Here is a 72089-nt window from a genome sequence, read left to right on the forward strand (position 1 = left end):
TACTCAGAAAAGTCTTGGTGATGAAGAATAATTAGCTTAAGAATAAAAGAAGCTCTGATCCAGCCTAACAAATCTTAAAAGCAATACCCAAAAGGATCAAACTATTTCCAAGTAAGTTAAAAATCACTGAACTATATAATTCTTCAAAACTTACTCATAAGACACCAAAATATTTCATTTGGAGCTCAGTGTTTAAATAATGTGTTTTAACAAACATAACCGATTCTTCAAAATTTGCAGGTAGAAAGATTTTTTTAAGATTTTAATTTCAAGTTATTATGACTAATAACTTTAGAAATATTATTAGTCATACAACAGCATTAATGGCTTGTCTCTTTATATAATGGCCACATAGATTGTTCAAACCCTAGATTCTCAACATCTCTTTCTGATTATCCTAATGAAGTAAAAAAGATTTCAGAATACACTATTATTTCTGATCAATTATATTTAAAAGTATTTTTTTTAAATATCTTTAAAAGAGCAGCTTTGCCAAAGTCACATAATTATGTACTAGAAAACTAAGTTATTGTATGTAATTTATTTGCTTAATTCAAAATTGTAAAGGAGAACCAAATAGAAAAGTCTCTCTTTCATCAGTTCAGTGAAAAAACCAACTACAAATTTCTACAATTCAGATGTCAAGAAATTAAAAAGTAACTGACTGCTTCTATTGATTGTACTTAATGAGTACAGTTTCAAAATATATTATCCCAAACTGATATTTTTTTCTCAAAAATAAGTTTAGATAATATCTTTAGTTCAAGATCCACATTATTAATTTTTTTTTGTATTTGACAGAAAAAAATAAAGGCAATGATTCTTGCATTAATTTTTATATGTGTTTCCTATAAAATAACTATAACCTTTTCATTATACTTTTTTTTCTTCTTTTTACAGAGACAGAGAGAGAGTCAGAGAAAGGGATAGATGGGACAGACAGACAGGAATGAAGAGAGATGAGAAGCATCAATCATCAGTTTTTACTTGCAACACCTTTGTTGTTCATTGATTGCTTTCTCATATGTGCCTTGACCATGGGCCTTTAGCAAATGGAGTAACCCCTTGCTCAAGCCAGCGACCTTGGGTCCAAGCTGGTGAGTTTTGCTCAAACCAGATGAGCCATGCTCAAGCTGGCAACCTCGGGGTCTCAAAGCTGGGTCCTCTGTATCCCAGTCTGACGCTCTATCCACTGCACCACTACCTGGTCAGGCATCATTGTACTTTTTAAGAAAAAAAAAGTAGCAATGTAACCATGGTAGAAAAATGCTTAAATTACAGTACAAAAGTAAAGATAAAATTTAACATTTCTAAATTGAAAACGTTTAACAAATAATGAATGTTTTAAAGAAAAGCTTCAAATATATGAAGTCATATGATCATATAGTTTTTCTTAAAATTGTTAAAAAAGACTTTTACTGGTAACTTTTCTTTTAAATTTACACTAGAAATGGATGTCTCATTTTACATTGATTATGCTCTCAGCTCATCAGAACTACTAGAATTGGGAAAAAACACATTTTTAAACATTTTATTTAGATAATTTTAATGTGGTCACATTGATCAATTAGAGTACATAAATTCAGTGAAAACATCTCCAGATAATTTTGACATTTTATGATGTTGTATACCCTTCACCCAAAGTTAAATTGTCCTTTGTCACCTTTTTATTTGGTTTTCTTTATGCCCCTATCCTCCTCCAACCCCTCCCTCTCTTCCCATCCCCTTTCCTTGGTAACTACTGCACTCATGTCCATGTCCATGAGTCTCAATTTTCTGTCCCACCTATGTATAAAATTATATATAGTTCTTAGTTTTTTCTGATTTACTTATTTCACTCAGTACAATGTTTAAATTATATTATAGAGCCATGATAATCAAAACAGCATGGTATTGGCAGAAAAATAGATACTCAGACCAATGGAACAGAATAGAGAGCCCAGAAATAAAACCACATATATATGGTCAAATCATCTTTGATAAAGCAGCCAAAAACACACAATGGAGAAAAGAAAGCCTCATCAATAAATGGTGCTGGGAAATCAGAGAGCCACATATAAAAAGAATGAAACTTGGCTACAGTTTGTCTCCTTTCACAAAAATTAATTCAAAATGGATCAAAGACATAAATATTAATATAAGGTCTGAAACAATAAATTACATAGAAGAAAACATAAGTACTAAATTCATGGGCCTTGGCCATAAAGAACATTTTATGAATTTGACACCAAAGACAAAGGAAGTGAAGGCAAAGATAAATGAATGGGACTAAAGCAGACTAAGAAGCTTTTGCTCAGCAAGAGAAACTGACAACAAAACAAACAGCCAACTAAATGGGAGATGATATTTTCAAACAACAGCTCAGATAAGGGCCTAATATCCAAAATATACAAAGAACTCACGAAACTAAAGAACAAATAAGCAAACAGTCCAATAAAAAAAATGGGAAGAGGACATGAACAGACAACTTCTCCCAGGAAGAAATGCAAATGGTCAATAGATATATGAAAAGATGCTCATCTTCACTAGATATTAGAGAAATGGAAATCAAAACTACAATGAGATACCACCTCACACCTGTTAGATTAGCTATTATCAACAAGACAAGTAATAGCAAGTGTTGGAGAGGCTGTGGTGAAAAAGGAATCATCAATCACTTTTGATGGAAATGTAAAGTAGTATAACCATTATGGAAGAAAGAGTAGTGGTTCCTCAAAAAATAAGAATAGAATTACCATATGACCCAGCAATCTCTCTACTGGGTATATATTCCCAATACTCAGAAACATTGGTACATAAAGACACGTGCAGCCCCATGTTCATTGCAGCATTGTTCATAGCAGCCAAGACATGGAAACAACCAAAAAGCCCATCAGTAGATGATTGGATAAAGAAGATGTGGTACATATATATTATGAAATACTACTCAGCAATAAGAAATGATGACATAGGGTCATTTACAACAATGTGGATAAAAACACAGTTATTTTGAGAAAAACTTTCAACTTTGCCTCTTATAAAGAGCAAAAAGAACTTGAACATTCTGTTTTGTAGCAGAAAACAACATGGTCATTTTGGGAATATATCGTGGAAGTTTTGCTAAAAATCCAATATTCTTCCCAAATGCAATAGTAAAGAAATTTGGTTACACCTAACAAAACCAATTTAACTAATAAAAAGGATTTAATAAATTAAAAAAAAAAGACCTAAAGCAAGTCACAGGGTCACTTGGATTGAGTAATTCAAACAGACTCTGGCATTGCCTTTGTACAGTCTCTGTTTCTCTCCTTTGTTTGTGGGTTGCCTTACTACCTTTAGTTCTTTCATATGAATTGTGCATAGGTGTTGTCATTGAGTGACTTGTTCTTGTAATTCTTAATTCAAGAGAAAAGAGTGTATGCTTCTTTTCAGTTTGGAAAATTCCAGTAGAAGACGATTTGATTTTTGTGGCTTAGTTTGGCTTGGGTCAAGTCACTGTTCGCAACAATTATTTTATTTAGAGGGATAACTACAATTGATTAACATTGCATCATGTGCATTCCTCAGGGGCAAACAAGGGCCATAGACCTATGTTATGTGATTTTTAGATTTTGAGTGCTACTTAAGGCTGCTAAGAGGGGCACAAAGAAAACAATTTGATATTACTTTAAAAAAGGAATATTCAGACAACACCAACCCACTACTTAGCCAGCTCTACATACAACACACCCAAATGAAGAGGGTATATACAGACAAAATGGGAAGACAGAGAAGTGCAATCCAAATAAACCAACAAAAGAAACCTTTCGAAAATGAACTGAGTGAGATGGAAATAAACTACCAGATGCAGAGTTTAAAATAATGAGTATTAGAATGCTGAAAGATCTCAGAACAACAATGGATGGACACAATGAACACATAAATAAAGAGATAACAAGCATCAAAAAGGATATTGAAATAATAAAGAAGAACCAGTCAGAAATGACAAATACAATATCAGAAATGAAAACTACACTAGAAGCAATTAAAAGCAGGCTGGATGAAGCAGAGGATCGAATCAGTGATTTAGAAGACAAGATAAACAAAAACATGGAAGTGGAAAATCAAAAAGAAAAGAGGCTGAAAAAATCTGAGGAAACTCTAAGAGAGTTCTGTGACAAGCTAAAGAGAAACAACAACCTCATCATATGGGTTCCTGAAGAAGAAGAGAAAGAACAAGAGATAGAGACCTTGTTCAATGAAATCATAGCTGATAACTTCCCTAAGTTGATGCAGGAGAAAATCACAGACCATTAAAGAGACCCAAAGGATTCTACACCAAGACACATCAAAATTAAAATACCAAAGCTGAGTGATAAAGAGAAAATATTAAAAACTGCTAGAGAAAAAAAAGGCTATCACCTACAAAGGAGCCCCCATAAGGATGATATCTGACTTCTCAACAGAAACACATGAGGCCAGAAGGAAATGGCAAGAAATATTCAAAGTAATGCAGAACAAGAGCCTACAACCAAGACTTCTTTATCCAAGAAGGCTATCATTTAAAATTGAAGGAGAAATATAAAGCATTCCAGACAAACAAACAAACAAAACAAAACTCAAGGAATTCATTACAACCAAACCAATACTGCCAGTAATGTTAAGGGGCCTGTTGTAAACATAACAAAAAAAGGAAAAGAATATAGTAAAAGAGGAAGATAGCTTTAAAGAATAAAATGGCAATAAACAATTATATATCAATAATAACCTTAAATGTAAATAAATTAAATGATCCAATCAAAAGACATAGGGTATCTGTGTAGATAAGAAAATGGGACCTATACATATGCTGTCTATAAGAGACACACCTCAAAACAAAAGATATGCATAGACTGAAGGTAAAAGGATGGAAAAGAATATTTCTTGCCAATGGAAAAGAAAAAAAACCTGGGGTAGCAATACTTATATCAGACAAAATGGACTTTAAAACAAAGGTTATAGTAAGGGATAAAGAAGATCACTACATAATAATAAAGGAAGCAATCCAACAGGAAGATATAACCATTAAAAATATCTATGCACATAATATAGGAGCACCTAAATATATAAAGCAGACTTTGTTGGATATAAAGGGTGAGATCAACAGCAATACTATAATAATAGGAGATTTCAATACTCCACTGACATCACTAGATAGATCCTCAAGAAAAAAAAATTAACAAAGAAACAGCAGACTTGACACACTAAATCAACTCGATTTAATAAATATCTCCATCTTTCAACCTAAAACAGCAGAATATATATTCTTTTCAACTACTCATGGTACATTCTCTAGGATAGACCACATATTAGAGCTCAAAAGCAGTCTCAACAAATTTTTAAAAAATTGAAATCAAATCAAGCACTTTCTCTGATCACAATGGCCTAAAAATAGAAATCAACCACAACAGAAAAAACTGAAAAATACTCAAACACTTAGAAACTAAATAGCATGTTATTAAATAAAAATGAGTTAAAAATAAGATCAAAGAAGAAATAAAAAATTTCTAGAAATGAATAATAATGGGCATAGAACTCAAAATTTGTGGGGTACAGAAAAGGCAGTACTGAGAGAGAAGTTTATAGCAATACAGGCATACCTTAAGAAGCTAGAAAAAGCTCAAATAAACAACTTAACCCTGCATCTAAAAGAACTAGAAAAAGAAAAGCAAGTAAGACCCAGAGGTAGTAGAAGGAAGGAAATAATAAAGATCAGAGTGGAAATAAATGACATAGAGACTAAAGAAACAATACAGAGGATCAATGCAACCAAGAGTTGGTTCTTTGAAAGTGTAAACAAGATTGATGAACCTTTAACCAGACTCACCAAGAAAAAAAAGAGAGAGGACTCAAATAAATAAAATTAGAAATGAGAGTGGATAAGTAACAACTGACACAACAGAAATACAAAATATTGTAAAAAAAATACTATGGAGAACTGTATGCCAATAAAATTAGACATAGGTAAAATGGAAAAATTCCTTGAAACATAATCTTCCAAATATCAATCTGGAAGAATCAGAAAATCTAAACAGATCGATTATGACAAATGAGATCGAAACAGTTATCAAAAACCTCCCAACAAACAAAAACCCTGGGCCAGATGGCTTCACTGGTGAATTATACCAAATATTCAAAGAAGAAATAACTCCTATCCTTCTCAAGCTATTTCAAAAAATTCAAGAGGAAGAAATACTTCCAAGCTCCTTTTATGAGGTGAGCATAATTCTGATTCCAAAACCAGGCAAAGACAACACAAAGAAAGAAAATTATAGGCCAATATCCCTGATGAATTTAGATGCTAAAATCCTCAACAAAATATTAGCAAACCGGATCCAGCAATATATGAAAAAAATCATACATCATGATCAAGTGGGATTTATTCTGGGGAGGCAAGGCTGCTACAATATTTATAAATCAATCAATATGATTCATCATATAAACAAAAAGGAGAAAAACCACATGATAATTTCAATAGATGCAGAAAAAGCATTTGATAAAACCCAACACTCATTTATGAACAAAACTATTAGTAAAGTGGGAATACAGGGAACATACATCAACATGATAAAAGCCATCTATGACAAACCCACAGCCAACATCATAATCAGTGGGCAAAAATTTAAAGCGATCCCCTTAAGATCAGGAATAAGGCAGGTGTGTCCCCTTTCACCACTCTTATTCAACATAGTTCTGGAAGTTCTAGCCACAAAAATCAGACAAGAAGAAGAAATAAAAGGCATTCAAATTGGAAAAGAAGAAGTAAAACTATCATTATTTGCAGATTATATGATACTATATATAGCAAACCCTGAAGTCTCAGTCAAAATCTACTGGACCTGATAAATGAATTCAGCAAGGTGTCAGGATATAAAAATAATACACAGAAATCAAAGGCATTTTTATATACCAACAATGAACCATCAGAAAAAGAAATTAAGGAAACAATCTCCTTCACTATTGCAACAACAACAACAAAAAAATAAAGTACCTAGGAGTAAATTTAACCAAGGAGATTAAAAACTTGTATCCAGAAAATTATAAAACATTGATAAAAGAAATCAAAGAAGATACAAGTTGAAGCATATATCATGTTCATGGATAGGAAGAATAAACATCATTATAATGTCTATATTACCCAAAGCAATTTATAAATTCAATGCAATACCAATTAAAATACCAATGACATACATCAGAGATATAGAATACATATTCCAAAAATTTATATGGAATCAAAAAAAACCCCCAAACCTCAAATAGCCTCAGCAATCTTGAAAAAGAAGAATAAAGTGGGAGGTATCACACTTCCTGATATCAAGTTATACTACAAAGCCATTGTACTCAAAACAGCATGGTACTGGCATAAGAACAGGCATGTAGATCAATGGAACAGAACAGAGAACCTTGAAATAAATTGTCCACACCTTTATGGACAATTGATATTTGACAAAGGAGGTTAGAGAATACAATGGAGTAAAGATGGTCTCTTTAACAAATGATGTTGGAAAAATTGGACAGCTACCTTAAAAAAATGAAACTAGACCACCAACTTACACCATTCACAAAAATAAACTCAAAATGGATAAAAGACTTAAATTTAAGTTGTGAAAACATAAGCATCTTATAAGAAAACAGGCAGTAAGCTCTCTGACATCTCTCGCAGCAATATATTTGCTGATTTATCTTCATTGCAATTGAAATAAAAGACAAGATAAACAAATGAAACTATATCAAACTAAAAAGCTTTTGCGCAGCTAAAGACAATATGAACAGAATAAGCAGACAAACCACACATGGGAGAACATATTCAACAATACGTCTGATAAGGAGTTAATAACCAAAATTTATAAAGAACTTGTAAAACTCAACACCAGAAGACAAACAAATAAAAAAATGGGCAAAAGAAGTGAATAGATACTTCTTTAAAGAGGACATACAGATGGCCAATAGACAGATTAAAAAATGTTCAACATCACTAATCATTAGCGAAATGCAAATTAAAACCACAATAAAATACCACCTCACACCAGTCAGAATGGCGCCTATGAACAAAACAACACATGATAGGTGCTGGCAAGGATGTGGAGAAAGGGGAACCCTCCTGCACTGCTGGTGGGAATGCAGACTGGTGCAGCCATTGTGAAAAACAGTATAGAGATTCCTCAAAAAATTAAAAATGGAACTGCCTTTTGACCCAGCCATCCCACTTTTAGGAATATATCCCAAGAACGCCATATCACTGACTCAAAAAAAGAAATGTACCCCCATGTTTATGGCAGCATTGTTCACAATAGCAAAGATCTGGAAACAGCCCAAGTGTCTTTCAGTGGACGAGTGGATTAAAAAACTTTGGTACATACACACAATGGAATCCTATGGGACCATGAAAAAGAATAAAATATTACCTTTTGCAACAACATGGCTGGACCTGGAAACTATTATGTTATGTGAAATAAGCCAGGTAGAGAAGAAAAATATCATATGACCTCACTCATTTGAGGAATCCAAGGAACAATGTGAACTGAGAGCAGAATTGAGACAGAGGAGGGGTCAAAGGGACCAGAGGAAAAGAGGACAGAGGGAAAGGGGATGATAGAGTGGGATAAACCTGAAGGGAAGGGGGGAGGGAGATGTTGGGAAGGGGGAAAGGGAGATGTTGAGGGGAATATGGGGGAGGGGGATGCATTCAGGGTGACACTAGACTCTATGTAAACAAAATAAGTAAATAAAAAATTTAAAATGAATATTCAGTTAATGACTTTACAAAAACAACTCTTGTTTTCCTTTTCCTTTAGCTTCTAACTTCGAGAATTAGACATTTAAAAATTCAATTAGTTTTTAAAATCTCTACCAAACATGTTCTTACAAAGTTAATAAAATTCCTTCAATTATTTAAATTATATTATTAGATTTACCATATTACCTTAACAAATGGTGCTATATTAGGGAATCACTATTGGTCTCTACTGTTGGTATACTGAACACTCAGCTGTGACTAGAGCCAAGTCAGCCTTGTGAATGGAAATTCATGTTGCAAAATTAATGCTAAACCTTTATTCCTGCCATCATGGCCGCTTTATTCATGCGTCTATTCAATAATGATAGGAGTGAATTGGGAAAGATTCTGACTGGTAATCATTGTATGTATCACTTTATCAATTTGACTACTGAAATTCTCCTCTGCTGATGTCACCTTTTGGTGAGTATTTACATGCCACACAAGTATCTTCATGTATTTTTTGCCCATTCAGAGTGATCTATTCACATACCTGTTTTCTAAATTTTCTTGTCAACAATTTTCCAATTTTCCAAGAACTTGATCATCCAGCCAAACCAGTATAGACTACTTTATATTTAGTTGGGTTCTCCAGAAAAAATAGATTCAATAAGAGACAATGATAGATAAATAGATGATGATAGATAGATAGATGATAGATAAATAGATGATAGATAGATAGATAGATAGATAGATAGATAGATAGATAGATGATAGATAGATAGATAGATAGATAGATAGATAGATAGATAGATAGATAGATAGATGATAGATAGATGGATGATAGAGATAAATAGTTACTTTTATGTGTAAACTTGGCTGGGTTTAGGGATGCTAAATAGCTGCTAACACACTATTTCTAGTTTATTCTCAAAATATATTTCTAGAAATAATTAGCCTTTCAGTTAGTAGAATGAATGAAGAATGCCCTCACCAAGACAGGTAGGCATCATCCAATGCCCAGTTACATCATTGGTGTTCTTGGTTTTCAGGCATTTGGACTAGACCAGCAATTACACTATGGAGGCACCCACCCTACTCTTGGGCCTTTGGATTCAAAATAGGACTTATGCCATTGGCACTTGGCCTTAGAGTGAATTTACAATTTTCTTGATTCTCCAACTCACAGAGAGTAAATTGAAGGACTTCTCATCTTCCATAGTTGTGTCAGCCAGTTCCTACAACAATCTCCTCTTTTTTTAAGTGATAAAAAGGGAGATAGAATGACAGACTCCCTCATACACCCCAACCATGATCCACCCAACAACCACTGTCTTAGGCTGATGTTCACAACTGAACTATTTTTAGCACCTGAGGCGAGGCTGCACAGAGTCATCTTCATTACTCAGGGCCAACACACTTGAATCAATTGAGTTATGTCTGTGGAAGGAGAAAACTGAAAGAGAGAGAGATAGAGAAGGGGTAGGGGTGTAGAAGAAGATGGTCACTTCTCTTGTGTGCCCTGACCAGAAATCAAAGCATAGGGTTGCTGGCTGGAGCACAGGATAGCCAGCTCAAGCATGGGATCATAGAAAGGACTCCATGGTCACTGACTTGAACCTGAAGGTCTCTGGCTTGAGCAAGGGGTCCCTGGCTCGGCTGGAGCCCCCTTGGTCAAGGTACATATAAGAAAGCAATCAATGAAAATTATAATGCCACATCGAGTTGTTGCTTCTCATCTCTTTCCCTTCCTGTCTCTCTGTCCCTGTCTGTCCTTCCCTCCCTCTCTCTCTCTCTCTCTCATTAAAAAAATTAAAAATTAAAAAAATTAAATCTCTAAAAAAATAGTCACAAAATTTATCTGTTAGAGTTTCCAATATTGCTTACTTTCTTAAATTTACAAATACCAAAATACCATAATTATAAAAATTAACTTTAACCAAAATTATAATCATAACTATTCACATTATTATCCATGACACTAAGCAAACTACTTTGACATCCCAACTGATTTGGTATTACCATACCAAGATAGAGATAATTAAGTAATCTAGGTTATTATTCAAGTAGGCTAAGATCTATTAATTAGAGAGTTTTAGTCAGAATATGAGTTTTGAAAGTGGTGGGCTATAAAAAACAATGCTCTATTAAATACAAACTAACCATTTACCATTTTTTGGTAATTTCTTTCAACTTTATTATTTGACTGGTGAATAAATTCTGTAAGCTATCTCACATATTTCAGGAATTTTGGGTTAAATTACACTGGGGAACAAAATTTTTGTTGCATCCACAAAAACACTTGTTCTTACCTAATTTGAGTGTGCTGATCTCAAACCTGACATTAGTTTTTCTCTGTAAGCTACAGTTTTTTTGTAATTCAAGACTTTAGGTTTTCATCTTATTGTAAAACTTTCAACATTTAGAGTAACATCATTATGTAGAATGTAGAGTAACTTCATTAAGTAGAATGTCTTCTTGGGCATCATCTTTGTAAAAATATAATAATTTATATAATGCAGTAAATACACTAATACACTAAAAGATATGATTGCAACAGAATTTGTCTATAATTTTGAAATAGAAGATATTGAAACACTTACTTTAATCATAAAATTTGCACAAAACTTATTTGAATTCTATTCAGGCAAAAATTTGCATTTGTAGCTCTTGCCTTTGTGTACTTGTTGAGGACAATCTCGTTTGATGCTCCAGCAGTAGTCTGCTCATCACTAACAGCTCCAAAATTTTCAGGAAACTTATCAAGGTGACTGTTCAGAAAGTGAATCTTAACGCTCATGTTACATCCAATGTCGCAGAAAGCCAACAGCATCCTTTGAACCCGAAGTTCAGAGTTTTCTGCTTTTTTTGTTGCCAAGAAAGTTCTTTGTAACTGCCACAAAAGACTGTCATGCTGCTTTCTCCTCCTTATTCATCTTCCTGGCAAATTCTTCGTCATGTATAAGGGTCCGAATTTGAGGTCCATCGAATACACCTGCTTTTATCTTCTCAAAAGACAAGGCAGGAAAAGCAGAAATAATATGTTGAAAGCATTCACTTTCTCTATTTAAAGCCTGAAAAAACTGCTTCATTAAGCCAAGTTTGATGTGAAGTGGGGAAAAAAATGATCCTGTCTTGATTAACTACAGGTTCATTCACAATATTTTGCATCCCTACTTCCAGAGCTTCACGTTTCGGCCGCTCCTTCTGTGTCCAGGGTTTCTCCTGAGCTCAGCTGTCCCACAAACACAGAAAGCAAGGATACTTCTTGAAACCTCTCTGTTGTCCTAGCAGGAAATTTACCATTTTAAGATCCACACAAATGATTGTTATGCTTCTCTTACTTCAGAAAGTCACGGACAATTTTTATGTCATTATAATCTTCTCACAGATGAGTTAAATAACCAATTGGAACCGCTGCATAAACATTACCGTTGTGTAGGAGAACACATTTTAGACTCCGATTCAAACTGTCAAGAAATAGCCGCCATTCTGTTGGACTGTAAGTGGTAACACCTAGAGGGCTGAGAAGACTACTGATATGATGACAGTAAACAAAGTGTCTGTCTTCAAAAAAAAGTTCACAAAAATTTGTTCACGCTTCCTGAAATGGGATACTTTAGCTGACCGGTGAAGTACATTCTTTTCTTGAAGCCTGGAGGCTAATAACTCAGCTGCTTTCTTTGATAGGCCCAAATCTCTTACTAAGCCATTCAATTCAGGTTGGCTAACCTGCTGAGGGGTTAATGACTGCTTGGCATCCGAAGAAGACCCTTCAGATTCTACAATCATTTCCTCATGCCTTTTATCAAAATACACTTGATCACCATGTTCACTTTCTTTGTCCTTAGAAGAAATAAAACCATTGAAAACTGGAACCAGGAGTATCTCAGAGTGTGGGATAGGTCATATTGCTGAAGGAATATTAGGATATGCGATTATATGCCGTTTTTTCTTGCTGATGCCCTTTGTATGAATCAGACAGAAATAACAATCACTGCTGTGATCCTTAGGTTCACGCCAAGCCATGGGAATACCAAAAGGCATTTCTTTGCATTTTTCTTTTGTCCAGTCACGAAGCATTTCCTCACAATTGTGACACACAATATGAGGAGCCCAATTCCTGTCTTGATCGCCAAGGGGAACTTGAAAATAGGCAATATATGCATGTGTCACAAATGATGAAATATTGTGCCTTTGATGTTGAAGTGTGTAACAGCCACATACATAACAGAAGATGTCAAGACTATTCTAACATTTATGCCTACTCAAGAAAGCCATGATTCAATCTTAAAACAAAATAAGAGGGTGTTTTTATCAGATAATAATTTTTTACATTTAAAAACAACTACAATTACGTAAGAGTGATATTTGTAAAACATTAATTGCCTTGTGGTTATATTCAATCCAAGAGTCATTGCCCTTTAACTCCAATTTAAAAACCAATGCATACCATTAACTGTAACAAAAATAAATTAATATTGTATAATAACTAGACAATGCACCAAAAAATGGATTTTAGATTTGGAATCAGTGATGCAGAAATAGATACAAAAAGTTCTAAAACCTCATGCAACAGAAAGTAAAAAAATGAATTGTTCCCCAGTGTTATATAAAAAAGGTATATATTCTGAAATTCTTTCATAGTATCTATATTGATTTAAAATGATTTTGATCATTATAATTAAATAACATTAGGATTTGAAACTTATTGGGGAAAGAAGATTTTTTTAAACTAGTTAATTAGCTGAAAGATTGTTTTTATAATTGATCATGTCCACAAAAAAAAAAAAATCCTGCAAGTTTAATAAAGCTGAAATAAAGCTGAGATGTGCTCTTGTTAATTTTCCTTTCAAACAGTTCCGTAATCGATAATGTAATGTTCAGAATTCAAAATGACCTTTTAATATTTTTTAGCCTAAGGAAGCCTTAATTTGGATGTATTTAAAGATTTTAGATGTATGTATAATAAAAGAGATCTAAATAAACATTAAATAAAATAAATCTAAATAAATATTAAGATAGAGGTTGTATCCTTTCTAAATCAGGTGCTTTGTTTGAATTTTATGCTACTTTCAGTGAAAATCAGCCACTCAGCAATAAATCAAGCAATTATTTTTAGCTGACTCTCTTGAGTTCTCTAAAATAATAACCTGACAAAAGTTTGAAAAGGCAATTTTGAAAGAGGCAATATTCTCTTTTGAAAATTTCTGACCCAAAAAGTATAAATAGAGCACATAGCACATTATTAAAGTGTTTAATATGTATAGCTCTTGGCATTCATTACATGTTGTATACTCGATTAAAGTGTAATTGTTACATCTTACATCTCTATCAAAACTCTTAAAATTCATGTTCTGTTCCTCTTTATATTAGTTAATTTTTCTTATTTTGCAAGGCAATGATAATTGAAATGTAAATCTTAGTGAATAAAACAACCTTTATTGATGTCAAGGAATGGAAAAGTGTGTTTCAATAGTTGGATTATTTTGCAGAGTAATTTAGAATATTGTTAGACAAGTAGTGCTTACTGAAGAGAAAGAAAGGGAAAGGAAAACAATCATACTTGACAGCCTGTTATATGTCAATAAAGAATCTTTCCTTTGTAGTACCTTACTAAATAATACCATGGGCAAGGATGTATTATTATTATCTTTTCTTTTGGCTTAAAAATTCTGTACTTTATTTTTATGCACATGGCAAGCACCTCTAATTTTTAAAAGGCACATGATTATGTACACTTTCTTCATCAATTTTTAAACTTATCAATATCTATGTCTTCATCCTCAAACAAAACAGAACCAAATACAATTTTTTAAAAAAACCCACTTAGCCTTTTCTTTTTCAATTTCACCCTGAGACAAACTCTTTTTCTTTTTCTTTTTAATTGAATTTATTGGAGTGACATTGGTTAATGAAATCATATAGGTTTCAGGTGTACAACTCTATGATACATCATCTGTATGTTGTGTTGTGTGTTCACTACCCTATCAAGTATCTTTCCATCACCTTGTATCCCTACACTCTTCTATCACCCTGCACGCCAACATTCTGTTTCTATGAGTTCTTTTTCTTTGCTTAATCCCTTCACCCTTTCACTCGGTCGCCCAACCCGCTTCCCCCTGACAGCTGTCAGTCTGTTCTCTGTTTCTATGAGTCTGTTTCTATTTTGTTAGTTTATTGTGTTCATTGGATTCTACATATAAGCGAAATCATGTGATCTTTGTATTTCTCTACTGGCTTATTTCATCTAACATAATAATCTCCAGGTCCATTCATGCTGTTTCAAAAGGTAGTATTTCCTTCTTTTTTAAAACTGGGTAGTATCCATTGTATAAATGTACCAAGGCTGTTTTATCCACTCCACTATTAACATGAGAGAACTGAGGCTCAGAATGCATAAATAACTTACTGTGAAAGTTATGCAGTCAGTAGTATACAGTGAAGGCATCCGAACTCTGGAATATTTGACTCCAAAACCCATCTACTTCTCATTATATAGCAAGTCATTATAATTATTAACTTTCTTTCTATCATGTGGCTAATACCAACATCCCCCAAAAACCAAATAAAAAATGTGTAGGCCAAACTCCTATAAAAAAAAAAAAAAGACATAAAATGAGAAACTGAGGCCCATCAAGGTTGATAACTTATTGTTCTGGATCCGCTCGGCAGTAAATTGCATGTATAAACATTTTTAAATCCATTTATAAGGTTCAAAGACACTCCAAAGCTCTAGCATAAAAACTATTTTAAATACATATAAAGAACTTAAGGAAATGGGCTTTTTCATTTGACATTTAGGCACTTTTAGATCCACAGGTAGAAATTTGAAACTGAATAGTCTAGAGTAGTTTCTTCTGCATCTGATTTGAGAGTCAGTAAGTATACACCAAAGAGACTAACTCATTCTGCTATGCCATGGTAATAAACAGTAGTAAGATAGCTGATTAACAAAAGACTGTAAGGCAGAAACTGAGGATGGTCACTTCAAAGTTTCTTTTCATCTTGGTATGACCAAATATTTATATTTTATAGATTCACCATGGTTAGTCATTTTGAATAAATTCTTTTTATATAAAAAATAGCAAAGAGAGAAGAAAGAAAGGAAAGCATTATGGGTGGGATAGTAGTAAGTAATAGTATCTTGAACAAAAGTTGCATATTTCTCAAAGGAAAACAATATTGAACCGATATATAGAGTTAGTAAAAATTATCAAAATGATAATCAGACAAAACATGAATCAGATGTATCTGCAGGCAACTTTAATATACATTGAGTCATCAGGGGTAATTTTAATATGTTTTCCTACAGATTATTCAAGTAGAAACTTTAAAAAGTATTTGAAAATAAACATAAATTTAATCTTTTTTCTGGAGAAAAGTCTAAGGGAATTTCTTCAAACATCATCAGCCACTAGTCAGTTCAATATCTAAAAGACATAGCTAAGAGTATTTTTCTTTATTCTGATATTTCCATATGGAAACAATTTGGTTGTACTTGTTACTGGATAAAATTCCAGTCACATGAGCTACTTTTTCTGTTGAAATAATCTTGTCCACCTTTTTAAAAATTTATTAACTGTTTGATCCTCACTATCATGCTATAGTTGGGCTTCTACATCAACAGGCATACTATATATACACAGGGCTAATATATGAGAGCAGCTTTACTAATTTTTCCGTTGGTTTTACACTTAAGCAGATGTCAAGAGATTAGCAAGGTAAAGACACAGAACAGACCCTTTCTCTTGATAACAGAATTAAATTTATAATTAATCTTAATTTGGCGACATGGGGTGAACTTATTTGCGTTGTTCAATTTGGAAGCCACCTGCCCCAGCTGTCTAATTTAATTTAAATAGGCAGCCAACTAAATGGGAAGTGATATTTGCAAACAACAGCTCTGATAAAGGGTTAATATCCAAAATATATAAAGAACTTGAAAAGCTCAGCAACAAACTAGCAAACAATCCAATTAAAAAATGGGAAGAGGACATGAACAGACACTTCTCTCAAGAAGAAATACAAATGGCCAACATATATATGAAAAGATGCTTATTTTCACTAGCTATTTGAGAAGTGAAAATCAAAACTATAATGAGATACTACCTCATACCTGTTAGATTGGCTATTATTAACAGGACAGGTAATAAAGAATGCTGGAGAGGCTGTGGAGAAAAAGGAACCCTCATTCACTGTTGGTGGGCAAATTAGCACAGCCATTATGGAAGAAAGTATGATGGTTCCTAAAAAATTAAGAATAGAATTACCATATGACTCAGCAATACTTCTACTGGGTATCTACCCCCAAAACTTGTAACATTGGTATGTGAAGACACATGTACCCCATGTTCATCGCAGCATTATTCATAGTGGTCAAGACATGGAAACAACCAAAGTGTCCCTTGATAGAGGATTGGATAAAGAAGATGTGGTACATATAAACAATGAAATACTACTCAACATAAGAAATGATGACATAGTGATATTTATGACAATATGGATGGACCTTGAGAACATTATACTGAGTAAAATAAGTAAATCAGAAAAAGCTAAGAAATGTATGATTTCCCACATAAGTGGGATATAAAACTGATACTCATAGACATAGATAAAAATAAAGCGGTTACCAGGGGGAAGGGGAGGTAAGGAAGGGGTATATGAAGGGAGTAGGGAGAAAGGATGTTAAGAGGGACAAATATAAGATGAGGAAAAATTATTAGACTTTAGGTGATGGATATACAACATAATCAACAGTCCAAATGCTATAGAAATGTTTACCTGAAGCCTATATGCTCTTATTGATCAATGTCACCCTGTTAAAGTTGATTTTCTTAATAAAATTTAAAAATTAAAAAAAAATTAATTAATTTAATTAAATTTAAAAAATATCAAATATTCAGTTTCATTAACCACATTTTAAACACTCACTGGCTATATGTGGTTAGTGACTACTGTATTGGACAGTGTACAGTAGTACTGGTTAATCTATGAAGGATGTATTCTAAGAACCACAGTGGATACTGAAACCACAGATAGTACCAAACCCTATATATACCATGTTTTTGCTATACATACATACCTATGACATAGTTTAATTTATAAGTTATGTACACTAAGGTATTAACAATAATAATAAAATAGAACAAGTATAACATTATATTGTAATAAAATTTATATGAATGGCATTAGGGCTATTACTAAGTAAAATAAGGGTTACTTGAACTCAAGGACTGTGATACTTCAATGGACAATCTGATAACCAACACAACTACTAAGTGACTAATAAGAAGGTGGTGTTTACAGCATGGAGACTCTGGACAAAGAGACGATTCATTTCCTGCCTGGACGGAGTGGGACAGCATGAGACTTCATCATATCACTCAGTATGGCATGCAACTTAAAATGTATGAATTGTTTATTTCTGGAATTTTCCACTTAATATTTCTGGACTACTGTTGATCATGGGTAACTAAAATGCAGAAAGCAAAACCATAAGCGAAGGGGAAACTACTGTATATATAGAATATTTGCATCACCACGAAAATTTTTACTAGAGAGCCCTGCAGTAGATTTCAACAGTAAGTTGGCAAAATAAACTCTCTGTGGCATTCAGTAAATATCTACTAAGTTCCATTCTGTGAGAATCAAAATAGAACCTGGCTGGACTCCGAAACTGAAGTAGAATAGTTGTTGTTCAGATTTATAATCTTATACTAGTCTCCTTGGTCTTTTGTACTGTTGTATAGCTTTTTATAATCATTGCAATGAACGATCTTGCTTAGTACTGTGTAATCCCATTGCTTTTTTAATTAAAAAAAAATTATTTACAATTGACACAATATTATATTAGCTGTAGATATACAGCATATTCATTAGATATTTATATATCTTATGAATTGATCTTCTCAGTCAATGTATTGTAGTGCCCATCTGATACCATATATGTATAGTTATTACAATGTTATTGACTGTATTGCCCATCCTGTACTTTACATTCCTGTGACTATTTTTATTACCAGCAATTTGTACCAAACTGCTTCTTAAACAGGTTTCAACCCATCCTTATTTAGCTCAATTGTCTCATCTCTGGTACTGGTATTTTCCTATTTTTGGAGAATTCTGCCTTAAATATGTTATTTTTTTTTATCATCCTTATATTCATCTTATGAATTGGCATTTTCTAAGCCTTTTATTTTCATCTATATGCTTGCCAAATTTTCCAAATCATTTTTATCAAAACTGTACCTTGGATTTCTGTTTTATTTTTCTATTTGTTATATAAATAGATTGTTGAATTTGAGAATTTTCAAATCTACTTTTAAGAAGAAAATTGACTTTAAAGTGAATTGATAAAAAACTGTTGGATTGAGGAATTAATTTATCCATCACATTAAATAGTTTCCACAAATATTTAGGAAATTAAGTTCAAGACTGGGAATCTTATTTCAGTAATTTCTTTTGAATCTTCAGGTCTATGTAAGAATTAAACCTTTATTTGAAAAATTAAATAATATCTATACTTCAAGACTCCTTATGTTTTTTATAAAAATGAAAATGACTCCTGAATATGATTCTTTATAATGTAAATAAGTATGTCAATTAAAATGTATTTGCACATATCAAATATTTCAAAAGTGTTTCCTATCTAAGACAGGAAGTACTTAAAATACACATATTTGTTTTCATGTAAATAGAGAGGATTATGTAAAATATATGATAGATATCATTAAATCATTAAACATTTAAACCTGATAAATGCTTTGAATGTATACACCCTCTCTGCAACTAAATGAGGAGGTAAGAATGATCTAAATACATTCTGAATCTGCTCCCCTGCTTGGAAAATAATATATCTGTAAATTTTCCAATTTTCTGAACTAAATAGAATTTGCATAACTATTTTTTAAATTACCTTTTCTAAAATCTTATACTACATTTAGTATTAACTGTGAGACATGATCAGTGTTTATCAAGGATCTAACAAATTTATGCATTTCATCAATTATCTTGTTGTACCATGACTCAAGTTCATACTGAACATTTCTAGATAATTGTCTTTTCTTTCATTATCCTCAAGCTGAAATAAAAATCATTCTAAAATTGACAAATCAGTAGTTATCTCAATCTTTTAAAAGGTGTTTGCATACTTACTGTACTAACTTTTCTGATTCAATAGCAAGAGTTAGGTCTTACTTTTTGATAAGAAATTTTTATTATTAACATTAATGTTTTTAGATATAGATTGTTAAAGACAACTTATTTTTCATGTTATAATATCTATAGTACAATTTCACTCAAACTCTCTATATAGAGAATGAAAGAGAATACATAAGACATTCCTATCCATCAATCTTTAATTTCAAATCAATTTTATCTGCTTGGAAAAATAACCTCCTCTTTTCTTACCAATCTATGCATTTCACTTCTAAAGCACATATTAGATGGCTCATGAGTAAGGAAATAAAAGGTAGTCTTTAAAAATCTCATCACTGTTGATACTTTATTTTGAAACTTGCATTATATTTTGATCAATTTTCTTCTGTTTTCTCAATATAGCACTTTCTTTCTTTAATAACTATTTGTTGGGTTTTCTTTTTTCAGTAATGCCAACTAGAGAGCTCTACAACCCTATTCAATCTTTTACAAACACATCAAGCTACTTCCTTGTTAAAAAGCATTCAGCAGTTCCCAAGGCACATAAAATTAATAATGACATATTCCTCTCGTACTTCTGAAACCTCACGGTGTGCTGTTTCTCACCCACAGACACTCATTTGTGATCATACCAAGCTTTCTTCAGTTTCTAGAACACATTTTGCAAATCCCATGCTTTTTCTTTTATCCATAATATACAATCTTCCTGGAACAATTTTCCCTCATTCTACCATATGATCAACTCCTTCTCATCGTTTAGGGCTCAGCACCAAGATATTTTTTTGCACTGAGGCCTTTAAAAGACAACATATTATAAAATAGGTCCCCTGTGTCACTCCATTACATTGCATCCCCCTCGTAGCTTGTATAACATTTACCACAGTTTTAAACGCGTTTCTAGTTTGCATTTATGGCACGCTTTATGTCTCATTTCATGAGAGACCATACCAAGGCAGTTTAGCTGAATATCCAGCCACTAGCTTGATGCCTAAATTATGATAGACACTTTATAGTTATCCATCAAATGTCCAAGTGGACATGTATAGAAATGATAAGTATGACATTAATTCATTGTCTGTTGGAATTAAATCAAGGGGTGATTGCTAATTAAAGTATGAAAAGAACTTAGATAATGTAGTAGTCTGATTCCATTTTTTGATATTTGACTACAGAGGTTTCAAGCCTCACTTCTCCCTCTGCTTCATCTATCTGAAAGCTCCTTTTATCTGGGCAAGTTCATTAAAAACAAAAAAACAAAAAGCAAAGAAAAAAACATGTATTCTGCCTTTGGCCCAAGTAGCAAGCCAAGAGTGGGAACACTCATCCTGCTGCCATCCACCAAACTCTATAAAAACTCCAAGCCAGTCTTCTTTCCTTACTCTCTCAAGTGATTTTTGCACTCACACTGCTTGATGCAGAAAGCATTATTATGTGACAAACCTTTCAGTTCTCTCTTGGTGTTTACGTGATACCATCCGTCTTGACATCGTCTTGACATCTGAACCAAGGGGAGAGGAGTTGGGGCTAGAGATAATCATCTGTGGTCAATGATTTAATCATTTATGCCTACTTAATGGAACCTGCTTAAACACCCTTAATAAATAAATAAGTTCAGGGAGCCTCCAGGTTGGTGAACACATCAAGACCAGTGAGAGTGATGCACTTAAAGAGGGCATGGAAGCTCTTCACTCTTTTCCCATATCTGGCCTTAAGCATCTCCTCCATTTGGTTGTTTCTGAGTTGTGTCTTTTTTGATAAACAAGTTATAATGAGTGTTTCCCTGAATACTATGATCCTTTATAGCAACTTATCAAATCTGGGGAGGGTTTTGTGGGGACCCCTGATTTATAGCCAAATTGGACAGAAGTGTAGGTAACTTAGAGTCTTACAACTTTCAATTGGGCTCTGAAGTGGTGGCAGTTTTGTGGGACTGAACCCTTAATCTGTGGTCTCTGCACTAACCCTGGGTAGTTACTGTCAGAATTGAATTAAGTTATAGACATCCAGATGGTATCCACAGAGAACTAGAGAATTACTTGGTATAGAAAACTCACATATTTGGTGTCAGAAATGTTGTGAATAGAGAAAGTGTTTCTTCCTTTAACAGGTGTCGTGTCGGGAACCGATCAACAACTGCTGGCTGACAATGTCACAGCAGAAGAAGATCAAAAACTGCTGATTGACAAAATCACAGCAGAGAAGACCAATGGCTGCAGGTTGACGAAGTCACCCAAAGGAGAGACACAATGATACTTCCCCCTTTGACTTTTTGAATTAATCTGGCCTTATATCCCCCCTTTTCTGGGTGTGTGCTATTATTTATGGCACAGGGATAATAGTACCGTGCTTTCCCTGTAGATTCGTAGTAATTTCTTTGGAAATGAGACAGAGGATGTGAGTTCCACAGAAAAGCCTATAAGCCCCTTGAACTGGGCTCATAGACATAAGAGGCTGGCTATGATATCCCTCGTAAAGGGTTAAGTCTGTAGGAGAATTCCCTCTTAATCATGTTAGAAAGAATAGATTGTGACTTGTGACTAGGTAGGAGGCAGTGGCTGTGCACAGAGTTCCTTTCGGCCTTCACTTAATTCAACATTTTTCCTCCCTAGCCTTTTCATGTGATAGAGTAGAGAAACATTCCTTTCTTCTTGCTTATTTGATCTGCAGATAGTGGTACACTCTGAGAAGAATAGAGTTAAACTTAACTAGTGTTTAAATATAATAAATAAGTAATATTTGACTAGACAATAGTATCTTAGGTAAGGTATAGTAGAATGGCCCATTGTGTGGCCTAGGATGAGAGTGCAGTCAGCAAGAAAAGAATGTTTTACTAAGAGAATTGTCTTTCGACTAAAGGCAATTGCTAGGCTTTCTCAATGAGATGTTCTCATGAGATTTATATGCTTTCCAAGATTTTTTGATAATGAGAGGAATGAAGGGGAATCCATAGAAATAATAACAGTTAATGTCTTCTGAAATTATGTTGCTACTAGGCTATCTTGCAAGTGCACTCTGTATATCTTTGGGTGAAAGCTACTCTTAATGTTATGTCAATTTCTTTATAGGCAAGCCTTTTAGAATCTTGTGAGAAAAAGTAGGACACTGCTTAAACTCAAAGCCATTTACCTGAGCAAGCGGTGGTCCATTGTTAGTCCTTAATGATTTCGTCTGCTAATCTCTCTCTGCCCCTTAACTCACAACAGCAGTAAAGTTAGTTAACTATTAGTACTAATACTTTAAAAGCTTTTACCGATGTTGTTATCGCTATTCAAGTTATTTTGTATTTTGAATGATTTGCTACCTAGTTTGTGATTTATAGATATAAATTAACTGTTATCTGGAAACATGTAAACATAGTGAAACAAAAGCAATAATTAACACCATGTAATTGTAACTCAGTGTGTGTATAAAAAGGGACCTACCTATACTAGCATTTGATAAGAGAGATGCCTGACAGTAAATGCTAACCAGAGAATAAAGAGAAAGAAAAGAATTCGGCTCTCTCACTCGATTTTGATGCCGTCTCCTCCTGTGGGACCCCTGGATACCCCCCGGGGTTGGACCCCGGCAGTGTCGTTTTCTCAAAGTCATTTATTTTTCTTCTCTGGAAATTTATGGTCATTAAATTTAGCTTATCAGGTTACTGGAAGGGGTCAACAAGATAATACTTATAAAGCAACTAGTGTAGTAGAGGACTTCTAGTATTTAATATATATTAGATGTTATTGTTAAATGGACATGATTTGAAGTGGACTTTTTGTTTTCATATGCACAATTTACCACATATATGAACTATATCATGCTGGTTGACCTGTTTTCCCTAGCTGCATTCCAGTCTGGTAGGGCTGCCTATAATGTAGGAGTTCTTTTTTTCAATGCACAATTTCACTGATTCAGTCTGAGAAAGAATTATCTGTCTAGTATATCATGTGTTATCAGTCAAAAGTCTAAAACTTAAGGCAGTCCATGAATCTGACTGTAGGAGAATTCAGTGTAGATATGCAATATGGCTCCAGCAGCAAAGGTGGCTGGGAAGTGCTGCACTCTCTGTGAGTGCTGTGCTCTCTGTGACTTTGCAAGCTGATGCTTGGCAGACCGCACAGAAAGCCTGCATGCTACCCAAAGTCAAATGTCATGCCCCTGGAGGGAGGTTAATGTGTAGAGTATAATAAACACCTGATGTTATCTTTTAACTTAAGAATGCATTATTCTTTCTAGTGGTTTGTGTAACTACCAACCATATGGTTTTGCTATTAACCCGTTAATGCTATTTACCATCTTTAAAATGGGACTCCATTCTGAGAGGGGTGTGGATATTTCCCAGTCTGCCACCACTGGGAACAGCTGCTTTGCCCATGCATATCAATTTAGTCTATTAAAGCTCTTAAGAATTTGAATAAAGCTACATGTCAGTTCTTTGGATTGGATCCTAAATTTAGACTTTTAGGGTTCCCCCCTCAGCAGAATCTAATAACAGTAAGCTGTTCCTATCCTTCCTTCAAATATGGAGATTCTAACTGACAAAGATTTTAGAAGTATTTAAATTGGAGCTTTTGTCTGGAAAAATTATTTTCAAGTCAGTAGAAACAAAGTAGAAAAGTAAAGTAAAAACTATGTTTAGCAAATAAGGTCTGTGGCACCACAAACAAGGAATACAATTTTTTTTTCTTTCTAAATACTAATATACTTTGGCATAAATTATTCAGAAATTGCATTAGAGATTTGAAACAACTTTTCTGCCTTTTTAGACTTCATTTTAATTGTCCAGAATTTTCAAACTGCTGGGGCAAAGGTTAGTATTATTTTTTGCTTGATTTATCTAAATAATTATCTCAATTTTCCACTTCATTTTCTGCATGTCAATATAACCTTGGGCTATTTCTCTAAGGAGTTATTTGACATAGTGTGACTTTTCTCTGCCTTTTAAAATAGAATATGCCACATTTGGTTTTTCACAGTAGTAAGAGAAGTAAAGCTTTAGAAATTAGGCAAGTAATATAAGTAAATATAATAAATGTAATTAGCTAAGCTAGGTAACTGACAAATTTCCACTTAATTTTAGGCAATTCAGTAAAGTTGGTTCCAGCAATTTGAGTATAATGAATCCAGTTTTCTTACATACATTTGCCTTTCTTAGTTACTTCTATTTTATCTTTCCAAGACCACTATTTAAATGAAAAATATACTGATAGATATAATACTGCTTCATATCAATTCATTCACTTATTTTGTTTTAGTTTGAAGATATACTCATTAATTTACATTTGAATAATGCCTTGGAGTTTCAAAGTAGTTTCTTGTACACTAACTGATCTAATTCTATTACTTTCTTTTGGAGTATTTTGGTAAAGCATACACTAAAAGTGATGATTTTCTAGTTCACATTTGCTTCCTCAATTCTGGACATAATGCTAATTGGAGTAGAGTGATTACTTTTCCCCAATCTTGACTCTCTCACTATTATAGAATTATATATTCAGGCTTTTTACAAGTTGATATTGAACTGCCTCTGACTATAGTATACAGAGTATATTTCCATGTCCCATACACGTGATGTTTGACCATATGATCTGATTTGGCCCATAGAGTCTTGGACAATCTGAGGCACATTGAAGCTTTAGATGTGGGTGATTTGGTTTGACTTCTTCTACTTCCTTCATCTTATACTTCTACCAGCTCCATGAGTAAAGCATATTCCTGCAGCTAGTCCCAAAATAAGATCTATGGAGCAGAACCCTACCAGACTCCCAGCCTTAAGCCAATTTCAATGAGCAGAAAACAAGAAAAATAAATATTGTTATAAACCACAAGGTTGGGGTATTATTTGCTATTGCAACAGAATGCTGTCTAATATAAATATATACGATCAGGACGTTGTTGGTGATGTATGCATTATAAGACTACTCAGTTATCTGGATTGATCATTCTAGGTATGGAAATCTCAAGGCAAGTGAGGCTTAGCACCACAGAGAAAAACAAGAAAGCTATTTATGACACTGAAAGATCATCTATTATAAACGTCAGTACCTTTTCTGTTCATCACCTGGCACTGTACACATTCCATCCACATAAAACCAAGAACACCATGCAATGAAGATTAACCTCTAATATAAAGAAGAAAGTCCAAAATAATTAATTAATTGGTTAGTAAGAATTTAGGACTTCTGCTTTGGACAAAATAAAGTATTGTATTTTTCGCTCCATTAGCAGTTCCCTCCCCCCAAATGGAGGGGGAAATGGCGATTTATCTTATGAAGTGAAAAATACAGTATTTTATTAACCATTTTAACACATCATTTGGTTCAGAATATTTTTTTTCTTATTTTCCTCCTTAAAACCCTAGGTGTGTCTTATGGTTAGGTATGACTTATGGAGCGAAAAATACAGTACTTTCCTTCTTCTCACTAAATACAATTAAAAACATTATACATTATATGTAAAACCAAATATAAGTAGACTCTGAAAGCTGTAAAGGAAAAGGTCCAATGAGTAGGGACATAATAACCCTACTGGTTATTAGTTACTGGGGTTTTTTTCGTTTTACTCCATGCTTTCCAGATTGATACTAAAGAAGTTTGCATCTCAAAACATCAACACACATAAACAAAATAAACTTCTCTCAAATCTTGTATGTCTAGCTGAAGATTTAGGAAAAGGACAACCTAGTAAAACAAAATTTTTCAACACAACCACTTGACCCAAGCTAAACAGCACCGAAAAAATGTGCTCCTGCTCCTGCCATGAGAGGAAACTCAAGCAGAAGCTTCGATTTCCACCCCACATCGTCATGCTGTAATGAAGCTTCCAACTCCCCTGCTGGGGGTGTGAGAGAAGGACGTCAAGGGCCAGGCCTTTCATCCATCTAGTCAGGAACAAAGCCACCCCGTCATGGGCATGGGATTACAAAAGGGTTGGATTGCCAAACCAACGTGGCATTCTTTGTCCCTGCTGAAAATGTCAGAAAAAAATAAGGAAAGAATCAGAAATTTCACTTGTATTCATTTATAAGGCCATTTCCCACCAGGATGTTAGTGGGATACAATAATGACACACCTTTAGCCCGTCCAGCCAAAGAAATATCTTAGGAGGCCTACAGGGAGCCAGTACCCCCACCTTCACCCAGACATAACAAAGGGCATCCTTTTTGTGTGTGTCAACAGAGGCTGAGTGGGGACTCGAACTTCCGGTCCTCCTGGAAGTAATGAGACAGTACAGACCTTTTCTCTGACAAGAATGCTATTAGAAGAATGCTGCTGAAACAAAAATGTAAAAAACAAGTACCAGAGTCTGATAATACCACAAAAATATGCAGACTTTAAACAAAAATTACTTGTCATATAAAGAACTATAAAAATAACAAACTGAGTGAAATATCACAATCCGCAGAGATCAACACTATGAAAATAAAGATGTGAGAGTTATTGACAAAGATTTTAAAGTAACCATTATAATAATGCTGTGATGAAGAACTACAAAAACATTCTTAAAAAAAAATTCATTCTCAGCAAACAAATAGAAGATCTCACCAAAATACAGTGGCTGATTAAAAAATAAATAAGAACTCAGTGGAGAAGCCCAACACCAGAAGGAAAGAGACAGAGCAAAAAGTCAGTGAACTTGAAACTAGTATGGCAGAAATTACCCAGTCTGAACAAGAGAGAGAAAATACACTAAAAATAAAATGAGGCCCTGGCCGGTTGGCTCAATGGTAGAGTATCGACCTGGCGTGTGGGAGTCCTGGGTTTGATTCCCAGCCAGGGCACACAGGAAAGGTGCCCATCTGCTTCTCCACCCCTCCCCCTCTCCTTCCTCTCTGTCTCTCTCTTCCCCTCCCGCAGCCAAGGCACCATTGGAGCAAAAATGGCCCGGGCGCTGAGGATGGCTCCATGGCCTCTTCCTCAGGCACTAGAATGGCCCTGGTTGCAACAGAGCAACGCCCCAGATGGGCAGAGCATCGCCCCCTGGTGGGCATGCTGGGTGGACCCCGGTCAGGTGCATGCGGGAGTCTGTCTGCCTCCCCATTTCCAACTTCAGAAAAAAAAATACAATAAAAATAAAATGAATAGATCTCAAAGACCAGATGAACTATCAATATAACCAAAGTCCTAAGATTTGTGTTACTGGAGTCCCAGAAAGAGAGATAGATGGTGTGGTAGAGACCTTGGAAAACAAAATATTATAATAAAGTTGCAAAATACAAGAAATAAAGAAAGATGGTTAGGAACTCTATGGGGCAGGAGGTAATGCCATGTAAAATGTCAGCCTATATTCCAAACAGGAAAACACTAGTCCAAATTAGATTAGGAAGGCAGTGGGTTTTCAAAAATTTATGTAACCAACTCCAAACATTAGACAAAATCAGTAATAAACTGTGATATGCTAGAAACATAGAAGAGGCTTGCCTTTATACATCTATAGAGTGAAAAATAAAAATATAGATGATGGACCATATCCAAATATGTAAGAGGCTACATGTGTCACTGTCTGTGCTGTATTTACAGTAGTTTTAAAAAGTATCCCAATTTGATGCAAGAAGGAGTCTGTGTTAAGCGCTATCAGTACAAACATTGAAATGACAGAGAAACGATTATTATTGTGAACTACCTGGCCCAACATTGTATAATATGTAGTATTGTGTAGACAATATAATGGAGTGCAGTTTATTGATTTTCAGCTTTTTCCTCACTTTTATTGAGAAATAATTGACATAATCACTGTGTAAGTTGAAATTTCATTTATATTAAGTTAATTTATATTTACTTATATTAATTAGTAGAAGTATATAGGCAGGACTTTATCCTCATTTTAAGTTGATAAAATACATCTGAGTATTTATGATTAAATGTCTGTTTTTAAAGAATCCAGGAAGAGGAGAGATCAGTCAGAATTTTCTTTTTCTAGTTGTTCACTTCAGTAGACGATATTAAAATACATTAAAAATTAATAGAAAGCACCAATACATTTTCATTTTAGCTAATTTATTCTCAGGTTACCATCCACTGTTTTAGGATATTCATTTTATCTCACAAATTGCAATATGTCTGAGAAAGTTTGACATTAAATACTTGGTAAAATAGCTGTGACTAGCTTTTTATCTTCAAACATGCATTTTTCCTAATCAGAGTAAAAGATGCTTATTTGATGGTCACAAAAACTATTTCGACTTGTGCAATCCACCATGAAGAATTCTTAATATTTTCTTCTTTTGATTCCTTAATTAGCATAAAATAATTATTTTTCTTGCTATTAAGATGACAATTGAAATCAATGTATTAACACAAACATAAGAACTCTTAACTAAACAATAATGATTTATGTTACAGTTACTTTAATTATTATTAACTACTTATCCTTTACATTGTTAAAAGGATGTAAAATTATAAGTATAATTATGAATAATGGCAGAGAATTTCATAATTTTTATTCAGGGGCTATATATTTGTCTCAATTTCCTTTTGATTTTTTATTTTCTTTTCTCCTTTTAAATTTTTCTTCCTTAGTCTTTACTTTTTGTAAAAAGTATCCCTACCTTTGAGTTATTTTACCTTCCCCTTTTCTAGTTCATCTTCTGAACTGTCCCTTTATATATTTATATTTTAATTACAGTTTACATTAAATATTACTCTGTATTAGTTTAAGATACATGGCAAAGTGGTTGGACAGTCATGTATTTGCAGAGTGGTCACTTATTTATGCACTCATTGGTTGATTCATGTATGTGCCCTGACCAGGGATCAAATCCTTAACCTTGGCACAAAGGGAAGATGCTCTAACCACTGGAACACCTAGCCAGGGCAGAACTCTGTTTTATAACTTCTCCCAGCACTGACGTTGGGAGGAAGTAATGATGTTGGGAGGAATCAACCAATGAATGCATAAATAAGACAGTCATGTATTTACTGTTCAAGTAGCCACCTGGGTGAATGCATATAGTTATCATGATGTTGTTGGTTGTGTTCCCCATGCTGTAACCTGTGTCTCTGTGACTTTAAATAAGCATAGCCAAAAAGCCAATATGAAAATATACAGTAATTTAATATGACTTCACATTCATGGTTCTTCCAAATAATAAATTTTTCTTTTCTTTATTAACTAAGGTAAATTTTACTTATTGGATCTTTCTTATAAAGTTTTCTGTTTTGCATTTGTGACCGTCATTGAATACAATGTTTCTTTTTTTTTTGTATTTTTCTGAAGCTGGAAACCGGGAGGCAGACAGACTCCCACATGCGCCCGACCGGGATCCATCTGGCACACCCACCAGGGGGCGATGCTCTGCCCATCCAGGGCTTCGCTCTGTCGTGACCAGAGCCATTCTAGCACCTGGGGCAGGGGCCAAGGAGCCATCCCCAGCGCCCCGGCCATCTTTTGCTCCAATGGAGCCTCGGCTGCGGGAGGGTAAGAGACAGAGAGGAAGGAGAGGGGGAGGGGTAGAGAAGCAGATGGGCGCTTCTCCTGTGTGCCCTGGCCAGGAATCGAACCCAGGACTTCCGCATGCCAGGCTGACACTCTACCACTGAGCCAACCGGCCAGGGCCTCTTTATTTTTTATAAATGATATTTACACAATTTACCCAAGAAGAATATACTTAGAAGTATTAGTTAAAAGTAAAAGATCTCATGTGTTCTTTGATAGAAGCACACACACAAACATATATACACATTTATATTTCAATGATACCTATAGTATAGTCAACCAAATGTTTTTGAAATTTATATTTACCTACACATGCATGCACACAACAAACATTATATACAAAATGTAAATCCAAGTGAGAACTGCTATAAGAAATTTTAAAACATTTGGTTATTAAAAAATAAATCCAAACATTATAGTATAAAATAGCAGACTAAAAAACACTTATTTTACCCCCTCTCAATACTCTATTAAGGCAAGAGTAAAATATTAAAAGGTATAAACTCAGAAAAAAGCAGGAGGGCTCAACACATTTCTGAAAAATAGAAATCAGATGGAATGATTGCTGATAGATGGTACGGATGAAGAAAGTGTCACAAAGTGTTTTAAGTAGTTGATTCCCTTGCAAGATCTCACCGGAGAAAATGGTTCAGGAATTGATGCTTACAGGAATAATGACAGACATGCCTCTGAAACCAGGGGAATAAATAAAGTCTCTAAATAAACAGTGACTGTGTTAACACACACACACACACACACACACACACACACACACACACAGCATAGAAGGCCATTACTTCCTCCCAACGTCAGTGCTGGGAGAAGTTATAAAGCAGAGTTCTGCCCTGGCCAGGTGCTCCGTTGGTTAGAGCATCTTCCCCATATGCCATGGTTAAGGATTTGATCCCTGGTCAGGGCACATACATGAATCAACCAATGAGTGCATAAATAAGTGGAGGAACAAATCAATCTCTCTCTCTCCTTTTCTCTCTTTCTAAAACCAATCAATGACCAGGCAGTGGTGCTGTGGATAGAGTGTCAGCCTGGGATGCTAAGGACTCAGGTTTGAAACCCCGAGATCACTGGCTTGAGCATGGGCTAATTCGGCTTGAGCGAGGGCTTACCAGCTTGAGTGCAGGGTCGCTGGCTTAAGCGACCTGGGATCATAGACATGACCCGATGATCACTGGCTTGAGCCCAAAGGTCACTGGCTTGAGCAAGGGGTCACTGGCTTGGCTTCAGGGTCCTGGTCAAGGCAGATATGAGAAAGCAATCTGTGAACAACTGAAGTGCTACAACTATGAGTTTATGCTTCTCATCTCGCTCCCTTCCTATTTGTATGTCCCTGTCTGTTCCTCCATTTCTCTCCTCTTACTCTCTCACAACCCCACCCCCCAAAAAAAACCTTCTCTCTTTCTAAAATCAATAAATGAAACAACCAGTTTTAGCAGTCTAAGGAGAACTAAGAAGTTTATATACTGAGGCAAAGCTCTCCAAGCATGCTGGATACAAAAGAATAATGACTGGCGCACTGCGTGCTTCTCCCGAAATTAAACCTGACAGTACAAGTGCCTATCAAGGTTCATTTTCAGATTTTCTATTTTCTCACCAGCTATCAGAACACTGAAAGAGAGGGAACAAGGCATATTAAATAAAACATAACCAAAAATCTGGAGGAAACAGAGAACTCAGAGGACATATACTTCCAAAATAAAGTGAAACAAGAACAAAAACATAAAAATTTTAATAAGGAAGCCCAGCACGATTTGAGAAGATATTATATCCATAACGAGGTGGGGGGGGGGAGCTCTTAGAGTTAAGAAAAAGAAATTGAGGGACATGTAAAATGTGAATAAAACAACTTCAAAAAGAGGAAACAATAGATAATGTGACAGAAGGAATTAGGAAAATGATTAGAAATATAAAAGATACATTCAAATATTAGCAACCAAATAATTAAAAAGAAACCAATGAAAGATATCTAATAAAAGATGAGAAATAAGAGATACAAAAGGATGGGAAAAAACCTAATGAAAAATAATATATTAAAGAAGAATGGACACTGACATTTTTGTAATGAAAATCCCTACCATGTAATGGGATGTACATATATGTGTATTAAAAATTTCAGAAGACAGAAAGAAAAATAAGACCCAGACAGAAAAATCCATGTCTATTAAAAACAAATAAGCAAGTAAAAATCGGTTTCATCAGCAATACAATATTAAAATACATGCAAGCTAGTTTGGTGAAAAAGTGATTTTCAAACTAGAATTATTTCATGAACTAAACTATTAGTAAGTGTATTCGGAGAAGTGACCAATTACATTATTCGGAAGATTTACCTTTCACAGACTGTTTCTCAGGAAAGTACTTGCTTCTAGTAATCCCAAAGAGTAAACTGAGACAAAAGAGGAACATCAGGTCCAGGAAACTGTTTCCGAACCAGAGCGAAGTGAATGGGATTTTCAGAGTGTAAGAAGTGTGGATACTAAGAGAGTCCAGACCTGCCTGGAGCAGTAATTCACAGGACTTTGAATAAAACACCTGTGGGAAGACTAGAGCACAGTTAACTGAATTCTGTAATGAAAAGTTTGAAGAAAAAAGTGATGATAAGAAAATAGGAATGCATTTGAAATTTTAGGGAAAAGACAGAGCAATGGTACTGAACAATGGTGAAAGCCTCAGGCTACCGAGTTAAATTGCTGACTTCCACTGGCTCTGCATTTACTCACCATGGGAAATTAGGCCAGTTTCCTGAATTCCATGTGCTTCTGTTCCCTCACATGTAAAACAGACGATACCAATACCTATTCACAGTTTCTTTTGAAGAAGAAATGATTAATTAATCTGCAGTACATTTAAAAATGGCTAGCATAGCCTGACCAGGCGGTGGCACAGTGGATAGAGCATCGGACTGGGACACAGAGGACCCAGGTTGAAACCCTGAGATTGCTGGCTTGAGCACAGGCTCACCAGCTTGAGTGCGGGATTGTTGACTTGAGCATGGGATCATAGACATGACTCTATGGTCGCTGGCTTGAGCCCAATGTCGCTGGCTTGAGCCCAAGTTCACTGGTTTGAGCAAGAGGTCACTCATTCTTGTGTGACCTCTTGCTGTAGCACCCCCCCCCATCAAGGCACGTATGAGAAAGCAATCAATGAACAACTAAGAAGCCTCAATGAAGAGTTGATACTTCTCTTCTCTCTTCCTTCCTGTCTGTCTGTCCCTGTCTTTCCTTCTCTCTGTCTGTCTCTGTCACAAAAAAAATGTCTGGCACAAAGCCAATAAATGTAAAATAAATGTACTGGTATTATGATGATGACTATTGGTAATATAATAAAAGAAATGTAATTATATGATATTATAATTATAAACTTTAGAATCATTCTACAGATAATCATTCAAGACTAACCATGGTCTTCCATTTTCTACCTACTAATAAATTTGATAGTGAATTTCAGAAACATTGTAAATCATTTTCATTCATATACTTTTTAAAAAAGCAGTCAGCTCTAAAAAGGGTCTCTTGAATCTCAAATTTCAAGATGACATGACTTTTATTTAATCTCTCTATCCTTATGTAAATAAAGCAAGCGGAGGATAAAGATAACAACTAGAAATAATGAAATGTAGAGGTCTTAACATGTTATATTGCTCACATTCTAATTTAAAAAAAAAATATTTTGTGAAAATAAAATAGATATCTTAAAAACATCCTTGAAAGAAAAAAGGTGGAATAAAAATAAAGCAAGCATCTAGATGGGAGAAAAAGTGTGTGTTTGTTGGAATAATTAACATAAAATTTAAAATAATATACAAATATTTCTAAATGTACGAAGAAGGTAGGAGAAGATATCCATTAATGAGAGAGTGATGTTTACAAGTAGAAATAATATAATGATTATAAATTTAATATATCTAGAAGAAAATACAGAAAAATGTATCAGTGCCTGACCTATGATAGTGAAGTGGATGAAGCGTCGACCTGGAATGCTGAGGTCACCAGTTCAAAACCCCAGGCTTCCCTGTTCAATGCACATATGGTTGTTGATGCCTTCTGCTTCTCCCTCCTCTTTTCTCTTTTTCTCTCCCCTCTCTAAAATGAATAAATAAAATCTGACCAGGTGGTGGTGCAGTGGATAGAGCGTCAGACTGGGATGCAAAAGACACAGGTTTGAGACCCTGAGGTCACCAGCTTGAGCACAGGCTCATCTGGTTTGAGCAAGGCTTACCAACTTGAGCCTAAGGTCGCTGACTCCAGCAAGGAGTCACTCGCTCTGCTGTAGCCCCCGATCAAGGCACATATCAGAGAAAGCAATCAATGAACAACTAAAGTGCTACAATGAAGAATTGATACTTCTCATCTCTCTCCAATCCTGTCTGTCTGTTCCTATCTGTCCCTGTCTGACTCTGTCTGTCACACACACACACACAAAAATCTTAAAAAAGGAAAGTGTATCAGTAAGCTAATTATTCAAAATAAAGATTGAAAGAACAAATATAAATATATCCATCATTTTCAAAGTATAAGTAAATTAGGTTTTCTATAAAAAAATTAAGTTGGTTAAAAGACATAGACTAACTTTATTAAATTTGTAAATAACAATAACAAAAACAATAATAATGACTTTAACGATGAAGAAAGGCTTAATAAATGAAGAGTGCAGAGTTTATAGCCAAATAGAAAGAAAAAGAAAGTGGAAGTAGCAATATTAATTTTAGACAAGGTTAAAATCAATGTTAATAGGAAATATTCATATAATTAAAATGATAAAAACATGGAAGGCACACTTTATGAACTTGTTTATGTTACCTTATTTGGAAAAAAGAATATTTGCAGACTTAAAATTAAATTAAGGCTATTGAGTGAGGGTATTACCCTGGATTATGTGGGTGAACCCAAAATGCCATCACAGATGTTCATATAAGAGAGAGGCAGAAGGAGATTAGACATACACGTAGGAGAGGGCCTTTGGAGTGATGCCCCTACAACACAAGGTATGTTGACAGCACACTAGAAGAGAGAAGAGGTTGATACATATGAATGTAATGTGAATATTTATGAAAATGTAAAAAATAATTTAAACATAACTTATAGGTCAATAAAACCTCACAGGCACAACCGGATACCTGTAGAAAAATCAGACATTGATTAGTATGAAGTTGGAAGTCAATGAACATCTGAGAGACAGAGGGACTTCAGTGGACTATCACACCAGAAGCTCTAACTTCCCTCCCCAAATTATTAATATATTTTCCTTTTCATTAATTCATTTAGAGTTGTATGAAATGTAATGTAATCATGTTTGTCATTAACTTCTAATTTCCTGTGTGTTAAACGACACACTGCTTTAAAATTTTGTATTTAAATTGAATAAAGTTGACAGAGAAGAAAAAAGAGGTAAAGGTATATTCTTCAAGCAAACAATTCCTATTATAAATCAATAGGTTTCTGCCTTATTAATCAATTAGTATTCAAATTTTGGATGAAGAAATTTGTAAATGTAGCATTATCATACATCCATTGTGTTTCTTTAGATTGCATCACTAAACTATTGGATCATCCGATAGATAACTGAAAGTAATTTTAAGGTTCCCTATGTAGATCAGTGTTCCAACATGCCTCCTGAGATTCTAGAACTCAGAGTGTCAATTACGTTCCACAAAAATTCTACATATAGTATTTTTCTCCATTGTGATTATGTGTTGTATTATTGTTTATTGTTATTTCAAATTTTTACTCTGTCTTTCTAATACATTTACGCTATACCCTTTGTAAGATAACTTATCAGCCTCCTTATAAAATGAAAGAAACATAATTCTCCTTTTATTAATATTAAATTCAGCTATGTTACATGTTATGAAAAATGGAATGCCAAAGGATATGACATAAGCAAGGGCTGTAAATGTTCTGCATGGTTTAGCTTGGATTCTTGGGCTTTTGCCTTGTACTATGAATTAGCATGCTAATTTCTAGTTCTGAATGTATGATTTATGAACCAGTGCTTAAAATAAAGCCTCCCATAGCCAGCCTGTAGGTCTGTAAGAAAAAAAAAATTCATATTGTTTTCAGTCCCTGAGATATGAGTGTTAAGTTTATGCAACACAAAAGTGACTACTACAGTTCAGAAAAAAAAAAAATATATATATATATGTATATTTTATCTGCCAAGTATCTCTCCTTGTCATTCCCCTATGATGAATATCTCACTGTTTTTTATGTGAGCTTATTCTCCTTTATTATATGTGAGCCAGGAGGTCACATGTACATGCATATATATATTTATATATGTACACATACATTTATATATAGATATTATACAATATATGTATGTATTATACATATATAATTTAATTAGAATGACTTTAATGCAGAATTCAATCAGAATGACAAGCCTAGCCAGGCAGTGGTGCAGTGCATAGAGGGTAGGACTGGGATGCAGAGAACCCAGGTCCAAAAACCCTGAGGTCACCAGCTTAAGCACAGGCCCATCTGGCTTGATCACGGGGTCACCAGCTTGAGTACAGAGTTGCTGGCTTGAGTGTGGGATCACAGACATGACCCCATATTCACTGGCTTGAGCCCAAAAGGTCACTGGCTTGAGCCCAAGGTTGCTGGCTTTAGCAAGAGGTCACTCATTCTGCTGTAGCCCCTCCACCCCAGTCAAGGCACATATGAGAAAGCAATCAATGAACAACTAAGGTGACCCAACAAAAAATTGATACTTCTCTACTCTCTCCTTTTCTGTCTGTCTGTCCCTATATGTCCCTCTCTATGTCTCTTTCTCTGTCTCTGTCACACAAAGAAGAAATGACTTAAATATCCATATAATTTGTAGTCCTGTTACAATTATGAAAATTGTGAAAAATACCATCAAGCCATGAATAAAAAACACTGGGGAACAATTTTTTTTCCATTTTCTGTTGCATGAGGATTTAGAACTTTTTCTATATATTTCTGCATCACTGATTCCAAATCTGAAATCCTTTTTTTCGGTGCATGCTCTAGTTTTTATGTAATTTTAATTTATTTTTGTTACAGTTAATGATATGCATTGGTTGTTAAATTGGGGTTAAAGGGCAATGACTCTTGGATTGAACATAACCAAAAGGCAATAAATGTTTTACAAATATCACTTTTACATAATTGTACTTGTTTTTAAATGTAAAAAATTATTATCTGATAAAAACACCTTCTTATTGGTTTTAAGATTGAATCATGGCTTCCTTGAGTAGGCGTAAATGTAAGAATAGTCCTGACACCTTCTGTTATATATGTGGCTGTTACACACTTCAACGTCAGAGGTGCAATATTTCATCATTTATAACACATGCATATATTGCCTATTTTTAAGTTCCCCTTGGTGATCAAGACAAGAATTGGGCTCCTCATACTGTGTGTCATAATTGTGAGGAAAAGCTTCGTGACTGGACAAAAGGAAAATGCAAAGGAATGCCTTTTGGAATTCCCATGGTTTGGTGTGAACCTAAGGAACAGAGCAGTGACTGTTATTTCTGTCTGATCCATACAAAGGGCATCGGCAAGAAAAAACGGCATATATCTCATATACTAACATTCCTTCAGCAATACGACCTATCATACCACACTCTGAGACACTCCCAATTCCAGTTTTCAATGGTTTTATTTCTTCTAAGGACAAAGAAAGTGAACATGGTGATCAAGTGTATTTTGATAAAATGCATGAGGAAATGATTGTAGAATCTGAAGGGTCTTCTTCTGATGCCAAGCAGTCATTAACCCCTCAGCAGTTTAGCCAACCTGAATTGAATGACTTAGCATGAGATTTGGGCCTATCAAAGAAAGCAGCTGAGTTATTAGCCTCCAGGCTTCAAGAAAAGAATGTACTTCACCGGTCAGCTAAAGCAGTGGTCCCCAACCTTTTTGGGGCCACGGACCGGTTTAATGTCAGAAAATATTTTCACAGACTGGCCTTTAGGGTGGGACAGATAAACTTATCACGTGACCAAGACAAGCATTAAGAGTGAGTCTTAGATGGATACAACAGAAGGAATCTGGTCATTTAAAAAAAAATAAAACATTGTTCAGACTTAAATATAAATAAAACGGAAATAATGTAAGTTATTTATTCTTTCTCTGCGGACCAGTACCAAATGGCCCACGGACCGGTACCAGTCCACGACTAGGGATTGGGGACCACTGAGCTAAAGTATCCCATTTCAGGAAGCGTGAACAATTTTTGTGGATGTTTTTCCCAAAGACAAACACTTTGTTTACTGTCATGATATCAGTAGTCTTCTCAGCCAGCTAGGTGTTTCCACTTACAGTTCAACAGAATGGCAGCTATTTCTTGACAGCTCTAAATGAAGTCTGAAATGTGTTCTCCTACATGACAGTAATGTTTATGCAGTGGTTCCAATTGGTTATTCAACTCATCTTCGAGAAGATTATAATGACATAAAAATTGTCCTCGACTTTCTGAAGTATGAAGAACATAACTGGATCATTTGTGTGGATCTTAAAATGGTCAATTTCCTGCTAGGACAACAGAGAGGTTTCAAGAAGTATCCTTGCTTTCTGTGTTTGTGGAACAGCTGAGTTCGGGAGAAACACTGAACACAGAGGAGTGGCCAAAACGTGAAGCTCTGGAAGTAGGGATGCAAAATATTGTGAATGAACCTGTAACTAATCAAGACAGGATCATTTTTCCTCCACTCCACATCAAATTTGGCTTAATGAAGCAGTTTGTTCAGGCTTTGAATAGAGAAAGTGAATGCTTTTAATATATTATTTCTACTTTTCCTGCCTTGTCGTTCGAGAAGATAAAAGCAGATATATTCGATGGACCTCAGATTTGAACAATCATACATGACGAAATATTTGCCAGGAAGATGAATAAGGAGAAGAAAGCAGCATGGCAGTCTTTTGTGGCAGTTACAAAGGACTTTCTTGGCAACAAAAAAGCAGAAAACTATAAACTTCTGGTTCAAAGGATGCTGTTGGCTTTCTGTGACATTGGATGTAACATGTGCGTTAAGATTCACTTCTAAACAGTCACCTTGATAAGTTTTCCAAAAATTGGAGCTGTTAGTGATGAGCAGACTACTGTTAGAGCATCAAACAAGATTGTCTTCAACAAGTACACAAACGCAAGAGCTACAAACACAAATTTTTTCCTGAATAGAATTTAAATAAGTTTTGTGCAAATTTAATGATTACAATAAGTGTTTTAATATTTTCTATTTCAAAATTGTAGACAAGTTCTGATGCAATCATATCTTTTAGTGTATTAGTGTATTTACTGCATTATATAAATTATTATATTTTCACAGAGATGATGCCCAATTAGACATTCTACTTCATTATGTTGTTACTCTAAATGTTGAAAATTTAACAATAAAATGAAAACCTAAAATCTTAATTGCAAAAATACTGTAGCTTACAGAGAAAAACCAATGTCAGATTTGAGATTAGCACACTTGAATTAGGTAAAAACAAGTGTTTTTGTGGATCCAACAAAAATTTTGTTCCCCAGTGTAATCAATGAAATATAATTTAGTTATAACTTCACTAATCCAGACACCAGAATTTAGGAATCTCAATTTTAATATACATGTTAAACCAGGAACAATTAAAAATTATTTTCTTACAAGGAATTATACATCTTCATACGAAGCAATATAGTATACTTAAAGATCTTTTTCATGCCTTATCTCATCTGAACCTCACAGAAACCTTATGATACCTGCCTTTATTTTATTTTCATTAGATTGAATTTCATAGGACTTTTTTCAAATAGAAAAATTGAGAGGATAGTACCGACAGTTCCCATCTATCCTGACCCCAGTGTTCCATTATTAACATTTTGCATTCGTATGATACATTTGTTAAACAAAAACCAGCATTAGTACATTTTTATAAACTTAATCCATAGTTATTTAAATTTCCTTAGTTAAGACCTACTGTCCTCCCTCTGAGCCCCTCAGAGTCCTACCTAAGGTAATGTATTGTGTTAAATTTCACGTCTCTTTAGGCGCTTTTGGCTGTGGAGGGTTGTCAAATTTCCCTTGTTTGTGATGACTTTGACAGTTTTGAGAAGTACTAGCCATGTATTTGGAAGAATGTCCTACTATTGGCATGTTTTCCTCATGTTAAAACTGGGCTTATGAGTTACTGGGAGAAAGACCAAGAGGTCAAGTGGCATCTTCATCACACCTATAAAATGCATATGCTGTCAATGTGATTTGTGAAAGTTGAAGGCCACCTTGATCGTCCATCAGAGGTGGTGTTCATCAGGTTTCTCCACCGTCCAGTTGGTGTACGTCTCCCTTTCATTGCTGAACACTTTTGAAAGGAGTCACCACGCAGAGCCCACACCTACAGAGTTAGGAGTTATGTCCCCTAGGCCTCAATATATTATGTAGAATTATTCTGCATAGAAAATTTATCACTTTTCTCCATTTGTGAATTTATTCAATCATTAATTTATGACAGATTGGATTCATAAATATTTATTGTATTCTTTGCGTTATATATAATACCACTTGGATTTTTTTTTCTTTACCTTGTTCCTCAAATTTACCACCTTAGGCCATTGGGTGCTCTTTTAGTGGGCTTGTGTGCTGCTTTGAAATAGCCTCATGAAAGTGATATTTTCTTAAATTAGTATTTTGAGCGCTTTCTTATTTTCTGGCACCATAAGATGCTTAAAGCTCATCTTGCATATGCCCTGTCCCAGTCTTAAAGCCAGCCGTTTTCCCACAGAATCCTGTTCCTGTTATTGGAGAAATGATACTAGAAATCAAGGTAAGGGCGGTAGGTGTGCCAGTCGCTAGTGGGCTGTCATTTGTTTCAGGCTCTCTCAGCTGACAAGAGAAAAAATACATGTGTTTATACTTTTGTGTTTATACACAATCTATAAATATCTGTAAATAAATGTAATCGTATGTGTCTATATTAGCTTAAACATGAGTTCATACTGTCCCTAATTCTAATCCATTACTACCTATATGGATCATTTTCCTTTCCTCCTCTTGCTTATCTGTTACTTTTTACTCCATCAGTGAGAAACCCAATTGTACACTGGGCCTCCATTTTCTCAACCATTTGATTCCAATATACAGTATCGCCCCTCACAACTGTTAGCCCTTTCCCCCCTGCAAAACGACTTTATAAGCTAGAGTACAGTGCTTGTCAGAAATTTCCTTTTGCCTTTAGACTTCATTTCCAAAGACACTTAGGTCAGCTGCTTTTACCACTATCCTCGAGTGAGTCTTTTTTAATACATTTGTAATGCAGTTAAATTCGATTATAACAGTCTGCATTTCTTCGTGAGATTCCCTCCCTCCCTGAATGATTTTTAAATTAGCATAAATTAAGGTTTACTCTTTGTTCTGTACAATCCTAGGAGTCCAACAAATACATAATCTCTTCCATCCACTACTGCATTTTACACAGAATAACTTTATATGCTAAAAATCCCATATTTTTCATTTACTCATCCTTCCTTTCCCCGGCCCTTGCTTACCACTGATCATTTTACTGTCCAAATTTTTATATATTTCAAATATCATATAATTGCAATCATATAATATGCAGCTTTTAAATACTGGCTTTCTTCACTTACCAACATGCATTTAAATTTCCTTCATGTATTTTCATACCTTGACAGATGCATTATTGCTGAATAATATCTCATTGTATGTATGTAACACAGCTTATTAATTCAATCTTTGGAAGGTCTCTTGTTTTCTTTCAATTTTTACAAATAATGAATAAAAGTGCTATAAATACTCAAATGTTAATTTTTGTGTGAACAGATGTTTTCAAAATTATTGGGTTAATATGAGCACAATTATTGGGTTGTGAGGCATTGCTAACTGGGGCTTTATAAAAGGCTGCCAGAGTTTTTTCAAATGACTGTACCATTTTGCATTTTTACAAGCAATGAATGATAGTCCCTGGTCATTTATTTGATGTATTTTGCAAATATTTTTCCTAGTCAGTGGCTTGCTTTTGATTTATTTAACAATGTCTTTTACAAAGCAGAAGTTTTACAATTTAATAAATCCGAATTTATCATTTTTGTCTTTCATAAATCATGAATATTTGAGGTTTTATCTAGACACTTATCAACAGAGCCAAGTTCAACTAGATTTTCTCCTAGGTTTTCTTCCATAAGTTATGTAATTTTGTGTTTGAGTTTAGGTCCATGATTCATTTGAGTTAATATTTTTTTTATTAATTTTAATGGGGTGACATTGATCAATCAGGGTGCATAGGTTTAGAGAAAACATCTCCAGGTGAAAGGTATAATGTTTATGTCTAGATTCATTGGTCTGCACAGGGACATCTAATTGTTCCAGGACCATTTGTTTAAAAGACTATAATTTCTGCATTGATTCACCCCTTGCTCCTTTGTCAAAAAACAGTTGATTATATTTAATATATACGGGCTTATACAAAAGATCTATTGCTCCTCTTGTGAATTTCAATAGTTGAGGTCTTTCAAGAAATTTATCTCTTTCAATTCCGTTATCACATATGTGAGCACAGAGTTGATGATCATCCTTATTTGCATTTTGATGTAGATGAGATCAGTCATGATGGCACCTTTTTCAGGGGTAATAGTGGTAACTTGAGTCTTCTGTTTTTCTCTCTTTATAGAGAGATTTGTCCATTTTATTTATATTTTTAAAGAACTAGCTTTTGTTTTTATTGATTTTCTCTACTTTTTTTCTATTTTCATTTTTATTGATCTCTACTTTAATTTTTATTATTTTTTTTCTGCTGCTTGTTTTAGATTATATTTGTTTACTTTATTTTTAAAAATTCATTTCAGCACGTGCAAGAGAGAGACAGGAAGGGAGAGAAATGAGAAGCATCCACTCATAGTTGCTTTATTTTAGTTGTTCATTGACTGTTTCTCATATGTGCCTTGACTCAGGCACTCTATCCGAGCTAGTGACCCTTTGCCGAAGCCAGTGATCTTGGGCTCAAGGCAGAGACCATGGGGTCATGTCAAAGATCTCACGCTCAAGCCAGTGACCCCACTCAAGCTGGTGAGCCTATGCTTGAGCCAGAAACCTGGGATTTCGAACCTGGTCCTCAGTGTCCAAGGTCGACACTTTATCTATGGTACCATCACCAGGCAGGCTAAATTATTTATTTTAGATCTCTCTTCTTTTCTAATATATTCATTCAGTGCAATGTGTTCCCCTAAGCATTGCTTTTGTGGGAGCACACAGAAGTTTGATATGCTGCATTTTATATTCAATTAGTTAAAAATAATTTTAAAATTTTACTTGAGAAGTTTTAATAAGGAGTACAAAAACCTTATAACAGAGTATTCCCGGTTCCCATCCAGTCTCATAAATTGCTATTATTCATTTCATTAATCAATATATATAGCCTAATTATTTAATACACTGTTATTATTATTAGTTTGAGCAGTTATATATTTGATTAATTATAACTAAGTAAAAAAAGAGATTTTATCTTTATTTATTCTTTCTTTGATGATGTTTCTTTATATAGATCTGAATTTCTGAACTATATTTTTTTCCTTCTTAATAAACTGTTTTATTTTTTAACATTTCTTACAGTATAGGTCTTCTGTGATAAATTCCTTCATTTTTGTCTGCCTGAAAATTATTTTATTTCTCTTTCCATTTTGAAGAATACTTCTAATGGATACAGAATTTTAGTTTAGTGTTTTGTTCAGTTTTTTTTCCAACATTTTAAATATTTACCCCATTGACTTCTTACATGGTTTCTGAACAGAAGTCAATGTAATTCTTATCCTTGTTCTTTTGCAGATATTGTTTAAGTGTTCCCACCAGTTTATCACTCTGGCAACCTCTGCTCTTCATAAGCACAACCTGGCTGTGGTTCACTGTATTACTTCTTTTTCAAGATTTCTGTGTGGTAGTTTGTCCAGTGACTTTTAATCTCTGATGGGTATAAGAAAAGTCAATGATATTCACTTGGTTCAGTTGTTTTCTTGTTAAGGATGGGAATAATGAATTCAAAGCTCTGTGCATACTGAAACTAAAATTTGAGGTTCTAGATTTTCATTTAATATACTGTATTTCCCCATGTATAAGATGCACCATTTCCTGGAAATTTGGGGGTCAAAAACTGGGTGCATCTTATACAGTGGTTGTGGCATTTCAAATGCCATAGATGGAGCTGAAGACAAGCCAATATATGAAAACAGTGATTTGTCATCAGACACAGATGAGGACAAGCTAATGGATGAGAGTTTTGACAGTGATGAAGAGTTGTATGAATTTTATGATGAATAAAACTCGAGTGCAATAACTTTATGTAATACATTTTTTTTTTCAAATTTCAGGCCCCATAATTAAGGTGCATCTTATGCATGGGTAAATATAGTAATAAAACCTGAGTAATTCTTGGTCTCACCTTTCTATGCAGGTAATCAATCAATGAGTCTCATTATTTCTACCTAATAATCATTTCTTTTCCTCTTTTATCATCACCCTCAAATTAAGGATGGATTTCATGTCTTTCTGTATTCACTATTGTTCTCCCCAGTTTATTCTTCACACTGAACCTTGCTAAGTGGTTTCCTATTAATTTAAAGATAAAATGCAAGAACACAGGATTTTGCCCAAGAACAGAACAGATTCTCCCTGGCACTCTCTCTCCTTTCAAGCCATCCATTATACAGCCTCACACCCCCTGTTCACATAACTACCTTAATTCTTCTTGAAAAGCCATAGTACCATAGAATAATTTCATTCCATTCATTATCTTCCTACTTCTACTTTTAGATATTTTTACATATACCTTTTTAACACCACAAAACCTTAGTTTTTAAAAATACTGACTGATTTGTGTGTGTGTATATATAATTATGTACAACTTTTTATCTTTATTCTTTTCTAAAATACATTTTAAAAAATATCCTTTAGTGAAAGTCTTGTGGTTGTGAATTATTTTTGTTGTTTTGTTGGAAAATGTCTTTGTTTTGTCCATTTTTTTTTGATCAGCATGTTTGCTAGATCTAAGATTCTAACTTACTAACCATTTTTTCTTAATGAATTGCATGCTTCATTTCCCATCTTTTGACTTCTCTTTCTTATGAGAAATCAGCCATTATTCCACACGTAATCTCCTTTTTTTATCTTTCCTCTTAACGTTTCTGCTGTCTCTTTGTATCTCAGTACTATATTTTAAAAAATAATTTCTTCAGCTTTATATTTCACTTAACAAATATTTTCTTTAGTTGAGTCCAATAAACTGTTAAAAGTTCAATAAAGTATTTAGTTGAATGTACTGCATTTTATTTCCTAGAAGTACTCTTCGACACTTTTTAATAGTCTGTTTTCTTTACTTATCTTTCACAATCTCTATTTCTTGAGGTACATTTATTCTTATTCTCTGTTTTATAACTCTAATATTTAAAGACTTTGGGTGTAATTATGATCAGTTGTTTCTGCTATCATTTATTATAGCTTATTTCCTTATATGTTTTGTCATGTTTGACTGAATTTCTCATTTTCTTTAGAACTTATCTATGATAATCTTTTGAGTCCTAGTAAAGTAGGTGACCCTAAGTAAATCTGCATTTGCTTTTCTCAATTGTTTGTTCGAGACCCACTTTTAGCTAGGCTGTACATATTATTTAGAGTTTTAAATTGCAAATCCACAGGATTGCTAGATCAGCTTCCTTGTTTCTTTCCTTCCTCCTTTGTTTTTGCACCAAAACTTAAATAAAGCAAATTTCCCTTCTCTTTCTAATTTGTACCTACACTGAATGTGTAATATTCTGTGGCTCATCTTTTATTAGAACTTGCAATTTGAGATACAATCTGGACTTTGTCTTCTGTTCCCTAAGTCTTGCAAGGCCATACAACTTTTGCTTCACTTAATAAATTCTCTAATGTTGAAAGCTCAGCTCATTCCAAGCTTCATTTATTATCTCAGTTTACTGTAATTTAATTAGTTTTTAGTGTATTATTTTTAGTTTTTAATATTTATTTTTATTTCAAAGCAATATCCTGGATTTCAATTTTTTAATGAGGAAGCTGAATTAAGTAACATGTCAATGCACTTTTGGACTGCTTTTACATTCACACAATCTTTTTCTCTTTTTTGTGCAGGTAATATTGATTTAATATGGCTAATTTGCTAATTCTTCTCATTACTTATACTGTGATGAAGATTTCCTAAATTGAAATCCTGGTTGTTACATTAAATATGTCACTTAAATAATCTGTTAAATCAATTTACTTTTTATGCTTTTATTTCTTCATCTATAATGTAGAAATGTTAATAATATGTGACTTGTAGGGTTTGTATTAGAATAAAATGCATCAATGTATTATATTAAAAATATAGTTCCTATGACACAAAAAGTAATATTTACTTGTTTACTATTATCATTTCTTTAATTGCATCTAAGCTTAGGAAATTCTTTATCTTTGAGTATGCAAATAAATATATAACTATGTCCTTGTTTGTTCAGGGTTTTATTCCTTGATGTATAAATATTTAATTAGTCCATGCTCCTATATATTTTAATGTACAGACTGATATCTGTGTTTCAACTCACTGATTCTCTAACTAGGTAATCTGTTATTTACATGATTTTAGAAAATGTTTTTCCATTCTGTAAATATTTTTGTGCTTGATCTTACATTGAATATTTATTTATATATTTATAGAGAGTGAGAGAAAGAAGAAAGAGAGAGAGAAACATGAATGCTCTACTTGTTTATGCATCCATTGGTTGATTCTTCATTCTTCTATGTTTCCTGACCAGGGATCAAACCCAAAACCATAGCAGGATGACATTCCAACTGAGCTACCTAGACAAGGCTTTGAATATGTTTTATAAAGGTCTTTCTGGTGTTCAATTTTTTCCTAATTTATTTAAGTTACACAATGTGATACTGGATTTCACTTGTTTTCTGACTTAGAAATCAAGTAAGACTTCAATCATAACAGAATAAAGTCTAAAACACTTAGAATATAATGCTGAGAGAAAAGTTAGCCTCAGAGTTTTGGCCTATAAACTGAGCAGGAGGCAAATGAATGTGACAGGTCTTCAATTTCTAATCTTATTTTACCTCATTCCACCTATTGTCATAAATTCTTTATGTTTTAAAATAAATAATTTGTGAAGTCATAGTATAAGATATAATATCCTAGGTTCTATGCAGTACTCAATTTGAGACATAATGACTTTAGTTTTACCTATGTACTTTTTTTGTAACTCTGAAAAAAGAATAGTCCTTTTTTGGGGAGCTCATGGTTATTATCTCATATTAATAGTAATGATTTGTTCCAAATAAAAATTATACTCCTTAGTTAAGTAAATATTTTTTCTCTCAGTTCTAATTTTTCTCTGTTGATCTCTACAATATAAGTAAGGCATTATATAAAGTAATTATGAGGACATTCCTTTCCCTGGATATAAAATGTTTGACTTCCAAATTCATTTATAAGATTATATGTCATGCCATATATATATATATATATATATATGGTGTGTGTGTGTGTGTGTGTGTGTGTGTGAGAGAGAGAGAGAGAGAGAGAGAGAGAGAGAGAAATGAGGGGACATTGTGAGACAGACTCCTGCAAAGACCTCAAACGAATTCACCCAGCAAGCCCCATCTGGGGTCAATGCTCAAATCAGCTGAGCTATTTTTAGTTCCTGAGGCTAATACTTGATCAAGCCAGCTATCCTCAGTGCATGGGGCCACACTGAGCAACTGGAACCAATTGATCAACTGGCTGTGGGAGGGGAAGAGAGAGAGAAATGGGGGAGGGAGAGTAGGGGAGAGGGAGGAGGAGAGAAGTAGATGGTCACTTCTCCTGTTTAATCAGACCAGGAATTGGACCTGGGACATCCATACACCAGGCTGATGCTCTATCCACTGAGCAAGTTGGACAGGACCGTCATGCCATATTTGAAAGGCTTGAGTATATTTTCTCCATTTAATCTGTCCCTTAAGGAACTGATATTCTTTCTTATGTTACTTTCTAGGCTTATGGAATCAGACCGATTAATTCCCCAGAAAACTGCTCATAGTTTGATGATAATAGCTGTAAAAAAGGATACAATGAATATTTACAAAAACTGTATAAATTACATTTAAAATGGATCATAATTCCTTTTATGATTAAAAACCATCTACAATTGCAAAACTGTTTAGAAATGCCTAGATAGATTTTTCAGGTGTAATGAGTAAGTGCTCATTATTATTGAAAAAAGTCTTGAAGCACATACGTTTCTTTTTTCCAAGTAATTTTCCTGGATACAAATCTCAGTCCTATCCTAAAATATTAAAATACATTAGTTTAAAATATGATGAATCATTTTTGTTTAAAAATCAATTTGAATGTTCTAGTGGAAATTATATCAATGCTGCAATTCACACTTGTCAAATATGACTGATTTCTTTGGAAGAAAAAAGAAACTGACAGATTTTATGGCAATTTCCGCATCTAAATATTCAACTGCATTTTTATGTTTAGTGTGGTTATTCACCTCCTAATTTGTCATGTCAAATATTTAAATATATCAGTTTGTGATCTTTAGGTACAAATATGTTAAATATAAATATATAAGGAATAATATTCTTTTTAGGAAGTGCACACATTTTATTCTTGAAAATAATCTCAGTAATGAGTCAATTTATGTTATAAACCCAGTTTTATAGAAGTAAAAACACTAATTTCTGTAAATATTTGTTTTGTTTAAATGAAATATCAGGATATTTCAAAAATCTATATGCTAGGTAAAGCAGGGCAGAATAAATATATTAAGAACTTCACTTTAAAAGTGAAGTTTTTTAATTAAAATAATTCCTCAGTATAGACTAGCTTTGGTCAAGTACATTGTAAACCTATCACCATTTTTTTAAATATAAAAGATACTGAAAGCTCCCCAAACAAATAAATGGTATTCAGATAATGGATGTATTTTTAAATAGTTACTAAGAATATATATCCTTGATTCAGACTTTGCCATTAATGATCAAAGAACTAATTCCATGGGGGATGAGTAAGCCATCAGCATTTCATAAAAATATACTTATTCTAATCGATAATTCATGTTGAAACCTTTTTACAGTAACAGCAAATCTTAAAATTGGAAAACAAAAGAAGTTTCTCACGACACTATTGACAGAGGTTACTTGTTACATTCATAGTGATGGGCAGAGAGGGAATCTGTGTCTATACCTTAAAGGCTCTTAGATTTCAAACTAGGCATTGTTTACACCCACGACTTCCAGGATAATAGCTAAGTTTCATCGTTAACATTCAGCAGCCCCAGACTTTGAGATGACTGTTCTTAACACACAAAAACAGATTTCTTGTACTGCTGGGAAGAGTACAAAGATCATACCGCATATAAAAGGATAACATTGAAGAGTAAGTCTCTTATCATGATACTGACTCACAGATAATGGAAGAATCCTTTTAAAGTGTTGGGTAGAATGGTGTTGTTCATATGGTTTCAAAAGATTCCTGTGGGATTTGTCCTTGTTGAGATGCAGAGCTCTGGAAACCGAGCCAATCATTTTCTTGGAAGCTCAATATAGTGTGCTATCAAATACTGTTAAGGAGAAACACTACCTGTTCTCACGTGTTTGTGATGGAGGAAAAAACAATGAAAGTCAAAGGAGGTAAGCCAAAATGAGGACGGCTGCATCCATATTTTTGAATACTTGCCTATCAGCATACCGTGCCAGGCCAGGCCAGTCCTGACAGATTTAGCCAGTAAAATACAGCAAGCTGCTTTTAGGTTCAGACAGCCTATTATTTACAGAGCCAACAATAGAAAAAGGAACAAAACGATGCAACAATGGGCCTAGATGACAACACAATACAAGTTGTAGCACACTCTGTTTCTGAAAAGCCAGTTCTGGTAGATGTTTATACACTGCAATTAAACCCTAAGGAGCACAGGGCAGAAAGCCTCGTATCTCCTTAAAACTTGGGAGATGATAAGAAACTGGGCTTTCCATGAAATATAATTGGGTGATTAGACATTGTCCTCATAGCAGATTCTCACAAGCTTTCCATCCTGTTGTGTTCCAGGAGAATCAAAAGGTTTGCCACAAAGGTTCAGAAAAGCTTTGGTTCAAACCTTTTCTTGTCTCGTCTATGTGAACACAAGCAAAGCTGCCAGGGTGCCATGGTGCAATGTTCCCCCTACAATACCAGTAAAATGCGTTTTCAGTTGTACACTTTGTTTCTAGGGCATGATTTTCTTCCTTTACTATACCACCAATGTACGTATACATATACACACGCACATCTAAATATAAGAACAAAAATATTAAAATTGGTTGTAAAATACTTACTCAAAATATTAAATAGTAAATATAAAATAAAGTTAAATATATAAATATTAAAAATACTTAAAACTGCCATGGTGCCAATAACAATTTCTTTTATGTAGATTGATATATGTGACCTTGAAATCTTCAAGTTTATAAATGCAGGCAATTAAAATTATATTAAGACAAAGCAATTTTAAGGCCAAATCTCAGTATAATAATTTCTCATCTTATGTACCATTATTGAGTAGATTGCAAAAATAAAAGTCACTGTTTTTCCATTATCTGTATCCATTTCCAATTAAAAATAGAACTATACCGTATATGATCTAGCAATTCCAACCCTAGTTATAAATCCCCCAAAATTGAACTCATGTTCTTGAGGAGATCCCATATGCAGTGCAGAATTACTATTTGCCATAGTCAAGATATGGAAACAACACAAAGTCCATGAACAGACAAATAGATTTAAAAAAATTGTGGTTTATACAATAGTTCATCATATGGTGTTGTGCCCTTAAAAGTTTGTTATCTCAGGTTAAGTGTCTTACAACAACAATAAAGCAAAAGACTTTGGGAGGTGATGGATACTTCTACTCTCTGATTGTGGTGATGGTGCATAATGGGTGTGTACCTGTGTTCAAACTATGTAGATTAAATATGTACTGCTTTTGATATATCATTTATACCTTTAAAAACTTCAAAAAGGAGGTAACTTAAAGAGGTAGTCTATTCTTTCAGCCTTTTAAATAGGTTTAATGTTTTGACTAATGTTTCACTAATAGAATACATCAGAAGAGATAGGGTACCAGATCTGACTCAAGAGGCCCTGCATACTTTTCTCTCTCTTCCTTGGACTCCAATTAATCCTATAAGGTTTGGTCTGATTTGCTGTGTGGCAGAAAATAACTGACACAAACATATATTCATCCCAATATAGAAACTCTATCAAGGAAAACCCTTGGAGTATGAAAAGGGTTAAATAATTTTTGCAACTAAGTATCTGAGCTTTCCCAACTTTTCATGTATGTTCAATAAAAAATACTTTTGTAATTTTCAAAATTAGTCACTCCAGATGTAAAAATGCTTAACTTTTTTCTCTTAATGTAAATATTTAGTCTTCATTTTATTCTCTTATTTTCATGAATACCACTCAGTACCACATTAAAATAAGTATAAGAAGTGCAGTGGTGATTTTATTAAGAGTCATATAAAATACTTGACTATTTTTAATGACCCTAAGCATCTCAAGCTGTGACTTAAATAAAAAGTGACAAAAATGTCTACTCATTACTTTTTTATTGTAGAAGGAAAATCAGTGATCTGCAGGAATTAATTTAATTATTAAAATATGGATTTATAGGTGACAATATATTCACTTTTAAATTTACTCCCTCATTTTAATAATAAGATTACACTGGCTCTTGAATGACAGTACTTTTTGTGTTTTGAATTTTATTACTTAATAATTACATATAATATGTTAAGTAAAACATATGTATATATATTTTAGGGATTTGATAAAAAAATTTAAAATTTAACTAGAACATCCATTATATGCAATTAAGAACAATATTAGAATTATTTGGCATTTGGTCCTTTTACTTTTAAGATATGTAACTCATGTAACACTGATAAAAGCAGACATTAATATTCAAAAACATGCAATATCTTTTGTTATAGCTATTATATATCTTTATTTATAATATGACAATAAATTGTAAAGTAAATGGTTTAGTATTTCCAATTTCATATGTACCATTTAATTGCATAAAATTGAAATAGTTTTCAAATCTATTTAACAGCAGTTAGGAAAATGTCTTTTGACTAAGAAATCAGGTCTAGGCAATATTAAACATTACAACAACAAAATACACCTAATATTAAAAACAGTTAATTGTTTTCTTTTAAAATATCATGATTTATTTTTTGTGAAAGTATTTTATATTCAATGTAAAGAAAACAAGTAATATAAAAACTTACAAAACTGGAAGGAAAACAAAGAAAATCCCATCTCTGAGTATATCAAGTGAATATCATTTCAGATATCCCTCTATATACACACAGATTGAAAAATTCTATCATCTATCTATCTATCTATCTATCTATCTATCTATCTATCTATCTATCATCTATCTACTATCTCTTACCTCTTCTATTTCTCTAAATATACATAAATATAACACATTCTTATAAACAAATATGTAGTGTGTTTGAGTGGCATGCTATATATCCTGTACTATTTCCAGAGCTGTTTCTACTATCCTTTAATTTCTTCTACCTTCAGATCACAAGGAAAACGTACCTTCTCAGTTTGTTTCCCTCCACACAGCAGTATATGTTTTAGTGAGAATTTTCAAAATTTGTATTTATTTATTTTTGCAATTAATTAGTGTGTCTTATAGGTAGTTAATTTAGGAGCCTCAATACATTTCCCCCAAATCCTCTGGTTCTTTTACTGGCAACATTTTTCAACACTGATGGCATTAGGTTATGTTCTTTTTATTGTTTGATTGTTTACTGATGACTTTTTGGGGCATGGATATATACCATTTCATTAAGTATCATGATCAAGAACATTTTAATAGACTTTCAAAGTAGCTTAAGTGATATCAAATTGGATTGCTACTTAATAGTCAATCAATATTTATTGGTTGTGTACTATTTACTAGTCATAATGGCAATAAGCATGAATGCTAGAAAATTTTACTCTACGTAGGAACATACTCTAGGCTTTTAGTTTTCTAGAATCAAAAAAATGGTCACATTAAGTAAGTGTGAAAGGTATGATTTATAACATAAATTTAAAAGACTATTGTCTTTTAATTTTGTTCTGAGATTATTAAAAATATTTTCCCTTTTATAGTGTTACACTTTTTATTCTCTACATTATTCATGCTTGTCTTACAAAGAACATGTTTATCTTAATTTGAAGTATTATATTTAGAGAAAATTGAGTTGAAAAATTCCTATCAGCCACAAGTAGTTTGACAACAAAAGCTCCTCCACAACTGAAGACTCAGTCATTTCTTCTTGTTAGGCAAAAATAAATCTGAGGAGCAGAATATGGTAACTGAAACTAACACCCTACATTGTATATTGTACTCATCTCATTCTGACTAAAGAAATTAAATCAAGTGGCAAGGCAAGTAGATAAGTTTTAAGCCAGCAGCCAGGGGACTATCACAGCTGCCCGGCTCATGCAGGTTCGCATTGGATTCGGACAGTCGGTAAAGAAACAACGGAGCCAAAAACTGATGGGCTGTCATCTTTAATTCTAGCTTGCACCCGGCGGGCAAGTAAAACACTCACTGGGCTCCAAAACCCACTCACATTCAGTGCTCACAAAGCTACTGACTTATCCGAGTTTCCTAGAATCAAAGGTTTCTAGCTCACCAGACTTATTCACCTCTGTTCCCTATCTCCTTCCTTCTCCCTGCACAAACTGCACTAACTGGCTTCTCACTCAACACTCCGCCATCTTGGCTGCTTCTCCTGGCCACATGGCCTCTTTCTGCTCTCTGCTCTGCTCTCTCTGCTCTCTCATGCTAATCTCAGGAACCAAGAGCAAGCTCCAGTTCTGCCCCTATTTTATAGGGTAGGAATCAAAACCTTTAATCCAATATACAAAATAGGAAAGTCTCTAATACAGGGGTCCCCAAACTTTTTACACAGGGGGCCAGTTCACTGTCCCTCAGACCGTTGGAGGGCCGGACTATAAAAAAAACTATGAACAAATCCCTATGCACACTGCACATATCTTATTTTAAAGTAAAAAAACAAAACGGGAACAAATACAATATTTAAAATAAAAAACAAGTAAATTTAAATCAAGAAACTGACCAGTATTTCAATGGGAACTATGGGCCTGCTTTTGGCTAATGAGATGGTCAATGTGCTCCTTTCATTGACCACCAATGAAAGAGGTGCCCCTTCCGGAAGTGTAGCGGGGGCCGGATAAATGGCCTCAGGGGGCCACATGTGGCCCGCAGGCCGTAGTTTGGGGACCCCTGCTCTAATACAAAGTCACTTATCTGGGACATGATAGGATTGTACTACCCCACATCAAAAAAGGTGGGAAAGGCTTAATCCCAAAACCAAACCCCAGGCTACAAGGATTCTGCCTGCCCACAGCCAGCCCCCAACACACATTAATATCACCTGGGCAATGGCGTCCACGTGGGCAGCGTCATCTTTAACAAAGTGAGCATAATACATTTTATCTGCCCAACAATAAGCTAAATACTTAATCTTTGAAACACAATTGGATTTTTTAAAAAAATCATTTTCTCTGTTTGAAGCACATTTGTATTTTACGCCTTGAGCTGTAATTAATAACAAAATATAATGACAATTATGAGCTATTTGAATTATCAGAGAAATGAATGACTTTCTTCCCATTAGTTAAGGTGACCAATCGTCCTCCTTTAGGGAGGACAGTCCTTCTTTTGTAAGTTCTGTCCCCTGAAAAGTGTCCTCCTACATGTCCTTCTTTTGATATTGGAAAATTAATCTGTAAACATCCATACTCAATTGATGCAGAGTTGATCCATTGCGTGTGATGTGACATATTTGTATCTAAATGAGTATTTTTTTTACAATTATTATTAAAAATTAATAGCTGTGTAAGCATAATTACAATATAAAATATTACAAATGTTTTATTATGCATTTATCATATTATAGTGTATTATTGTTGCAATGAACAAACTGTTTTTTTATTTATGATGTTGTTTTTTTCAATTTATTTTTGTCCTCCTTTTCATTGTAAAAAAGTTGATCACTTTACATTAGTATTCTTAGTAAGAAGATTATTTACTGAAGGACTTGATGCAATCACAGCACTTTCAAGAACTATAAAGTGTCTAAGGCAGTGGTTCTCAAAGTATGCGCCAGGATGCACTGGTGCACCCTAGAAGATTATCAGGTGTACCCTATGGTATTTCAGAGAAATATGTGCTTGTTGGGGACCAAAACACCAACAGGGTTTTTGGAGTTTAGATTTTTGGGGGACAGAGGTGTGGGGAACTGGCTGTAAGCTGACAGTCTCCCCAAAACCACACCTCACTTGCCTGATTAGGTTGCAAAAGACTGTTAAGCTGTGGTGCTGGATTGTTTACACTACCCCCCAGGTTCCTTGGAAAGACTGGAGGCAAGTTTCCTCTATCCTTTGTTTGGTGTAAAGTTAAGATGATATGTATGGTAGGAGTTTTCTGCACTCAACACAATTAAGAGTAAAAAGAGAGAAATTCTTTGAGGTATTGATGATGAAATGAGAGTTTGTGCCTTGCAAATATATGCCCAAACAGTGAAAAAATTGCTAGGACACATCAGGCTCATGTTTCTCATAAACATAAGAATGAAAAACCAACATATTCGCACCAGGACCTGCCGAATTTACTAAATCTTACTAAGAATGTATCTATATATATAAAAAGATAACTTTTTTCTTATTTTTAACCCCTCTTTTTTATAAATTCTAAAAAGCATAACTCAAAAAATGTAACATAAAAATGTTTTTTTAATGTCAGAATAAATTTAATTTTGTCATATTTATTTCATTTAATTACCATAAAAGCACTCTTGGACTTTATATTTTTTCATTAATATTTGACTTAATTACTATAACATATTTCTCAGAAATTTGTATATAGTGTGCCTACAATTATTTGTAGGATTTTAAATGTGCCCCGACTTCAAAAAGTTTGAGAACCACTGGTCTAAGGGTTTACCCTACATGCAAGCTAACAAAGAATCCTGCCACAGAAGCATGGATATTAGTCAAAGATATTAGACTCCTGGGTCAGAGACAAAGGACTTTATTATTCACTTTATAGCCAAGCAACATGTTTTTTTGCTTTTTCTTATCCTCTGATCCTCAAGAGATGACATGGAACATTAATCGTGAGATCCTATCAGTTTGTGATTTCCAAAAGTTCTGCTTGCTCAGGGCTTCAGTTTTCAGATCTTACCCAAAAATTACTTATTTTGGGGAAAAATATTTCTAAATTTTTTCTTCCTTATGTGCATCATAAGCTTTCCCAATGATGCAACATGTTAATTTTCTTTATACATATCACTGAAAACACAAATCTGTGTTATTCACATTTCAGCAAATCTTTTATCTGGTAGTTGATAACATAAGAATAAACACAATTTATTTTGACAGATAAATTTATGCTCATACAAATAACTTGAAATCTTTAGAATTGAACTTATTTTTTATTTGAGGACTTCCCCCTGTGTTTATTTATATATATGTTTTACTAGTTCAAGGAAAATTTTTCTTGTTCTTTGGTTTTTAATCTTTCAGGAGGCTATGAGAGTCATTTCTTGTGAAACATTATATATATGGTTGATTATTCATGTAGAAGTAACAGTTCATAAAGTATCATGAACACTTACAGTTTTATTATGTTATCTTTATTACCTTTTTAAGCCAGATAATAGCTTCTAAATCATCCAAAAACCCTTACTATAAAACTGCTTATGGATTATGGACTTCTAGATTCAATTGCTGGGAAATACAGTTATTTGTAATCTCTTAGTTTCACATTGACTTCCAAGTTGTTTGTTATGAAAACTTCTTAATATATAAAAAAGAAACAAACAGGCCTAAATCCATAAAAAAAATGTGCATTTAAAAGATATAAAAGTATCAGATGATCATTCCACCAATACATTTGAATACATCCATATTAGTAAAAAGTTTTATGAAATTTAAATCTTTAACTTGTATTCATCCAGTTCTCTCTTTGTATTTGAAAGAGCTCCATGGTTAAGATAAAAAACATGACACTGAATAACTAAATTCTACAAAATAGTGCTTCAAAAGGTTTCCACTCTATATTTAAATAACTTTCGAGTTGTTTGTAGAGTTGATTGTATTTTAATATAAGCATTCTATCAATTTTTGTTACTTCCAGGTATGCCTCTCTCTCCTTTTTAATAACATCCATGTCTAAAAACACTCCATCAAAGCCAGTATTCACAAGCAACTCAGAAATGTATTTACTCACTGAGGCATAAGCAGAGCAAGAGAGTTCCTGGATGATGGGTTCCACCAGGTAGCACTAACTGCTGGAATCTGATGTCCTGAAAAAGGGAGGAGAGGGATTGAGAGGGACATAGAAAGAGATGGGGAGGGAAAAAGGAGGAGAGATTTATTCAATGAGATTTTTATGTTTATATATATCACGCACGCATATGACAGAATAAAGCAGACAAGTTTTTTTAACATAAAGAGAATAATTTCTCATAGCCAGTAGAAGTTTTGGGGTTGGGGGAGGTGCACGGTTGGAGGCCTTACATACAACCTGATCCTTGTCCAGTTGAGCAGAAGTTGAGAAGGTGCTAGGGAGTCTGATGGTGTCTACCTTGTCAGGTAGTAATGGGTTAACCAGATTTAATTTTGCTGTGTGTGGGTGACTTACTGCTTCCAATTTATACACTCACACACATAAGCATACACAATATAGTATATTCCCTACTAGCTAACTTTTAACATAATATATGAAATATGGCAGATGTCTGGGCTAATTTGTTTTATTACATCACAGAGGCAATTTTGAATTGTTAGGCGTTTTTTGTGGGGTTTTTTTTTCATAGAAAATGGGGTATTGAAAAGGTGTTAACATGGTTAGATGCAATCTCTCTACTAGGTTGTATATTATGAGTATCATCAGCTGTGATTTCTTCCGATATTTAATAAATGATGAGAATTCAGCAATATTGTTCAAAATGTAGCATTGTCTTGAGCATCAAAACACCTGCATATGTATTCATACTCACCTTTAAGACAGAAGTATTTTCATTAGGGAGACAGTGTATAAGAATGAGAATAATGCAGAGGTATTGGTAATAAATTATGAACTCTGGTGACTGCTGATTCTATTATAATAAAAATTCTCATAAGCAATGTTTGCCTGTTTTAATTAGGATTCATAGTCGGCACCTAAGTGTAGAAATAATTCAATATCCTATTTTAGTGTTCATCCTAGTGATGGTCTTTGTGCTGTTTGATTATTTGAGCATTTTTTTTATTCAAACTTTCCTCTCAGTTGGCTTTTTTTTTCTTCTTGTTTTCAGAATCCTTTCAATATGGGTTATTTTTTCAGTCTTTTAAATATTAATATAAGCTAATGTGTTGTTTTTGATTCTTTAATTCCACTCTACATTCTAGCTAGGTTTATTCACATTCCATGATCTCAAACATGACACACATACGTAAAACTTACAAAGTTATATTTCTATCTCTATTTTTTGATTAATCACTAAATACAGTATATCTATGTGTATTCTCTGGGCACCAAACTTAAAATACATAAAATCACATTTAGGACATTTCACCTAAAAGATCTTCATTTATATTGTCATCTGTCTCTCCTATCAATGGCATCACTAATTTATCAGTGATATAAGTTTAACAACATAGAATCATCTCTGATGTCTCTCAGTGCTACCTCTGTTCTCCAGAAAAGGTTATCAGATCCTCTGACTGTGTCTTAAATAACTTTCAAATCTAGACAATTCTATCAATCCCACATCAACTCCTAGGAGTGCAACTTCCGTCTTAATTTTTCAGACCTTCAGTTCCTCCTGTTCTCCAATTTATAATTTCCACTATACTTAGCTTTTTTTTTTTTTTGTCTGCTAGTTATTTTATGGCTCCTTCTCTAAGATATAAAAATGTAAAGGTCATTTGCTTGTTCTAAAATTATGATATTTTAGCATCACCTAGATGCATGAGTCTGAACTCCTAAGCACGGCCTCCGGGACCTCTGGGCCCAGTGACCTCTTCTGGCCCATCTTCAGCACCCTACCTCATACCTCTAGCCACATAAGACAAATTTCCACAATTCCCATACTTCCACAGTTCAAGGCTTATTTAATTTCCTGGAATTTCCTCCTTTTTTCCCACTTTCCAACGTCTAATTTATTCTTACTCATTCTTTATTTTATTTTTTTTTTAGGTGATAAGAGAGGAGATAGTGAGGCAGACTCCAAATGCACCCCACTGGGATCCACCTGGCAAGCCGACTGGGGCCAATGTTTGAGAACTGAACTATTTTTGACACTTGAGGCTGATGCACTCCAACAGAGTTATCATCAGCACGTGGGGCCATGTTCAAACCAATTGAGCTACTGGCTGCAGGAGGGTAAGAGGGAAAGAAGGTGGGGGAGAAGCAGATGGTTGCTTCTTCTACATGCCCTAAAAGGGAATTGAATCCAGGACATCCATATGCCAGACTGATGCTCTATTCACTGAGCCACTGGCCAGGGCCACTCATGCTCTATTTTTAACATTATTATACTTCTTGTTTCCAAAGATATTAGTATATATGCCAATAAAGTCTGACTGTACATGAGCTTTATATGTCCAGAATATTTAGTGCTGTGTTTAATAAATTTGAAGATACATAAATACCAAAGTATTTCAATCTGTGTTTTTAGAAGTCTGCTTATAAAGTGATTTATGAGCCTGACCAGGTGGTGGTGCAGTGGATAGAGTGTTGGCCTGGGATGCAGAGGACCCAGGTTCAAAACCCTGAGATTGCTGGCTTGAGTGCGAGTTTATCTGGCTTGAGCGCAGGCTCAACAGCTTGGCTGTGGGGTCACCAGCTTGAGTGTAGGATCACAGATATAAACCCATGGTCACTGTCTTGAGTCCAAACGTCATTGGCTTCAAGCCCAAGGTTGCTGGCTTGAGGAGCAAGGAGTCACTTGCTCTGATGTAGCCATCTCCGCTCTCTGGTCAAGGCACATATGAGAAAGCAATCAATGAACAACTAAGGTGCTACAATGAAGAATTGATGCTTCTCATCTGTCTCCCTTCCTGTCTGTCTGTTCCTATCTGTTCCTCTCTGTCTCTGTTTCTCTTGCTAAAATGAATAAGTAAGTAAGTAAGTAAGTAAGTAAATAAATAAATAAATAAATAAATAAATAAATAAATAAAATGCTTTATGAGAGCTTACATGTATTTTTCCATATTAGTAGCTTAAGGAACAAATTTTCAGTATTCCCAAGCCTTCAGAAGACTACATACATATTCCCAGGAAATAGAAAAAATTAAATAAAGAAGACTGAAAGTACTACATTTTTCATGAAGTTTTTTTGTTTGTTTGTTTGCTTGGATTTTTTTTTTCAGATGATGGAAGGGAAATTTAAGGTAATGTATAAATACAGGTAAAATGCAGAACTGAATAGGTGAAAAAGACAAGCTGACTGGTAGAAACCTGGTCTTATGAAGCCTTGGGTAATTTTTTATCTCTTCTAATACAAAAGGTAAATTATGTGAGAAAAAAAATCTTATTTTTTATATTCATAATTAATTATGATGAGGAACCTGAGGGGAAAATATAAAAGTAAATTGATAATCACTAACACTTAAAAAGCACTGGCTATTATTAAGTATTTCTCTTTGTACTATAAATTATTAACCCCTTATTGCTTGTGATAAGTTAACTGAGCAGGCATCAATTTTTTTAATTATTGTATTAATTAAACAATAATAATTCCAACTAACTGAGTACTTACTTTGGTCCTAACACTATTTCAAATGTTTGAAATGTATTATTACCTCACTTAATATTTTTAACCAGCCTGGGAAAAAGATACAATGGTTATGCTAACTTAAAATACTGGAGTAGACAAAGTAGGTTAAAGTTGTAATATAAGTGAATAATACAATGATTAATAAATAGTAATACAAGAGCTGAGTTTTGCATAATTTACAACAGTAAACCTGCTTTGTCCACCAATGTACATTATAGAATGCATCAAAATATGCTCTATATAATAACAGGTATCTTATTATTTTCATAACATATAACTTCACACATGAAGACAATTAATTTGTGGCAATATTATCTCTCCTATTACATGGAAGTCTCTTACATTGATCAATGGTTACTTAAACATGCAATGGTTTCATAATACAATACCTAGACAATTATTTTAGTATAACATTCTCCAGAAGCAGAGCCTGAGACATGTTCTAAGTAAAAGTATTGGAATGGGGAAGTTGATATTAGAAAACATACTTAGAGAAATGAAAATATGAGACCGAGAAATGAAGGTACCCTTTACTATTGTTACTAAACAAGTTACCACTGTGGATAATGGAAGCTCGATTCCAAACAGTGGCCAGTGTAGCTAAGAAAAGTGAGTGGCATATTTTTCAAGCAACTCCTATTGTAACTGGGAATAAATATGCTATATTAATGATTTACTGACATTAGTCTGACTAGTCATAAAATAGAGCTAAATAAGAATGTATTAGGCCTTGGCAAGTTAGCTCAGTTGGTTAGAGTGTCATCCCAAAACACCAAGGTTTTAGGTTCGATCCCCAGTCAGAGCACCTATGGGAAGCAATCAATGAATGAATGCACAACTAAGTGGAACAATAAAAGAATGCTTCTCTCTCTCTCTCTCTCTCAAAAAAAAATCAATTAAAAATATACTAACAAAGTAAGCTTATAAAAGAATTACTATTAAATGTTAAATCCAGTTTGTTACTCTTATACCATGATTCATTATTACTAGATTAATGATCACACTTACGTATTTTGTAACAAATCAAAAGTATATAATCAATCCTGTGCCTTCACCTCTGGCCAAGTTCTCATTATAGTTAAAAGGCCTGTTCCCCTCTGGCTGACTCACATCAAGGGTTAACATCCGAGGAAGAAGAAGAAGCATAAGTGGGAGCTACACCTCGCTCCCCATCCCTTCTCCTCATTCCCACTCTGCTGAGCCTTGCAGTTCTGATTCTTGCTCAAGGACAAGAAGACAACCTGACTGTGAGAACAGGTGGAAACATGTTACATAGAACAAAAGCTGTACTTTGTAAGTTACTTGCTAGCTTCAGTTTCTGTAACAACCAACGGAAAATATTCCGACCTTCAGATATGCTGGCTCTGAGAGCTGTGTGCCCTTCAATCTGTTATCTGAACACACTAAGTTGGCTCGGACATAGCCCCCCCTCCTGCCCCCTGGAAGAACTCTCAACATCCTCCTTTCAATTTTTCTGTTTTATTTTTGTTCATTCTCCCTCCTTCTGCTGTTTCAAAAGGAGAAGATAGAATTTTGAGGACAGGAGTCCCCCCATGTTCTCAGATGGCCAGCACTTGAATAAACCACTTTCCTTCTCATCAGCACAGTGTCATGTAATTGGTTTTTATGGCAACAAGCAGCTGGACCCACAGGTCAATTTTCTAGTTCCACTGTCATCTGCAGGGCTTATTAATTCCTTAAACTTTGGGTAAATTGATAACTTATCTGTGCCCAAAGAAAAGACATTAAGCATAAAGTTTTAGGTACTGACCTGTCTGAAGGTATCAGGCTGTAGTAGATATAGGCGAAGTATTGAAAGAGTCTGCTCAAATGATGTGATTATGCATTGCACAGTAATTTAAATATTTATCTGCATGTGTGTCACACAAATAAATTGCAACTCCTAGAAGATGCAAAATATTTATTTTTAAATCTAACTCTGGATTCTTTCCAGTATGTTGCTTACATATCAAACGTCTGCTGAATTAATTAAAATAAAATGATCAGAAAACAATATGCTACTGTAGTTCCTATTATCTTCCTACCACTGTGAAAGAGCCCATTAGCTAAAAGTTTTTGCTTTTAGGATAAGCACATAAAATAAGAGCTGAAATAAAAGACGTTTAATTTTGAAATTGGAGTGAAAAAAAGATTTACAGTTAAATTTGTAGATCTAGTCTTGACTTGTGCTAAAACTATAGACTGCTCTCCAATTTTTAGTGCTTAACAGACAAGGCAGAGACTGAACTCATGGCTACAAGTTCAGAAGGCATACTAGTTCAATTACTTAAACCTGCAGTGATCACTGTGTGCTTTTAGCAGCAGAAGCTCACTAGCTGAGAGCAAATTTGACCCAGGAGGCGTTTTACTGAAGTGTTCATTTATAAATAAAAATAATTTAGGCCAGAAGAAAGATAATATTAAAAAAAAGAAACTTACAAAAAACAAATTAAGCAAGCTTCCCTTTAAAGATAGATGTTTAACTTTTAAACTTTCATTTTGAAGGCTGTAAATCACAAAATGTGCCCTTTCATAAATTGTTTGTTTTATTATATTATGGTAATAAAGAAAAAACTAGACAAAGAAAGTTAATAATTTAGGGAGTTTTGTTAGAGAGCATATCCTATGAAAAAGAAGACATGCTTTATAATCACTTCTGAAATCAATTCTTTCCCTTTCATTCTTTGATATGTATTAACATTTTCTCAAATTGCATTTCTCTCATCCACTACAGACTACTCCTTCAAATTAAAAATATGCAAGGTAAGTATATTTATGAAGCACACACTAAAAACATTTACAGTAAAGAAAATTAAAATCTTAACATGACATTAAACACCAGCAGAAATATGTGATCTTGTCATATGAATGATTTAAATTACATATATGTAGGTGAACCAATGGCAGGTACTGGAGAAAATTCAAAATGTATTCGGACCTAAAGTATTCTTTTTTTAAAAAAAGAAGTCAAAGAGGATCTTAAATAAAGTTATTTTAACTAAATACATAAATTGATTTATTTTTATGGCCAGCAACATTTAATTTGACTTGCTAATTTGACTTTTTAGTAAAGATTCAAAATCAGAAATTTTTTTTGTAGTCCTATCACCAAGTATGTTAAAACTATAAACCAGTAATAGTTTAGATATATATTTTTAAAAGCAGTATATACCTTTATGATTTTTTTGTATTGATCCACACATCTTTGATTTTGCATAACACTCTTTAAAAAAAAGTATTTTTGTTTACCTTTTGAGCTAATAAATATCATCTTTTTCCCCATAACCATATCCAGCTAAAAAGTAGTGGAGTCAGGTAGGTCAAATTTGAAATGTATGCTTTATCATTGATAAAAACTGGAAAGAAAATAGGATTTAGATAAGCTGCTACATTTGCTTGCTAAAACCACGACCCCAAATAAGATATATTTACAAACCCAGTCTATTTTATCACTGAACAACCAGAGCCCATGCAGTCTAGTCACACTAAATGGAGAAAAAGAAATAATTGTGTCCTGTGTTCATGGTGGCTCCATATTTTGCTCAAAATCTAACTTGAACAAAGCTATTTCCTTCGCCAAATTTACTAATCAAACATTGAGGGAGGCCAGGAGTGTTTCTCTAGTGCAGCATTTTTTTTTAAAGGGTGATAGTTAGGAAGGAAAATTTCAATAATATTCAGAACTGGTTTAAACATTCGGGGAGTGTTGCTTTTTTGGTCCTTGCCAGTTAAGTGACAGTGGTGCCATAGCCCCCACCCAGTCATTCTGATACCACCAGCACCACCAACATTCACACTTATACACAAACACACACACATGCACACACACTTGACAAAGACACCATTTCCTAATATCTTCTAATCCACTAGTATAGCTGAGATCAATCAAATGTCAAAAAAAATTTAAACCTGATCTGTTGATCAAATAAATTTGTAAATATGATATATATGTTTGCTCGTTTATAGTTTGCATTTGGTATGGGAGACAGGCTGGAAGCCAGCAAGTCATTGTTGGTCAAATAAGTTTGTAAATATGACATATATGTTTGCTCACTTATAGTTTGCATTGGATGTGGGGGACAGGCTGTAAGCAGGCAGGATCCTTATAGCCTAAGGCTTAGTTTTAAAACTAAGCTTTTACTCACACCTTTGACTGTTGCATGGGGGAGGTTGCAATCTCATAAGAAATCCCATTATGCCTCAGGTAAGTGGTTTTGTATCAGAGACTTTCTTCTTTATATATTTGATTAAAGGTTTTGATTTCTACATTATAAAGGAAAGCACAGAAAGGCCATGTGGAGGAGAGGAGAAGCAGCCAAAATGGCAGAGTGCTGAAGGAGAAGCCAGTTTGTGCAGTTTGTTCAGAGAGAAGGAGATGGGGAACCGAGGTGAATAAGGCTGGTGAGGTAGAAATCTTTGATTCTAGAAAATTTGAATAAGTCAGTGGCTTTGGGAGTCCTGAATGAAAAGGGAAGTGTCTTCCCACTGTGTGTGTTTCTTGCCCACTGGGTGTGTGCTAGAATTAAAGATAATGGCCCACCAGTTCTTGGCTCTGTGGTTTTATTACCGTCTGTCCGAATCAAATGCGAACCTGCATGGGCCAGGTGGCTGTGATGGAGGCTGTGGCTACTGGCTTTACACCATCCTAATATGTGTAATCATTCATTATGACTAATCATATATTTATTTTGCGCAACATTCACTATCTTAAAAGTATATTTTTATATATCATTGTAAAACCAGTAGCCACGGCCACCATCACAGCTGCCTAGTTCATGCAGTTCGCATTTGATTCGGACAGATGATAATGAAACAACGAAGCCAAGAACTGATGGGCCATTAGCTTTAATTCTAGCTTCTATCCGGCAGGCCAGAAACACACACAGTGGCAAAACACTTCCCTTTCCATCCAGGGCTCCCAAAGCCACTGACTTATCCGAGTTTCCTACAATCAAAGGTTTCTACCTCACGAGCCTCATTCACCTTGGTTCCCCATCTCCTTCTCCCTGCACAAACTGGCTTCTCCTTTAGCACTCCGCCATCTTGGCTGCTTCTACTCTCCTTAACATGGCCTTTTTCTGCTCTCCTTTATAGTGTAGAAATAAAAACCTTTAATCCAATATACAAACAAGGAAGTCTCTGATACAAAGTCACTTAGGGTGGGAAAGGCTTAGTCTTAAAACTAAACCTTAGGTTATAACGACCCTGTCTGCTTACAGCCTGTCCCCCACACCCAATGCAAACTATAAGTGAGCAAACATATATATCATATTTATAAACTTATTTGACCAACAATCATATTTTCAATTCCTATTTTACTAATTTAACATAAGCTGTTTAATTCTTAATTATAGATACAGTTATGTTTCAGATATTTTTTGAAAAGAGAATACATTAATTATATTTCAAATATAAATTAATTATATTAATATTTAATTGTAGTAATTACATAATTATTTACTATTTATTATTTATTTATTAATGTATTCTATTAGAACAACACCATGTAGATTTACAAGTTTAACAAACAGAAATAGTTCATTTTTAATCATATATATGCATACATATTGACTTTCTAGAAACTAAAATAGTGAGAAAGGAAGAAAGAAAAATTTAGGATGATGCTCTCTGGTCAAAGAATGTAAAGATAATGCAGAAGTACCTGTAAGCCAGTAACCATGGCCACCATCCCAGCTGCCTGGCCAATGCAGATTTGCATTGGATTCGGACAGTCGGTAATGAAACAACGGAGCCAAGAACTGGTGGGCCATCATCTTTAATCCTAGCTTGCACCCGGCGGGCAAGTAATAACACACACTGGGCTCCAAAACCCACTCATTCAGTGCTCACAAAGCTACTGACTTATCCGAATTTTTCTAGAATCAAAGGTTTCTAGCTAACTAGCCTTATTCACCTCTGTTCCCCATCTCCTTCTCTCTGCACAAACTGGCTTCTCCTTCAGCACTCCACCATCTTGGCTGCTTCTCCTCTCCTCCACATGGCCTCACTCTGCTCTCCTCTCTAATGCTAATCTCAGGAACCAAGAGAGCAAGCTCCCGGTCTGCTCCATTTTATAGTATAGAAATCCAATCCTTTAATCCAATATACAAACAAGGAAGTCTCTGATACAAAGTCACTTATCTGAGGCATAATGTGATTCCTCATGAGGGTGCACCACCCCACATCATGCAATCAGTCAAGGGTGTGGGGAAAAGCTTAGTCTTAAAACGAAGCCTTAGCCAAGGGGTCTCAAACTCGCGGCCCGCCGAACAATTTTGTGCGGCCCGCAGACTAATCCACGAAGTTCAAAATATTTTGGATAAAATTAAGTAAGCCTAGGGGCCTACTTGTATTTTTTATTTCTCTAGCATCCTAGCTAGATATTAGCTTAGTTAACAGCAGTTGTGATGCGAACTACAGTTTCTGGTCGTTTTGTGACACTGAAAAGTGTTGCGTAACAGTTGCCTTTTGTAGACCTAGTGCGGCCCGCCAAAGGGCTGTGATCTTGCTCTGCAGCCCACATGCTGAGTTGAGTTTGAGACCCCTGCCTTAGGCTATAATGACCCGGCCTGCTTACAGCCTGTCCCCTACACCCAATGCAAACTATAAGCGATCAAAAATATATATCATATTTAAAAATGTATTTGGCCCACAGTACCTTTTTTTAAAAAAGCATTCTGTCTAAGGGCTATAGAACATCACTTTGGGCCCAAACTCCTCTAGCCAGTAGCTTCGTTCAGTCTGGAATCATCCACATCCAACTCTTCAGGTTCAGTTCTTTCCAAATCCTTCATCATTCAAGGACAGAACAGTGCGGTCAGGGCCCACTGCCACCTGGAAGGTTTGCACTATATAAAAAAAAAGTACTGATGGCCAGGAAGAAGCATTATTGATACTTACAGTACTGATAATAATTATGATGATGCTATTGATGATAATTCTAATATTAATAATAATAATATGGCCCTGGCCGGTTGGCTCAGCGGTAGAGCGTCGGCCTAGCGTGCGGAGGACCCGGGTTCGATTCCTGGCCAGGGCACATAGGAGAAGCGCCCATTTGCTTCTCCACCCCTCTGCCGCGCTTTCCTCTCTGTCTCTCTCTTCCCCTCCCGCAGCCAAGGCTCCATTGGAGCAAAGATGGCCCGGGCGCTGGGCATGGCTCTGTGGCCTCTGCCTCAGGCGCTAGAGTGGCTCTGGTCGCAATATGGCGATGCCCAGGATGGGCAGAGCATCCCCCCCTGGTGGGCAGAGCACCGCCCCTGGTGGGCGTGCCGGGTGGATCCCGGTGGGGCGCATGCGGGAGTCTGTCTGACTGTCTCTCCCCGTTTTCAGCTTCAGAAAAATGAAAAAAAAAAAAATAAATAATAATAATAATAATAATAATAATACCTTACATATTTACATGTAGGCCAGGTTCAGTTTAAAATGCTTTTTCACATTTTAATGATCACTGCCATGCTGGTTTAGATCTAGGGAGCTACAACTTGATATTCATTGCCCGAGGTATCTCCTTTGGGACTAGAAAACTGACCTTTACCCTGTCCAATTGTTTAAGCTTTTAATACCTTGCTTAGTGATTGAGCCCTTTGGCAAGCGAGGGGAAAGGTCATTGCTCTCTATGGGCTCTTCTCTAAATTTCAGCTGTGAGAAGAAAACAAAAATGCCCTGAACAAAATCATTGGTAGCCACATGATTTAAAATATTGTCCTTTACATTGACTTAATGTACATTTATTGCAAGAATACATATTATATTATTTTTAGCTTTGAGTATTCATATGTAAAGTAGAGCACAAGAACATTCTTAGTGTAAATTTCTGCCAATTTATGAGAATTATACTTTATACTGTATTCTGTGAAAGCAAATCATACTATATATTTTGGACTAAAAGCTTTAGTTTTCCCAACCGCTTTTGGAAGATCTACCAGATTATGTTTATTTAGGTTTCCTTAGGTTCTTTCCTCCTCTTCTCTACTTTTTTAGGTTATGAAAGGTATAAAAATGCAAATTATAAAGCAGTCTGCTAGGCACATACCTAGAGATCTAAAAGTATGCCCGCACTTAAAATCTTGTGATATAAAGATATCACCAACCCAAAAGAATTCCTAAATTAAGATACATATTTTAAAAGCCTGTTAAGCTACTATAATTTCAGTGAATACAGTTATTGCCATGAAGAAATATTCATTTATAATAGTTCTTATATGTTTTACTCTCAGAAATTTTTAAATTATGAGAAAATGCTTTATCTATCTGTTGGGCAGATAAAATATATTATGCTCACTTTGTTAAAGATGGCGCTGCCCACGGGGAAGCTGTCGCCCAGGTGATATTAATGTGTGTTGGAGGCAGGCTGGGGGCAGGCAGGATACTTGTAGCCTGGGGCTTGGTTTTAGTACTAAGCCTTTCCCACCCTTTTTGATGTGGGGTGCTACAATCCCATTATGCCTCAGATAAGTGACTTTGTATTAGAGACTTTCCTATTTTGTATATTGGATTAAAGGTTTTGTTTTCTGCACTATAGAGTGGGACAGACCAGGAGCTTGCTAGCTCAGTTCCTGAAATTAGCATTAGAGGAGAGAGCAGAGAGGAGAGCAGGGAAAGGCCACGTGGAGGAGGCCAGGAGAAGCAGCCAAGATGGTGGAGTGCTAAGGGAGAAGCCAGTTTATGCAGAGTTTGTGCAGAGAGAAGGAAGGAGATGGGGAACAGAGGTGAATAAGTCTGGTGAGTTAGAAACCTTTGATTCTAAGAAACTTGGATAAGTCAGTAACTTTGTGAGCACTGAATAAGTGGGTTTTGGAGCCTCGTGTGTGTTTTTACTTGCTTGCCGGGTGAAAGCTAGGCTTAAAATTGATGGCCCATCAGTTCTTGGCTCCGTTGTTTCATTACCATCTGTCCAAATCCAATGCAAACCTGCCTGGGCCAGGCAGCTGTGATGATGGCCATGGATACTGGCTTTACATTTGGTGTAGTTGGCAGGATTCAATACAGATGAGTATGGAACCACCACCACCTTTGAGCGGTAGACAGGACTGGCTGCTGTTATGGTTCCCCATGGCTGTCCTTTTGGGGAATATAGGCTGGCTGACTTTTACAGCCATGCAAGAGGAAATCGAGAGTTCTGTGAAAGAGGCTGCTGAGACCTGCAAAACCGAGCAGTGGAAGGAGCTGGAGGAAATGTGGGAGAAACAGATGCTGACCCTGGAGCTGGAGGAAGCGCTGAGGAGGAGGCCTACTAGGTTTGTGAAATTCACCTGGAAATGGAGCAGACGTTGGAGAAGGAATCAAAGGTTGGTGAGTTGCAACTTGTCCTGGAAATTGTGGAGAGCCAGCAGCGGCAGGAGTCTGGGGCTGGGGCTGGAGCTGAGGCTGAGGCTGAGGCCGGGTCTGGAGCTGCAAGGTCTGCGGAACTGAAGGCTGCAGCAGCCCGGGGCTCAAACTGGCAGCAGGAGCTGGTGTTTTCAGTTCCTCTTTGGAGGATGAGGAGAATTGGCCTGAGTTGCAATCCACAGTCTCGAGAAGATGAGAGCCCAGCAGCGAGGAGTACTTGCTATGTCGCTGGTAGGTCTGTGATTTGGGGACATAGGGGTGGTGCCATCATGATTTTTGGAGCAGAGATGGAAATGCTGACTGCCATTGCCATGCACTCTCCCTTGGAACAGTGTAAGATCTGCCAGGATGGCAAGAATGAGTGGGGTGGCTGACGCCCCATGTGCATGGACTGATTTTCTGGACTACGATGGGAGTGAGCACTGGCTCCTTTGTTGAATGGACTTATGAATTTTGGACAATGTAAAATACCCTCATTGGGGTTGGGGGCAGCTTTGCTGGAGGCCCTTCCCCTGCCCCAGGAAGCCTTTCAAGTGGCTAGAAAGAAGTCAGAGGACATTTTGCACTTTTGGCAAAGTGCTCAGAGACTGGTGAAATGTACCTTTGTAATTGTTGAAATTGTATGATTTGCCATGTTGTTGTAATTTGTGTAATGTGCCTAATTTCCTTGCACAGGGATGCCAGTGGTGTAGATTGTGGGTAGTAAAGTGAGCATAGGGATAGATTGTTGAGCAGATAAAATATATTATGCTCACTTTGTTAAAGACGGTGCTGCCCACATGGAAGCCCATTGCCCAGGTGATATTAATGTGTGTTGGGGGTGGGCTATGTGCAGGCAGAATCCTTATAGCCTGGGGTTTTAGGACTAAGCCTTTCCCACCCTTTTTGATGTGGGGTGGTACAATCCCATCATGCCTCAGATAAGTGACTTTGTATTAGAGACTTTCCTATTTTGTATATTGGATTAAAGGTTTTGATTTCTGCACTATAAAGTGGGGTAGACCAGGAACTTGCTCTCTCAGTTCCAGAGATTAGCATTAGAAAGGACAACAGAGAAAGGCCACATGGAGGAGACCAGGAGAAGCAGCCAGGATGGTGGAGTGCGAAGGGAGAAGCCTGTTTATGCAGTTTGTACAGGGAGAAGAAGGAGATGGGGAACAGAGGTGAATACGTCTGGTGAGCTAGAAACCTTTGATTCTAGGAAACTCGGATAAGTCAGTAGCTTTGTGAGCACTGAATGAGTAGGTTTTGGAGCCCCATGTGTGTTTTTACTTGTCCGCCAGGTGCAAGCTAGGATTAAAGATGATGGCCCACCAGTTCTTGGCTCCATTGTTTCATTACCATCTGTCCAAATCTAATGCAAACCTGCATGGGCCAGGCGGCTGTGACGGTGGCCATGGATACCAGCTTTACACTATCATCTATCATCTATCTATCTATCTATCTATCTATCTATCTATCTATCTATCTATCATCTATCGTAGCTATCTTTATCTTTCTCTTTTGTTTCAATACGGTCTTCTTAAAAGCTGCATAATATTATTGGTATCTAATACTCTGATTATTATGATTGAACAGAATTAATATATAGATATTTCTTTCCAAAATATT

Source organism: Saccopteryx leptura, chromosome 3 (genome assembly GCF_036850995.1).
Source record: "Saccopteryx leptura isolate mSacLep1 chromosome 3, mSacLep1_pri_phased_curated, whole genome shotgun sequence".
Classification (NCBI taxonomy): domain Eukaryota; kingdom Metazoa; phylum Chordata; class Mammalia; order Chiroptera; family Emballonuridae; genus Saccopteryx; species Saccopteryx leptura.